The sequence below is a fragment of the Ixodes scapularis genome, unplaced genomic scaffold (assembly GCF_016920785.2).
Source record: "Ixodes scapularis isolate PalLabHiFi unplaced genomic scaffold, ASM1692078v2 PGA_scaffold5__190_contigs__length_132052651, whole genome shotgun sequence".
Classification (NCBI taxonomy): Eukaryota; Metazoa; Arthropoda; class Arachnida; order Ixodida; family Ixodidae; genus Ixodes; species Ixodes scapularis.
In genome coordinates, this window is record NW_024609880.1 from 82,502,040 (window position 1) to 82,574,128 (window position 72,089).

At 43.5% G+C, this 72,089-nt stretch overlaps 1 protein-coding gene across 1 annotated transcript; it reads right to left on the bottom strand.

The window, feature by feature from the left end:
- Positions 1 to 20,893: 20,893 nt before the first annotated feature.
- Positions 20,894 to 36,330, bottom strand: LOC120849191. Its single transcript, XM_040221351.1, has 2 exons — positions 36,201 to 36,330; positions 20,894 to 21,732 (listed from the first exon to the last, which is right to left on the bottom strand). The coding sequence occupies exons 1-2, from the start codon at positions 36,328 to 36,330 to the stop codon at positions 20,894 to 20,896; spliced, it is 969 nt and encodes a 322-aa protein (XP_040077285.1).
- Between the last annotated feature and the right edge of the window lie 35,759 nt (positions 36,331 to 72,089).

Here is a 72,089-nt window from a genome sequence, read left to right on the forward strand (position 1 = left end):
CTAGAAATAAATTAAGTTGGTTCCACGGGAGACGATACTCGGAAATTTATTTATGGACTATATCAAACACATTTTTGTTGCCACCACTTGCATAATTTAGTACAGTTATGGAAAGAGCAACCCGTGTAAACGTTTATTCTAGGTACTTTGGGTCAAAAAATATTCATTAAATATGCCGAAAAAAATTGAAAAAGACGTACAAAGTCGCGGCGACCAGGGAACTAGCCAAGCGTGCGGCAGACGTAGATTATATTGCAAAAATGTACAAAATGTAATCTAGGATGATGTACAATATTACAAAAATGTAATCTTAGGCTATAGCGCGTAAAGTTATTTGGAGTATAGAAATAGAACCGAAACAAGCAAACTGGAACCTTCAAGACGACTGATTTTTTGTGTAGGCTTTAATTTTATATTTTACATCTTATAATCGGTTTATTTTGCCCAATATTTTAATTGTTTTATTTTTCGCTTTTAGCTTAAAGAGTAGAAATAATATGACTTGATGCCAGGTACTCGTCGTGTACAATAAATTTAAAAAAGTGTAAAGCTAAAAAAAGCGATTCTCAAAAGAAGAAAGTGTGCAAAAACATGTGAACAAAATTATTATAAAAATATCTCGTTTAGAAGCCATCAAAGTATACCAAACAGTATGATTTTATTTAATGCTTGCTTAGACTTACGGTAAACTTGGCTAATAAAAAAACAGTAGATCTAGAAATATGTGAAAAAGAATTATTTTTTTTCTTTTATCGTTGCGATACAAAAAAAAAAAACAGTTTGTAAAAGTTTTTATCATTTTCTGAAAAAGAACCACGTGGAAATAGGAAAGCCGGATAATATTTCGTTCCTTTCATTGCTTCGATGCCTTCTCTGGTCGGTTCTTTCTGCTGCATTTTGAAATAATGTGTGCTTCTACCTTTTTGTAGATCAAGAAACAACTCGGGTAGGAGTCGCTTTAGGAAAGCCGAACAACTTTTACGGAAGGTGCGATATAAATCCTCCGAGGGTGTCGGGCCGTTATTGGTTCTTAGTTGAGTTTGCTTGCAATAGACTTTTTATTTGTGCTTGAAGGGATGGGACGGGTGATGGGTTCTAGAAATAAACGTGTAGTTGCACGCTACAGCGAGTCAAGAAGACGAAGAACACCAGCTCGAGAAAAACACCATCACTTGCACGCGGGGGCTCGAGATGACAAGGTGAAGGGCCACGCAGTCCACGTTCCACGATCTTCAGATTTTGACTCTTTTGTAAATAATGTAAATATACGATTTGTTAGCAAATGAGAATATCTTTCTTGCTACAAACTGGTGACCCGGACTCGGAACAAGCCCTCCTACCCGACTAGTGGCTTCTATCAACCAGTGAGTTTGTCTTGGAACATCTGCGCTCATTTGGAACGATGAGCGTCACTCAAGCTTCCGCGTCGTCGGGCGACCTAACAACGCCTGCGATCGCTGCGGTCAACTTCAAGTTACCGGAATTCTGGGCTGCCGATTCGGAACTCTGGTTCCTCACGATTGAATCGACGTTCCGAAATAACAAGATAACATCGTCCTCTACGAAGTTCGACCACGTCATTTCCGCTCTGCCGCAGTCATCGGCACCAGTCGTTCGGGACATCCTTCGCGCTCCACCGGAAGACCAGCCCTATGAATACTTGGAGAGTGAACTCATCCGACGAAAAACAGGGTCGGAACACCGCAGGCTGCAGCAACTTCTGACGGCAGAAGAACTAGGTGACAGGAAGCCGACAGAGCTGCTACGACGCATGGAACAGCTTCTAGGAGATAAAGCACCGAACATGGAGACAACGATTCTCCGAAAACTTTTTCTCCAGAGGCTACCACAACCAGTCCGCATGATACTAAGCACATCGACCACCGACTCCACCGCCACGTTGGCTCGGATGGCAGACCAAATCATGGACGCGGGCTTTCCATCCATCTCCGCTGTGCAAACACATGACGCTACACTCCATGCCCCACGACCATCGCCGGTTGTGGAGGACAAGATTGCCCAGCTGCTGTTTTCCAACTCTCGGATGGAAACCAGGATGGACCAACTCACGCGAGAGCTCAAGGACCTCCAAATGCGTCACTCCCGATCCTCGAGCGCGAGACGACGAACCAACGAAGAACGCCGCCGAAGCAAGTCTCCTGCAAAACACCAGGTCTGCTGGTACCACTACCGTCACGAAAATGATGCCAAGAAGTGCCAGCCTCCGTGTACTTTCACGGGAAACGGCAAGGCCGCACACTAGAGGTGGATGGTGTAGCCGGCCTGGAGTCCAACCGTCTTTTCTACGTAACCGACCGAACCACCAAGGTCCGGTACCTAGTAGACACGGGAGCCGAGATTTGCGTCGTTCCAGCTACGCTGCAAGATCGACGGCATCGACAAGACACCCCGCCACCCCTATTGGAAAACCCCAATATAAACAGCGTATTATGGATATTGGTAAACAATATCTTTTTATTGTATTGCAATACAATATAGACAGTGTATTGGAAAACATTACATTTATTGTATTGTATTACAATAAGGATTTGTTATGGGATTCCAATATCCATAATACGCTGAAAATATTGGAATCCAATACCGTATAAACCCTTATTGGATCCCCATGTGTCGTATGGGGATCCAATAAGGGTTTATGATTCCAATATACTCAGCGTATTATGGATATTGGAATCCAATATATTATATCGGCTACCAATAAAACTATAAACGAGTTGGAATATCACGTTCAGCGCAACATTTCTCTGCAACGCAGTCTCTTCTTGTGTGTATTTCTGAGTGATAAATTAAAAAAATGTTGCTGTTGTGAAATTGTGAATAAAGAAGCAAAACACTGGACTTATCCATACCAAATATATTTAACATATTCCTGAACTGGAGGATCTGGCATTTACTGCAAAAGAAAGTTAATTGTTTAGGACCCTCATTCAAAAACTTGATGTTTGAAACCAGAATGTGAAATCCTCACCTTAATGAAAACAGCACCTGCTAGCTGTAGCCATATAGAAACTGCAAAATAAAAATTTGTGATTAGTTCACGACAAGTAGCAATCCTTCACCAAGCGGGTAGATTCAAAATTACGTCTGCGTTTGATTGTGGAAAAATAAGCTTCAATGCCACTGCCACAGGTCATTCTGAGCTCGGTCAATTAAATATACGTATCCGCTCGTCTCGCTTCACTATTCCTGCTTCGCACCTAACTAGAGTATCTGGAATGCTCACCTTTGAGGAAAAACGAACTGGTGCTTGCTTGCTTGTAGGCCATCGAAACTGGAAGAGAGATTTGCGGTTAGTTGCGTCCAAGTAGCAGTTACTTTGAGTAGCCACGTAAAGTACACCAAGTCTGAAAGATTCAAAATTACATGCGCGGGACATAGATATCCTCTTGCGACGTAACTGGGCACGTGTCAATGTCGCCCGCTTGTATTACAGAAAAATAAGCTTCAATGCAGGAGCTCCCAGTCGTTCTGAGCTCCGTCAATTAAAAATGCTGTACCGGTCGTATGGCTTCAGTATTCCTGCTTCGGGAATCTGGAATTCTCACCTTTGAAGAAAAGCAAACTGGGACCTGCTGGCTCTTAGGCTGTAGAAACTGCCAGAAAGATTTGCGATTAGCTGCGTCCAAGTATCAATTTCTTTGACCAGCCACCTACAGCACACTAAGCCGGATAAATTCAAAATTACATGTGCGTGACATAATATGCCTCTTGTGACGAAACTGGGCACACGTTTTGTCGCCTACAGCAACACTGAAGAGAGACAGACAAGCGGTACGGCACCTTTAATTGACGGAGCTCAGAACGAGTAGGGACGCTTTCACTGAAGCTTGTTTTGCTGCAATACACACGTGTATCGCAGCAAAACAAGCTTCAGTGAAAGCGTCCCCAGTCGTTCTGTCAATTAAATATGCCGTACCGCTTGTCTGGCTTCAGTATTGCTGCTTCAAAGCAATCTAGAAAATCTAGAATCCTCACCTTTGAACGAAAACGAACTCGCGCCGGCTGGCTTGTGGGCCATGGAAACTGCAAGAGAGGTTTGCGATTAGTTACGTCCAAGTAACAATTTTTTTGGGTAGCCACCTACAGCACACTCAAAATTACATGCACGGGACACAGATGCCTCATGCGACGGAACTCCCTTCGTCCTTGTTTTCTGTTAACTCTGCTCACCTTCACCACTCGCCTCCAATTTCTGCGCTACTTCTTTAATCTCGATTCCCTGGTTCCCAAAGGCCATGCCATGGCTTGCGCCAGTCATGGATCTGTCAGCTCTGCGACTGGCGCTATTGTGGCAAAGACGCCACAGCACCTGGCGCTTGATGGGCTCTTTCAATATTTTGAGCACGGCTCAAAACAGGTGGATGGGTGTCTGGTATGCCCTTTGCTTATTTGCGGATCGTTCCGAATCAGAGGGTAGGCGCTTCTGCGACCTGGGCGCATGCTCGGTATTTTACAATAGTTGAAACCAAACTCTGCAGGAATCTTGAAACATAACAAACATAATGTGCACGCCAAAAGGCATAGCAAATGAAACACCCACCATCTATCTATTTTCGTTTCTTGTCCGCAAGAAGCTGTCGTATATGTAGCCTCCCTTGCTTAAGCCGTTCCTCCCTAGTGTCCCGGTTGGGTCTCGTCCTGATGAATCGTCGGTGGAGACCTGAGGAGCGGTCAACATCAGATTAGACCTTTTTGAGACAGAACCATATACTTGTTGAGAGGAAGTACACCCAAACAAATCTCAGGCATGTCATTTATAGTGCGTTTTAAATTGAGACGCATGATGTAAAATGAGACGTCAATACTGACGCACCCCTTTTGCGAACCCAAAATTTTGAAGGCCTTGTCCCGCTCGCTAGGGGGACAAGGCACATGAATCCCGGCATGTGAATGAAATTTTTACCTTAACATCCCGACTCAATGCCCATCCCTGAATATTCGACCACCACACTTTTAGAAAAAAAAATATTTTTTTTAGAAAACAAGCGAGTCATCTACCACCTTTACAAACGCCTGAACCAAGCATACTCGTACCGTGGCTTGTTTGCTCAGTGCCGCCCCCGAGTTAATTCGGGCCGACAATGTTGTGTTTTTTTTTTTTCAAATGGAACCCACATTCTTAGTTTTGGTTTGTCTTGTAGAAGCAGGTGGATACTTTTATAAAGCTTCCTCCCTATGCGCTTCCGAGTCAACATTTTTGCAATGGCCAACCCCCGGGCTTTGATTTTGCGCTCCTTGATGAATGCTGAAACTCATATAGGTGGGCAATAGCTCGCCTTGAAAATACTTGCTTTTGGTGGCCGAGAACAAACTCGTGTTCCTGATTGGCAGCCACTTGCTGCCAAGAATTGCTGCACATATCCTAAAGATTAGTCTAACACAGATGCTTTGGCCGGACAGAGACACAAAAGCCTGAAACAAGGCCCTCGCCTTGAAAATACTTGCTTTTGGTGGCCGAGAACAAACTCGTGTTCCTGATTGGCACCCACTTGCTGCCAAGAATTGCTGCACATATCCTAAAGATTAGTCTAACACAGATGCTTTGGCCGGACAGAGACACAAAAGCCTGAAACAAGGCCACTATACAGACAGGTAGAGTGTCTGTGAGGAATGAAACAAACAACTCAGATAGGCATCAATCACTCACCTTGAAAACACTTGCCATGCGCGGCAAAAAACAAACTTCTGGCCTTGATTGGCTGGTTCTTGCCACCAAGACCTGCATGTATAAGAAAGAACCCGGTCTTAATTAAACTTGGGTGCTTTTGCAGAAGACAGACAACAAAATACTAGTGCAAGACCACTACACATAGGTTATGGCATTCAAGAGGAATGATATACAAAACTCATATAGGCGGGCAATAGCTCACCTTGAAAATACTTGCTCTCGGTGGCCGAGAACAAACTCATGTTCCTGATTGGAAGCCATTTGCTGCGAAGAATACCTGTAGATATCCTAAACAACCCAGTCTTAGTGTAACACAGATGCTTTGGCCGGACAGAATACAAAAGTCTGATACAAACCACAAAAAGCAGGAAATAGTGTCTGCGAGAGATGAAAAAAGACCCAAGTGGAGAGGCTCGTTCTGTTTCACGTTAGTCAAATAGTGTAGCTCATTTTGCTAAAACGATGCATATTTGCTAAAAAAAGTATCTATATTTTGCCCCATTTAGCAGAGTTTACTGCCAAGGGTACCTACACGCCAGAATAAGTCAGAATTAGTTTTTTTTTCTACTTTTGATGAGCGACAACAGAATCCTAAACAGGTGACGAAACAAAATATGAACCCAGCAAGACAGGCTAGTTTGCCTTGATGCAAGCACAGTGCCTCGGCCAACTAAATGAGGTTCTATTCTTTATCACTTGTCATATTTGGTGGGAATAGTAAAGTAAATGAAAATAAGGCAACCTCTCTTCTAGCCGACAGCTGCAAACAAAATTCATATACCTCGATGAACGACCTGGAAATAAAATTGGGTGGTGACCAAGTGGTTTAAGGTGTCAAATTTCAAACTTACAGAATGTAGTTTTGGTTTAAGTCCTCCTGGTGTATATTTTTATCCTTATAACTATATTTACATTGTTTTTTTTTTTGTATTTTTGAGGCACAAGTACTTAATTTATACGCTAATTCACCTTTAGAAGCGTTTTAATTACACTCCATGCCTTTCTAGTGCTCGTAATTGATTCTTGGTGAAAGCGGTCTTAAATTTTTCTTTTCTTGCTGTCGCTGCTGCTTACTTTCTCACCTTCAGAATGCTGACAACTCGACACAAAAGTAATGAAAAATGTGTTTAAAATGTCATGAAGATCAGCATTTCCAAGCTGTACCCCTGCTTCATGCCCCGACCATGCCACCATACCATAGCTGAGTGCAGTGACAAATGGTCCCAGGTTTGTCACCCGACCGTTTTTTGGGCTTACGGTGTGGCGCGACTCATGAAGCACCTATGCTTCGCGATGGAGCCAGTGAGCGAGGTGTGACACACTAGAGCCGTGCAAGCCACAGCTTTACAGCCTGCAGAGCGTGGGAAAATCCCTCTCCCTTTGCAGAGCTGGCATTAGCTCACCGAGAAGCTATTGCAAGCACTAGAAAGCCACAGAGTGTGAATAAAAGCGCTTCTGAAAATGAATTAGTGTGTAAATTATGCATCTATATGTTAAAACTTAAAAAAAGTATATATGTATATATATATATCTATTTAAATACTAAAAAAGGCAAAAAAGAAAAAAAAAATGTTTCCAGGTGGGCTTGCACCCAGAGCTCCACGGCCCTTGAATTCAGTTCCCTAAAGCCCGCTTCAGACAGAACAATTTCGCCCAGCAACTTCATGTCGCAACACCAGCAACACGGGCCGCCCGCGTTCACATGCAGCAACCAAATTGCTACGACTTGCCATCATCATCATGAAATTTTATTTTTCTTACAGTATTTAGACGCACAGTTATATCCTAAAAACATGTTTTTATATCTTTAAATTGCGCTGAGAATACTAACTCATCTTTTTGAAACAGTTTATTTTCAAAAATGATCCATTTCAAACCTGGACTAAGTCCTCAGTTCTCATCATCACAACCACAGGGGTGTCACATGAAAATATTGCATTCCTGATTGGCTGCTGCCGCTTCAAACATCTCCGAGTAGTCAAAGTTGCTCGTCCGCTTCGAGCCGGACCCAATCTCAGCAATTCGTGTCGATCTAGGGAAAACTAGGGAACAACCCGCCAGCAGCCCCAAAATTGCTGGAAAGGTTGCCCCGTCTGAAGCGATCCTATACTCTGTTTCATACATAGAGTGCAACGCAGTCAAAGCTAGCGCACCGGTTTGCATTGCTGACCGTGCCTACGTTCGCCCCATAAGATAGTGCGTCCCCTGCAAAAAAATTTTTAAAAGTCGGAAAATGTGCTTTCTCGGGGCTAGTAACTGATAGTGGCGTTATGATTTCAACGGAGCACAAATGTTTTTCAAGAAAAAGGAAAAGATAATGTAAACCACCTTAAATTGTTTTCGTGTTCATCCGTGTGGCAGCCGCTATGGGTTTTCGGGTTGTGTGGCACTGGCTGGTTTTGAGAAGATGGCGTCTTATGCAGCAAGCTCAAGTACCTCTCCTGCTCGGATGTTTTCGAAGATTCGTTGTACGAAAATCTTGAAAGAGTGCAAGCAGATGATCGCCAATGTGTACGGGAGTATAAGAACACATTCCCCGGAGAATTCGGTCGTGAAGTCCTGGAGACGGCCAGTAACGACACTGGAGTGTGCCCTGTACTGTCGCGAAGTGCAAGGCGCAGTGCCCATCTGGCAAGGTGGCGTCCCCGAAGCAAAGACCTCGCAACGTGAAAGTTTCGAGCACGGGGACCGTCAAGCATGACGAGTTCACACAGAACGCCATTCGCCTGAAGGTGCATCGGAAGTGCTCCGAGAGGGAGATTCCTACCCTTGACAGCTATTTCAAAATAAACTGTACAGGCCACAACTATTGTCGATTAACGTTTTATTATAAGTTTTGGGACAAGGCCGCTATCAGGGCGATTCCTCCTTCCACGCTGCACGGAAGAAAATATAACTCGGTGCTGGAGGCAAATAACACTTGCAAAGGGCAGACCAGATGGTAGAAATCTGGCCTCTCGGCGACTTATAAATAAAAATCAAGAAGGAGGAACTGAAATATGCACTTCGTCAATGCGCACAATCTTGCACGAAAAGTATGTCTAAAAAAGAAAAAAAGAAAAAAAAAACCAAAAAACTTTGCGCGTAAAATGGGTTCAAACCACGGCCACCGAGACGTCAATATCGCCAGAGCAGCGCCTTTTACCACTTGTCCACGAAACGCGCGGAGTAACTTTTTCTATTTTTTCATGCGCACCACTTTAGTACCTTTCACATCGTTGCACGCTAAGTATGAAACAGAGTGTAAGACACCCTATTGTCTGGTACAGAGACCATTTATGAACGCTTGGGTTTTTAAACGATGTACTACACATTTTACAAAAAGAAAAAAAAAACATTGGGTGTTTAAACGTTGTACTACCCCTTTTTCAATAGAAAAAAGCAACAATAAAAAAAAAAAACATTTCAGAAGAAAAAGTTAAGGAAACGGAATGTACCATTATGTTCAGTGAAGTTTGGTGACAAGACTCGGGACTCGAGCAGGAATGCAGTTATCCTTGGTGTGACCCCATGAGACTGTCTTGCTGCCTTTGCTGGGGTTTATCTAACTGAAGTACCTGTACGAAAAGTAGAACACATGTGCATAACACTAATTATTCACAAGAAAATTTGTCAATGTCCAAAATGACCCATGAAGAAAATTATGCGAGGAATTTTCAGGCTGCGTTGGCCGAGTCACCTCTCGTGGCCAATGTTTCATAGCAACTTTAATTGTAGTGAACAGTTATAGGGTATATTACGAACAAAGTGCAATTTGGTTTTGTAGGAAACTATAACACACAAAACGACACTTGAATACAGTATGTCGAGGTACCTCTAAACAAACTCCAGGGTTACATGGTGCCTCCTTCAGATACCTGATGTTGAACATGAAATATGTGCACCAAGGAGTGAGCAAACAGCGACTTCAGATTTGTCTCTAACACCAGCGACATGTCGACAAGGAGTGCAACGTGTAGAAGGTCGTCTAGAAGTGTGTCAAGATGAAAAAGCAAGATGTAACAATATCATAATAAGATCACACCAACGAGGCACCGTTGTGGTGAGACAATCTACGATGTAGAGACAGTAATCGGGAGTCAACCGACGTACGGCCGCGATTTACTTTGCAGCGACTGAAATAAAACATGGCAAAAAAAAAAAATTTAAATTAAAAAACGCGTTTTTTTTTTACCTTATTCTGAGCGCAGCCGGTAGCAGAGCAGTTGGGCGGCGTCACGGAAATCTGACAGACTCGCTAGCTTTTCTCAACTTCATACGGCGCCAGTCGGCACCACAGATGAATGGTCGGCACTCTTAGTCTACCAGGGAAGAAAAAAGTACGAGCTCAGAGCCCAGCGTCGATCGCGACTTTCGTAAAGAGAAGCTCTGGTAACACTTCGGCGACTCGCGAGCGTTAAACAACGCCTCTTCGAACGAGCCCACGAATCCAACACGTCGTACGGTTTGCGCCGGTAAGCACGCTGGGAGCCAGGGGGCTGGAGGTTGAATATCCGAAAGAGACGAGGCGCTAGTTTCTACGTCTATTTCGCACATCAGATAACAAGCCGAGTGATAGCTAGCCGAGTGTAAACACTGACTGAAGTTACATCAGAGTACACGCAGTCGAAATGACGTCTGCAACAGAGCACAGCCAGACGCTTTCAGCAGGGGACGCATGCGTTCAAATAAGCTGCGATTTCAAGACATCATGTATCCTTTCTGTCCTTCAGTGTTCACTTTGATCTGTGTATACCAAAGCACGCAATGCTGCAAGTAATAAAGTCGTCTATACGTACCTTTCGAAGCGATTGAAAGTGCGTTGGTTTCACTTGGATTCCACAAGCAAAGTGCGCGACGAACTTGACGAGCCGTTATCCGTCGGTCCCGCCATCGCCGCTGTCTCGCTGTCTCGCCGGGTTGGCGCGGTCGCGGTCGCTGCGCAATGGCGTAATCTCGGCGGCTTGGCTAGGCTTGGCTGGATCGGCGGATTCGGCCACTCGCGGCTCGCTCGGCTCGCCTCCCTTCGGAATTCGAACTGCCTCCGAAGCTCGAGCGCTCGAGCTTTCGCGCGCGCGGGTTGACGATGGAAACTTTTCTCATAAAACGAGTCTGTAACGTATCGTTTGATGGCGCAAATGCACGTATTTTTCCCGTCGTTTTTTACAGTGTGTGAATCTTGCGAAACAGGCGACGAAGAGTGGTGGGTGAAATGTGCTCGTGTGTGGTTGTGGATTTTGTGTACGACGTAGGATTACCCAGAAAGGTGGGTCAATATCGATAAATGTGCGGGTAAGAAGCACGTGACCTGTCAAGCCCATTAATCCTCATTATATTATCGTGCGAACTGACATTGACACGTATCGCGTTCGATTTGGGTTTCAACGTCGGTAACCTAACTTTTGTTGCATTAAAACTGCAATAAACATTTGTTTGAAAACGATCACTCCAATGAGCACGTCGTTATTGGGCTTTCTCATTGAAAGGTAGGTCGCGGGTGTCCCAGCTAGTTATTCTGAATGGTTTGGTGGTTGTCTAGCATTTCAAGCGCTCGAGGCTCTGTGTACTGTGTGCCGTACGTACACTTGCGCTTTCGATCAATGTGAATATGTTCGCAACGCGGAACGTTTGTGTTCTGTGTGTATCCACCTTCAATATCGTTCTCTCTCGTATTGCCGTATGGTAACTCCTGCTGTTCTGCGATATCATTCACGCGATGTCGTATATGTGGGCGTACCGATATCCACATGTTGCTTCACGGGCGATCAATACTATGTTACATATCCTCTTAGTCCGCGGTATATGCCGACGTAATTCATGTTGGTAACTTGGAATTCGTTCTGAGATTTATCCACGCGATATTGTATTCTCCTTTGGGCCCGTGATCGACGACCGATATTTATATATCGTGTGGCCGCACAGTATGTCCATGTCGGTCACCAATATGCACGCGGTGTCGTATTCTATTCCAATAACCGTAAGTTCTGTCGGGATATTGTGCTTCGATATCGTGTTGTATACCAATAACCGCAAGTTATATCGGGATATTGTGCTCCAATATTCTGTTGTATACCAATAACCACATACTATATCGGGATATTGTGCTCCGATATGAATTCCCATCGTGCGTATTGGGTTAATCGGATAACAATACGTTTTTATTGGTTTCCATCAACTTCATTGGAATACAATATTTCCAATAAGCCGAGTTCATATTGGCCTTTTTCAATAGGGACTACATGCAGTGAATGGTTCACCAATTAAGACGTACGGACAAAAGTCAATCACTCTCGACATCGGCCTCAGACGGACGTTTCGGTGCGTTTTCTTAATCACCGACGTTCTTAAACCCATCATAGGAGCCGACTTTCTCCGGCATTTTGCGCTCATGGTGGATGTAAAGCGAAGACTGCTTCACGACATTGAGACTCGCCTCACCGTGCAGGGAATATCTGCGAAGGGAGTCCAAGAGGCGCCCAGCCTCCCCTAAGTGGAACCCACCTCCCAATGGACGGATATCCTCGACGAATTCCCCGACGTGTTTCGTCCAACTTCAAGGGACATACCGGTGAAACACACCGTGACCCACCATATCGAGACGAAGGGACCTCCGGTGTTTACTCGACCTAGACGCCTAGCTCCAGATCGCCTGCGGATAGCGAAGCAAGAATTTGAGCACATGCTCGAGCTTGGCTACGTCCGGCTTTCTTCCAGCTCCTGGTCATCGGCCCTCCACACGGCCCCAAAGAAGAGCGGCGACTGGCGTCCATGCGGAGATTACAGAGCCCTCAACCAGAGCACGGTCCCCGATCGCTATCCAATTCCCCACATACAGGATTTCACCGGCGCCTTGCATGGAGCAACCATGTTCAGTAAGGTGGACCTCGTGAAAGCGTACCACCAAATTCATGTGGAACCAGCCGACGTTCCGAAGACCGCCATAATAACCCCATTCGGCATGTCCGAGTACTTGCGGATGCCGTTTGGTCTCCGTAATGCGGCCCAGACCTTCCAAAGGTTCATCGACCAAGTCCTACGCGGCCTGACCTTTACTTTCGCATACATGGACGACATCCTCATTTTCAGCGACAACCCGAAAGACCACGTAGACCACCTACGTCAGCTCTTCTCTCGCCTTGAAAACTATGGATTGATCGTCAACCTTGTAAAGTGCACATTCGGCGTCAAGGGCCTGGATTTCCTGGGCCATCGCGTCGACAGTCACGGTATACGGCCGCTGCCACAACGAGTAGAAGCCATCGGCGAGTTCCCCCAAACTCCTACAACAAAGAAACTCCGCGAGTTTCTCGGGCTCGTGAACTTCTACAGGCGCTTTGTTCCTCAGTGTGCTACGATCCTCCAGCCCCTGCGTGGCCTTTTGCAAGGAAAACCAAGCAAGAACGCCGTTCTGACTTAGACACCAACTGCTGACGCAGCGTTTTCCGCCATCAAGGAGGAACTTGCAAAAGCTACACTGCTGACCCATCCAAAAGCTGGAGCGCCAACATCAGTCATTGTAGACGCCTCTAACTCCGCCGTCGGAGCTGTCCTTTAGCAGAACATCAACGGAACATGGAAGCCATTGGCATTCTTCTCGAAGAAGCTGTCAACCACTGAGTGCCGCTACAGCACTTTTGGAAGGGAACTACTCGGAGTCTACCTTGCCATCAGACACTTCCGCTACTACCTCGAGGGACGATCATTTTTTGTGATGTCGGATCACAAGCCGCTGACGTATGCTTTAACATCTAGCAGTGAAACGCACACGCCAAGAGAGATACAGCAAATGGCTTACGTCATGGAGTTCACGACGGACATCCGCTTTGTACCAGGCAAAGACAACTCCGTGGCAGGCGCACTCTCTCGAATTGGTGTGAACACCTGCTCTACCGAACGGAACGCTGTCGACTACGAAGAACTAGCAGCAGCGCAGAGCACGGATACAACACTACCACATCTGAGGGAAACAACGTCGCTGAACCTACAAGACATAAAGATTTCGGAATGCAAAGCGACATTGGTCTGCGATGTGTCGACAGGACAACCAAGACCATATGTCCCCGAGAAGTTCCGGAAGCCTATTTCTGAAGCAATCCACTCACTTTCACACCCAGGAATTCGAGCCACACAATATCTCATAACTGCTCGATTCATCTAGTCTAAGATCAACGCCGACATCCGCAATTGGAGACGCACGTGCGTGCAATGCCAGCGCGCGAAAGTGGGTCGGCACACGACTACACCGCTCGGCAAGTTTTCACCTCCCGATGGTCGTTTCAGCAATATCCACCTCGACATAGTGGGACCACTCCCGCCAGCCGACGATTGCCGGTACATTTTGACCTGCATCGACCGCTTCACGAGGCGGCCTGAAGCAACACCGATCAAATCGATAGCAGCAGAAGCCGTAGCACGGGCCTTCGTCAGCATGTGGGTCAGCCGTTTTGGAACACCAACCACCATCACAACAGACCGAGGGAGACAATTCGAGTCTACACTGTTCCAGAACCTCTCGCGGATCCTAGGTACAAAGCATATTCACACTACATCCTATCACCCCATCTCCAACGGAATGGTGGAACGGTTTCACAGACAGCTAAAGGCCAGTTTGAAGATGAAAGGTACAGCCGCGCCTTGGACGGAAACTCTGCCACTCGTCATGCTTGGAATACGCACCTCCCTAAAAAGTGGCCTGGGATGCAGTACAGCGGAAATGGAGTACGGCACGCCTCTACGCATCCCTGGTGAGTTTCTAACACCTACCACCAACACCGAAACCACCATAGCAGAGGACTACGCAAGCCGTCTACGTTCCTCATTCGAGAAACTACGACCTATGCCCACACGACAGCGGAACTCTCGCAAGGTGTTCCTCAGCCCGGAACTGTCACGCTGCACCCACGTGTTCATACGCACAGACGCCGTGAAGCGACCGCTGCAGAACCCATATGAAGGACCATTTAAAGTTCTAAAACACGGCGACAAGTACTTCACCGTGCTCGTGAAAGGACGTGAAGATACCATTTCACTCGACAGGATAAAACCAGCTCATCTCGAGCAACCCCAAGCACACACAACTCCAACCCAAGTACGACGTGTACACTTCAAATGAGCACCTGATCGCTCGTCACCTCCATCTCCTCGCTAGGGGGGAGTACCTGTAGTGGCACGCTACAGCGAGTAAAGAAGACGAAGAACACCAGCTCGAGAAAAACACCATCACTTGCACGCGGGGGCTCGAGATGACAAGGTGAAGGGCTACGCAGTCCACGTTCCACAATCTTCAGATTTTGACTCTTTTGTAAATAATGTAAATATACGATTTGTTAGCAAATGAGAATATCTTTCTTGCTACAAACGCGATGAACTTTCGAGACTCCGGGTAAATTTCTATGTAAACCTGGTGTTGCTATAATGCACCCACCAAATATTAAGAAAAGAACAAGTTCGTATAGTGAAAAAAAAATAATTTGGAAATCTTTCTGGCTACCATTGGAACGTAAGTGAGGTATGCTAAAAATGCGAACAATTTACGTTTTCTTTGAAAGGTGTTTCATCAATAAAATAAAAAAAGAAACAATCATATTGCTACCATTTTTATTACTTTGCACAGTCCCTGGGGTGTCTTGACTTTCAGTGAGTAATTTCAAATCTCGTTGAACACAAGAACATGCAGAGTCACGAGCCACGTCGATGAGGTCTGTTATCATTCCGAACAGGGTGTGGGTTTCGGCAAAATAAATAAATATAGTTTGTCGTTTTTTTTTCCTTTTTTTAGTTTCGGTCTTTTAAAAACCGAAGACATCCAGTGCAATCATGAGTGCTAAAAGCCGCTTACACGCGTCCGAAAGCCGTGACTCTTGTAGATTTTTCATGCCATCTGATTATACTGTAAATCATGTATTACTTTGTACCGATAAAGACATACACATGCACACGCACGCGCTCGCACGCACGTACGCAAGCACTCACAGGCACACGCACTCACTCACGCGCGCACATAAACACACACGCAGGTATGACACACACACACAGACACACACACACTCACCAGGCACTAACACAGACGCGCACGCACACACAGAACTTCCGGGCCTTAAGCCTGGACAAAATATGTTCACGCGGCTTACATCTTCTCAAATCATAGTGTTCTTAGTCCCGCTCGTATGTGCTGAGACATGACTCTAACTTTATTGCTTCCACTGCTTACAACGTCTTTTGTTATCTCTTTATTTTTGCGAATACGAGGAGAGAGTTTTAGAAAATACCGGTTATCTGCGCTCTCTTCTTCCAACTGACAGTTTCGTTATGTGTTCCTCGTAACCCAAGAAACATCAAAACAACAAGTATAATCTAACGAAAATTCTAAAAGGGCAACACCATTCCATGTATTAATATTCATAAGCCCATACTTCTCCGTCCTTACTCCCTGCAACGTGGAGATTCTAGGCAGCCCGTTTCGGATGGTGGTTCATAACGACGACAGTCACTGTATTCCAGACCGGAAGCAATCTCCTGCTGGATCCGTAAAACCTTCCTTTTATAACCGTCAGCGTAACTGAGACTCGCGAAAAAAAGGTTCGGCTGTATTTTTGGATTTCCGCTTACGATTACGAGCCAGCGCCGGTAAAAATTTGAAATTTGTTTATATTTGTACATGGATAAGAAAGCATTTTAATTGAGATGGAGATTGGCGAGGTATGAGGCTCAGCGAATCTTATGGTTTAGTTTGTTTCGAAACAAAATATCGAGCATACTGCTTCTTCAATAGAAACTATTGTAGTCGTATTACCCTGGTTAGTTTCTTTTCTTTACACAACTCACAATTAAAAGAATTTTTAAAAATTATTAAAGCTCACAAACGTTCGCACTGTTGTTTTTTTACGATGTCCTACAAAGTGTAAGGCTAGTTTCGAGGTTTAAAAAGAAGTTATTTAGATCACAAAGAGTCTCATTGAACCTGCGCGTAATTATCTTAGTCGCTGTGTATGACAGTAGCTTCTATTGTAGGATACTAATTCGATTACTTATAGCTCTGTTAAAAAATACTATATGTCGTATTTAGTTTTTAACAGTATAAATATTTCGCTTTACTTCTTTTAATAAAAATATTTCTATAAAATTTAATAGGTATCTAACTTTTTTTTTAAATAAGTAGAATTTAGGTGACGTCAGACAGCCCACCGGGCTGTGTAACGTCGCCAACCCTCCGTACGTGCGTGGAAGTGTATAAGCGACCTTGTCCTTACCGAGAAATCACCCGCAGGTGCCGACTACGGGGTGGGGGGGGGGGGGGGGGGGGGCGGGGATGGAATGGAGGGCGGGGGGTTTGCGGGCCCGAGCCCCCTCCGCAATTTTTCCGGAGGGGCAGAGCACGCCCCCCTCCCCCCAGGGAAATTTTGGGCTTCCCCCCCCCCCCTCACGCAGACACACAATTCTTCTCCAGGAGCTTCTCGGAATAGCAAGTACAGGGTTACCGCCAGAAAAAGTTACAAGGTTTTATTCACCGCAAAAATGAACCATGAATCACCGAACGTTCATTCTCCGCTCAAATTTAGCGCTACAGATTCGAACCAGATGCCAAAGTTTCAACACCAGCCATTAGCTTATTTCTAAAGTTATAAAGATTTTCTCAAACTTTTATTGGGAAAATGGAGGGCGATGAACCTCTTAAAATACACGGAGCTCTATGGAGCCAATTACCGAAAACGGGCGAAAATGGGTCCAACTTTCCCATTTAAACTCTAAAAGAAATCACTTGTAACTTTTGGATAAGATGACGGTTAGTTGTGAAACTTTGGCATCTAGTTCGGTCCGCTAAGGCCACAATTGGGCGGAGAATGAACGTTCGGGGATGCACTTAATTTGTGCACCAAAAAAAGAAAAAAAAAAACCTTTCTTTTTTTTTTTAGGGGGGGGGGGGGGCACTTTCTACACCAGCCTCATGTGTGCGCCGTGGAGGGCGCATACACCTATCGGCAGGTGTCGTTCATGAGTAGGAGCAAACACTAACGAAAAAAAAAATGAACTAGAAACTTCACAAGCATCAATATACGACACATTTTGGGAAACTCAATTCCAGGGGAAAAAATAGTAGTAGCAAAAAAGCTTGCAGACGCCATTCAATACGTAGGAATAGACTCCCTTGGCCACGGCAATCGTTGTTGCACACTAGCCGCCCCCTCCCCCCCACACACACACAAAAGAAAATACGGTTTTAAATGTTAGTTATGTAACATTCATCAACGCCATTTCTTAGGCACAAAGCATGTGAGTGGATCCGAGTACTCTCCGACCGCTGACGCAGCAGTCTATTTATTTATTATTTATTTATTTATCAATACTGTAGGTCATTGAAGACCCATACAGAAGTGGACATTAGTACAAACAAGAAGCACTACAGCGGTATAAGACATTCGATAAAAAAAAGACACAAAAAGAAAAACGTATAGGCGGAATGTTATGCTAGAGCATAGAAGTGAGAGTCTCGGCAAAAGACTGCGCTGATGTACTATTTACGATTTCTTCTGGTAACTTATTCCAATCATCAATAACGCGGGGGAAAAAGTAATATTTAAACGTGTTGTTTTTGGCTGAATACGGCCTGATCGTCTTGTTATGGTTGGTTCGCTTTGAGTGCACAAAGGGGGCCTTAAGGTATTTTTCTTGTTCTATATTTATTTGTTGTTGGTACAGTGCGTACAAAAACTTTAGGCTAGCAATTTTTCTTCGATCTTTTAGGGTGTCCAACTTTGCGTTCGCAAGCATAGCGGTAACGCTAGCCCTCCATGAGTAATTAGAATAGATGAACCTTACTGCGATCCTTTGAACTTTTTCCAGCTTATTGTCAAGGTAATCCTGATACGGATTCCAGATAATACTGGCATATTCCAAAACTGGTCTGACCAGTGCCTTGTATGCTGACAGTTTAGTTGCAGACGTAGAGTTTTTTAATTTTCTTCTCAAGAAGCCCAACTTCTTAAATGCATTACTGCATACGTTTGTGACATGTGTCTCCCACTTAAGGTTACTGGATATTGTAACTCCCAGGTACTTTATTTCATTTACTTTATTAATAGTTTTATTATCTAACATATATGAGAAGTCTAACGGGTTTTTCTTGTTAGTGATAGTGATAACAGCAGTTTTGTCGTGATTGATTTTCATACCCCATCTCTTACACCAAAGGCTTATGTTTTGCAATGATTTGTTAAGAATTATCTGACTCTCAGGTCCAGCTATGGTTGTATATATGACGCAATCGTCGGCGAAGAGTCTCACTTTCACAGTTGGATCAACACAAGCCGGCAAATCATTTACATAAATCAAAAATAGCAATGGGCCAAGCACTGACCCCTGTGGCACTCCGGAAAACACATCCAGCATCCCAGAGGTACTAACGTTCAGTGTAACATACTGTTTGCGTTTGACAAGGTAACCATAAATCCAGGAAATCAAAGCATGACTAATTCCAACTGACTGCAACTTACTTATTAATTTCTGATGGGGCACACGGTCAAAGGCTTTTGATAGGTCTATAAAAATGGCATCAGTTTGTTGTCTATCGTTAATAGTAAGCGCAAAATCGTGGGTAACCTCTAGGAGTTGCGTTACCGTAGACAATCTTGCCCGGAACCCGTGTTGATGTGAATAAAGAACATTGTTTTCTTCTATGTGTTTAGTTATCGCCTTGCATATTATGTGTTCAATTAACTTGCATGTCGTACTTGTCAGTGAAATGGGTCTGTAGTTAGTGATTAAGTGTTTATTTCCTGTCTTGTGAATCGGGACAATCTTAGCACAACGCCAATCATCCGGTAGCCGTGAGGATCGCAGTGACTCAACAAAACTTAGACATAGATAATGCGAGAGCCACTCTGCATATCTTCTTAAAATTGTGCCAGAGATTCCATCAGGTCCAGCAGACTTTTTTACGTTTAGATTCAGTAGTAACGATAGGATTCCGGGCTGAGTAATCTCCAAGTTTGGCATTACAGGCACTTCAATATTTTCTGGTTCACATTAATCTTCGAGGGCGCTAGAAAATACAGACTGAAAAAAATAATTGAAGCCTGAAGATATGGTTTCTGGGTCAACTGTGATAGCACCATCAATTTCGAACTGTGAAACATGGCTTTCTCGTCTCGACAGATATCGCCAAAACTTTTGGGGGTCATGTATAAGAAAATTTGGTAGGGTAATATTGAAGTACCTTGCCCTAGCCGAGTTGATTTCTAATGTCAATTCTCGTGATAGTTCTTGTACCTCGAGCTTGTTTCTACGTCTCCGCTTCAGACGGCGTTTCATGTGTATAATATTTCGCGTTATCCACGGGTTCATGCGGTTTATCGTTTTCTTTCTGTTAGGAACGAAGTTCGTTTCACAGTATGTTATTATATCTTTAAACTTGCACCACATTTCATCAACGTCGCACATATGGCTGAATTGGTCGAATTGGGTTTCTAGATAATCAAGGATACATACATCATTGGCCATCGCATAATTTTTTACCGTAACAGTAAAACGCTTATTTGGTTTAGTATTACACAATGGATAAGTACAGACTAGTAATTTGTGATCGGAAATTCCATCTTCGACCGTAACCTTGAACTCTTTTAGGCAATTGCTCACAAACAGCAGATCTAGAGTAGAACTCGCTGTTCCGGATATGCGGGTTGCTTCCAGCACCAATTGGTCTAGACAGAAGCTGAGTGCGCTTTGCAATAGCTGTTCCGAGCTTTCTTCATCTATCTTATCATTTGTTAACGTGGTCCAGTTGATGCCGGGTAAGTTAAAATCACCTGTCAATATCAGTTTAGTTCTATCGTTAACTTCTGCACAAAGGTACTCATGTAAATCAATTAAGTACTGAAGAGGAGCCTTAGGCTGTCTATAAATTCCGCCAACCAAAATGCTCGTTCCAAACATATTTACTTTGCACCAGATGCTCTCGTGATTTGGTATTCCATCAAGTTGTACAAAGGATATTCCATTTTTTATTACCATTGCCACACCCCCGCCCCTTGCCTCTCGATCTTGACGAATTAATAGGTATCCCGGTGGGACTATTTCTGAATCATGAACCCCTAGATGGAGCCATGTCTCCGTTAGTACTACGATGTGGGGATTATACGTGAGTAAACACTCTTTCAGTCTATCAACCTTGTTCACGATGCTTCGCGCGTTGAGCGACACCAGACACAATCGTTTTTCTTTCGATAGTGGTCAATCTTGCTCTTGCGGAAACGGTCTGTAGGGGGTGTAATCTTGCTTCAGGCCACATTTCACGCGTTCACATTTCACAGGGTCCCAACTGTACAAGTCATTGTTAATCTTCAATTTATCAAAAATAAGCGTAACCTTATCTCCATTCTCTTTATTAACAGCAGCGCTTTGCCAAAGGTTGTTGCGAATCGCGCGCACATTATGTGAATACTCTTCGGAAATTGATATTACCGAACCTTTCAATTTGAAGCAGTTTCTCAGAACTCGCATTTTCTCGTTAAAGTCGTTGACGCGTAATATCACTGGTCTAGGGCGATTGCCAATCTTTCTACCGATCCTATGAATGCGTTCGATAGTTTTTACCTCCACCTGTAGTTTAGCACTAAAGATACCTTCCGTTACTGTTTGCTGCAATTCCCTCGGGTCTTCTTTCTCATCCTCATGCAAACCATATATTACGATGTTGTTTCTACGGCTAGCATTCTCCAAGTAATCTATTTTCCCATCGAGCTTAACGACGTGGCTTAGCAGATTACGTATCCGAGTTTCCTTCTCGTCAATTCTTTCTTTGTTCTTGTTTAAACTTTCAAAGTTAGTCTCGATAAGGGAAAGCCGTGTTTGGACTGCTCCTAGAGAGTTCTCGAGTAGCACTTGTTTAGACTGAATATTGTTAAGAGTGACGCTCATTGTTTGTTGGTTGTCAAGAATTTGTCTCAACATTTCTTCAGTCGGACCTGGGTTTAACTCCACATCCCCACTAAGTTGTAGAAGCAACAAAAGCACACCCCAGCACTCAGAGCATGTAACAATCAAGGACCGTGGGCTCGGCAGCACATCGTCTTCAATACGAGCTGAGCCGAGCTCATGCTGAGCACTGACACACTCCAAGTGTCCAATGCTTGCTCACAGCTCAGCAACGACTGGCGGACAGACGATGGTTCAAGCTTTTGAAAAGACTGTATTCAAAAAGAACGCAGAAGCAAGACGAAGGGACTGAGGAAAATACATAAGTGGTCCGCTGACTCGCTGCGATAGCAGCAAAATGCCTTTATCGACGAAAGCGGGGGCAAAGGTGCTTTGGGGCATGCACCCGGCGGCTCGTAAGAAAAAAAAAAAAAGCCGAATGTGAAAGACAGAAGATCACTCACAAGTTGTTGGCGATGTGTTGTTCTACGGCGGCAACAGCGGCAAAATACGAAGACGCCACCAGACGCAATCGATAAGGCGAAAAAGCTTCTGCGATCGACGACCGCGGACTCAGAGCTGCCGGGCCGGGATAATTACCGAGCGCCAGCCTGGCTCCACGGTAGTTCTCTACTGGAGTGTTGTCTCAACTATACGAGGTGGTTATGAGAGGGGCAAAATGGGGGACGTCTTTTCTTTTCGTTTTTTGTTAGGGGATAGCCAAACCGACATCAAACGAGCCGTGTTCTGTTTGTTTTTGCTTTGTTTAAGCCATTCTTCTTTATGTTTTTTTCTTTCTTTATTTCTTCAATACTCTCAATGTCTTCGTCCCCTTCAACTTCGACATTCGAGACACGATGAAGTAAGGTGGTACCTCGCACGACGCGTGTTAATACTGTTCTAGAAATATCGCCAAAGTAACTACGCTTATTTGCTACCTTAGTACTAGGACGAAGCGATGTGCATTGAATAATGTTTACGATCAAAACCGATAAGTTTACAGAAATAAATTTTCGTATATTTATTCGGCTGTTGTGTATCTAAAGATGGGGTTGCCAGGCTGACCCTGCCTAAGAGCCGCAAACAAAACTACTAAACCTCCAAGAGCCGTTTAGAAGAGGAAAGGCAGAAAGCGGGTGGGCGGGGGGGAGGGGGCAAACCTTTGTCCAGAGCAAGAAATGTAATTTGAGCTACTTTAGATCTATCATAGTCAAACGCAGTTTATCTGCACGTAAGGTAGCAGTAGCACAAGACTACCGAACCGCAACGTGTCTTTCAAATTAAACCCCGTTCCATTCGTCTTCTTGGGAAAGTGCTCGTGTGACCGGGAGGAAGGCGGGGGGGGGGGGGGGGGAGCGGGAGGGGGGAGGTTTATTACGAAGTCGCGAGCCGCACTTCAACACGCAAAGAGCAGCAGCTTGGCCACCCCTGATCTAGAGCTTGACTTCTCATTATCATGTTGCACTTGAAAATTATTTATCTTGAATAATTATTTGCTAGAGTAAGATACAACCCAAGAAAGACAGTGCGAGGGGGAAAAGGGCGCGCACGAGAGAAGCCATTATGGAAAAAAGGTCGTCCCTCTCCACTTGATCTTTTTATTTCCCGCCATTTCTTTCTCAGACTGTCCTTCTTAGGTTGCATCTGACTATAGATGAAATTGCAATTGCAGCTTAGTAATGCGCCTTTCGCGAAGGAGGGGGAGAGGTACTAAATTTCGTCGAACCCCAGCCCCCCCAAAACCCCCCCCAGCTTCCTTCCCCCCCTTTCGCTCTTCGGAAAATTGAAAGCTTTTCACCTATTTACTCGCCCATGAAGATGAGGTCCAACTGGTTACAAAACGTCGGGGTCATGTTTATATTAACATATGGAAAGAATTCGTTTTCATTTTTTATATCACTTCCTAAGCTGGCAGAAAGCTGCTGAACCTGTATCTTCAAGTCAATGAACACGATAATTGTTGTGGTATTATTCTGTGCTACCCACACAGGATGGCCTAATGCTTTGGGATGATCCCACACAGTTTGCGCTAGGAATGTGCACGGTATAAGCAGTCACATAATGTTTCAGGTAAAATTTAAAAAAACAAGCCACGCTTATTTAATGCAATAAAGTTTTTACTGAAACAATACAATATCTGCCTTCACAACAACCTTATAAGGGCTACATTGTCAAAGTCCGCATTTTGTCATCCTTGCTTGACCTCATTAGATCGCGAATAAGATCCAGACATTCATTTTTATTATATAATTTTAAAGTTATTATACAATCCTTTGCTAGCAGCCTTCTTTTTTTTAATAAGACACGATCAGTTCCCATCATATTTCTTGAATGAGGAACATAAATCCTGCATACTCGTGAAAACGTTTGCAGTGGGCTTTCTTCTAAACTCGTCAGCAACTTGTTCAAACCGAAGCGTTGATGAGGTTGAAATAAAAATACCGTACACAGTCACGACAGCAGGTTCCCATTTTTGATGACCATGGTAGGCGCGTTTTTATTCAATACAGATAATTCCTACATCAGGTGCACCACACAGAGAACCTCCTTTCCTCACAACTTTTGGCTTCGAGAACGCGAAGAATGCACGGGTGCGTCGCTGACGCTGATTTATGAGGCTTCCGACGTGGTGAGCGCTGACACTTTCTGAGATATCTCGCATTAGGTTATGTCTAAGTTAGCGTTCGGCAAAAAATTATTAAATTAAGTAATTGCTGCTGGGAAGAGCTTTTTATATTTTTAAAACAGGAAAGCTGCAAGGCTTGCTGCATAGTGGAAGCCTGTATGTTTGTTTCTATAATGAATATCGTACAGTAATTTTTTATACCATGCATTTTTTTTTCAACCCTTTTACTCACTGGGCGGAAGCTGCGATCCTGGATTCGTAGTTTTCAGAAACACGTGTCTGTGTAAAAGAATCCAGAAATGCAAGACTTCGCGCTTCTGCTCTCACGCGCATTATTTTTCTTCTTCCACCACGCTCAGCAGTAAAGCAGTTCACTCATGGCGATCGTAAGCCATTTTGCACACTTTCTTACTGAAAATATTTATTACTATAAGGATGCGTTAAACAAAGTGTTAATGCAGCCCATATATAAAACAATAACTTCATGGCTCTATAGCAATATAACAGTCTTCTAGTATAATTCGCGCTCGGCAAGCGATGTAAATAAGTAAAATGCAATTGGTAATTTTTTTTAAAATAATAAAAGTAAATAAACATTTCCCCAAAACCGTACGATAAGCACAAGAGCTTTTAACCCAGTTCCAGAACAACACTTTAGTTTCCCAAGCGCAATTTCTCGCTTCAAAGTTTCCACGTTAATTCAATGTATTTTTTTATTTTTTTTTAAACTTTCGATTGACTCAAATGAGAGTCTTAGAGCGTCCGGGATCCGTGGAGTGACAGCCCGAATTCCTTAAGTATAGGACGTGCGCAAATAAACCAAACGTCGGTTTCGCGAAGTATTAATTAATGGCGCGAGCATTCAGGCAGCCTGATTGCCCTTGGCCAAGATGCAAGAAAGATGGTCCGCAGTCCATCGGTTCTCTTCGCATCAATTACCCCTTTTTCTTCTTTTTTTTTTTTTTGCTTCTTAAGGGTTCTACGATGCGAAAATCCTCATTTGAAAGCTTTGAGTTGTAAAATACGCGTCAGAAATGTCTACAAAATATTGGGCAGTATGCTATTTTCCTAAGAAGCATAAAAACACCATTTAAAAAAAAAATTAAACAAAATCGTCTTCATTGTCTTTTTAAGCAAAGACCTTTATTATAATGAAAGGATTTCTAATAAGCGGCAGCTCACAAAAACGCGGCTTTTTCACTAAATCGGCATGTGGCACTGGGAAATTAAAAAAAAAAAGGTGGAGACACCGATCGTTAAGGGGTGCGGTAGAATGTTGTAGCTTTACAGCCACCTGCTATCCGCCCCAAAACGTGCCATTCACGCCAGAAACACCCACAATTTTTAGCACATATTTGCGAGATCGAATACAGATAAGTATTATGTTTTCCCAATGGGATTAACAATTCAAATCGTTTACCCCTCCCCCCCTCCAGTATTTCAGACTGTTATACACTTTTGCGGTGTATTTCAATGACATAAATACAAATTCGGTCATTGTACTTGTGTATTTGCGATAATTTATTGATTTATTTAACCTTAATTTAACCTTAATTTATTATCTGCTGACGTCTAACCACTGGTTAGCTAATTGCAATAAAGAAATAAAAAAAAACACTGGTTAGCTCAGTTTGTAGAGCGCTCCACCTTTAATGGAGAGGTCCCGGGTTCGATACCCTGGCCAGGCGGATTTTTTCGGTCGCTCACCAGTCAAATAGCTGTGTTTGGAGATTAATGTTTTTCCTTTGTCCCTCTTGTTCCCCTTCTCCAGGGATTATTTTCGTCATTCTTGTCCAGCTCGCTTGCACCTTTGCATTTAATTGCATTATAATTATTTTATGTACCATTTAAGTACGTGACTTATCTACATTATCTTGCTGTGTGTGTGTGTGTGTGTGCGCGTGTGTTTGCGCCTTGTACATAGGATGCCAAATGGATTTCTATAGACGATTGTTTATGTGGTTTCCTTATCTTTTCAGTATTTATATGCAAATGTATACAAAGTGTGCTTCTTCTTTACTTCTGTTGATACCATTTACTTATGCATTGCGCTGTTTTTAAACCTCTTCACGTGCAGCTCCCGCTTTGACCCCTCCGGGGGTCTGCAGTATTGGTAATTAAAAAAAAAAATCGCGGTGTTTAAGAGCCCGGCTTGTCTTATTATATATCGCTATATGTTTTAAAGTGTAAGCTGTGCAGAAAACAAAGGGTGTTGTATTTCAAGTTTCTTCAGAAATAAAATTTGAACTTGCATATCGTTGTTTCGAGCGATGGCACAGAAGAAATAAAAATCTAGGAGATTGGATAATTATGACCTACTGCTCTTATTGTGTGATACCATACTTTAGCATAGCATTTTATCTGTAGATGTGGCGCATTGTGAAGATTAGGGAGCAATCACTCCAATAGCAAGTAAGAGCGTGTTATTTAGTTGGTTTTACCTCTTCTTATTTGCACTAATATCGTAATGTCTTAGAAGCTAAGAAAGCCGGTTACACATTCAATTATTTTCCCTAGTGCTCACCAATAGCTCACAGGCCTTTTTGGTGAGGTTCGGACAACAATATACACGATTCCAAAGATAGGCATGATAACATTTATACATTTATACTAAATTCGTACTGACACTTCAGTTCACATACATGCCTAAATTGCGTTTTTTTTAAACCACTAATCTGTGGAAACAATATCAAAATGTGTAAACTCAGTGCTTAAAACATGGCGCATTCAAGAAATTGGTGAAACGTTATGTTGAATATCTGGATAAACAGCGTTGACGAATGGGCCAATTGGTAGTTCGTTTTGACTGGTAACAGACAGCGCAGGCACACGGTCAGCGCCATGTTTGTCTTCCGTCTTCTACTCTGTCCGTGTCCCTGCGCTATTAGTTACCCGTCATCTGGATAAAAAAACTGGCGCTTCTAGAGTTTGAAGTAACAGGAATGTGGAAGTTTAAAGAAGCAAGGAGACTGGGGATATCTATTGAATCAAGAATAAACCTGCGCAAACAATTTAAAATCTCAAACAAACCTTCTCTAAAAAAAAAAAAAACTGCGTCATTTTGTTTTTTAAAATAAAGTTATTTTTATAATAGCAATTTTAACCAAAATATGCTTCGTAGGTTAGTGGTACAAATCGTTTTTGTATGCGTTCAATATTTAAACTCGTTGAAATAGAGAAAGAGTTCCATGCCACAAATGCAAATTCAAGTTCGGAGCGCACACCAGTAGATTATAGTCGTAAAAAAAGACAATGCTGACTGCTAAGCGATCTAGTTAAGCGTGAGATCATTTCAAGTTTGCGTAGTTGACTGAATAAAACTAAAGTCCGTATTAAAACAAAAGAATGGGTAATCATCCACAGGAACCCCTAAATACCGTGCTAATGTGGTCCAAATTATAGTGTCATATTCTAAAGTACATGCAAACCTACGTTTGAAAGGCGAACAGTTTATATTACATGGAGTACTCAAGAGTGCTTCTTCTTAAAGTCTTGGCATGACTCCTGAATTTCCGTGGCACTAGAATCCGTAACTTCAAAAAAAAAAAAAAAAAAAACGCTTGCATGATTTTTTTTTTTTTTGCGAACTTTATTTTAATCTGCATATTAGAGCACACCCACTCATTCGCCAGTGATCAGTTACCGGTAGCGCGGCTGTCGATTTCTGGTTTACAAAGAAGAAACATACAGATGTTGCGCGATGTTGCGCGATGTGGCTGTTAGCAAACTATAAATAACAGCCAAGAAATAAATTGCTTTATCTGCTTTTTTCTATCTATCAGTCTTTCCCTAAAGCTGATGAATCGCCTGCGATACAAAGCGAAGAATCAGTAAAAAGTTTATTGGATGAAACCCTTTTGCTCATCAGAATGCAGAAGTCAATGTCACAATATTGCGTTATAAGATTATCAAAGAACCATAATTCTGGTTAAAAAGTAAAAAGTCAAACCGACAAAGCATTTTTTTTTGTTAGAGGAAGGCGCATTTCAGCAAGATGCATTTTGCAACAAATTTAAAACGTCGATACCCCATGCGAAGACCCTAGCGACGTAAAACAAAAACGACATACTATTTTTCGCGAGCATACTGCTGAATATTCATTCATACGTGGCCCCTTAAACAACTTAGGGGTCGATACCATGATCGATATAGCTGAAGCTGGTGCATTATAGTGGCTACGCAGCACCCCTACATCATCTGCATCATCACGATCAGTCGCGGAGCGGTCTGTCGTTCCCCTGCAAATTTTTCTGAAGTACTACGATGTTTTTTTTTGTTGTTTTTTTGCACCGGTCTCTCCACGCCTTTTCGGTATTAAAAAATTAACAAAAAAGGGACAAAAGATTCAGTGGCTTTATGACATGAGTTTGTTTTGTATAAAATTGATTATGGGGCTAATGATTGATTAACGTCCACTGAATGCAAAAACGACGGTGTTTTTATTCGGTTCGCGTTCCTCTTGTATCTAACGAAGCGTATTTAGAATTATCTGTGCTCGGCGTGCTATCATATAGAGTGGTTGCTCCTATAATAAAAAGTATGTTTATTTTAATGACGTTTTGGGACTCGCAGTCACCATGATAACTTGCATATGCTTCAGTGGGCATACGTTTATGTGAGCTCTCATTTTATATTTTAAGCAGACAATCCATTAAAATGCACACACAAAGGTATGGCAAGAGTGGCCTTTTGATATTTTATTTCTTTTATTATTATTTCGAGGTGAAACCTAATATTAACGGCCTCCGTTCTAGAATAATATTACAAAATAAAACAGCATTGTTATTCTCCGAGATACGCTAGGGTCTGGGGCCGACGTAGGCAATTTCGCTCCTCATAGAAGTGGAAAACCTATCTTTAATAATTTATGACTAATGCATGAAAACCTCGATACATTATTAATAAGGTATAAATTGCGGCTAACAATGCTTGAATGGAAAAATTCATAGTGACCTGAATAAAATCAATCTTCGTTGATTATCCAGTCTAAATATAGGTCCCTTCAATTAACATCTAACAATTTTTACTAATGCATAATTTACAAACGCATATTATATGTTTTCCGAAATTTTCTGTCGTATCAAAAATACACCACGAGTTTTCTGCAAGTCATTCCTTCAGGAGTGAATGACTCTAACAGACCTCATCGGTTATGTAAGTAGAAAATTTTCATTAGTTGTAAATTATACATCATCTCAAAATCAACACGAAAAATGGAAATTAAAATAATACAATTTTATATCTCGGATGAAAAAAAAACGATCAATGTGCACTAAGTACAAATTGAAGACACTGATGTACTTGTAACAAAGCAATCATGTTTTGTGTAAGTGTTTCATTGCAGATTCGATCTTTAACTGAGAACGTGCGGTGGCGGTCATTCCAGTCGCTGCTCCCGACTCATCTTGGCTAGTTCAAAATTGGCCTTTGTCTTCCTCGTGTCCTCCCCTCCGGTACCTTCTTTCACTTCATCCCTTCGTCTGTTGTTGCCGGCATAAGGGCAGCTGAAGCCGAGAGAAAAGCAACCACCGTTGGGGCCATCGGCCCTACCGGGCTGTTCGCTTGATTGTTAGTAGTACCTCCCTCTCTCGTCCCGAAATGTTTTTTATCCACCAGCTTAGCAGGGAGCTTATCTCAAAAGAATGTGAACAAAAACACCCTGTCGCGCTAGCGTCTTCTCCAGGGACTACTGCAATTTGTGGGGTGCGTGGATGCAGAAAAAAAGCCTAGAGAGCCGATGTTCTCAACAATTTTTTTCTCTTCCCAGGGCGACGTCTGGCTGGAGGCTGTAGATACATGCGTTTCTTGGATGTGGGAGGGAATTGGTTGGACTAGGTAGCATGTGACTCGGGGAATCGGACCCGAAAAGGAGCCTAGATGATCCTTTTTTCCGTTTCTTTCCGGGGGTCGTAATTAGTCTTTCGAATGATTAATCTCAGCCCTGAAGCGATCTATAAATGAGGAGCGGAGTGATGGAAAGAAAAGTGTAAGCGAGAAAGGAGGGGAAGAGAAAGAGAGGAAGTGTCGAAGGTGCCGCGAAGGTACAGAAGTACGGTTATAAAGCTAGTCTTTTAATAATCACAATATTTTGAACTCGCTATATCTGACAGTATGCTAACCTTTGCATGTTGTACTGAAGACTTCCATTATACTGAAGCTAATTTTGATTTCTCCTTGAATAGTGAAACCTGCCACGGTCGAAGAGAGTTTACCTAGTTGGCCGCCTGCCAACCACCTTCGCTGCGAGCTCCGTCAAACCGGCAATGCAAATGTGACACAAAAAAAAAAGAAGAAAAAAAGGGAGAGGTAGGAGAGGAGTCCGAGAAGGCTTTGAGATAATTCGCGATCTGCGGAAGATTCCAAATAACACCACAAGAGAAAGATGTAGTGACACTTGTCATGGTGTTCCGTGACTGGAAGGCCGAGACTGGGGTTAGAGTCCGCGGCAAGATCAGAAAACGTAATTCTGAGTATGACGGTTTGAACCCTAGATCGAAATACACCTGCAACTTTTAGTAGTTCAAATTTTGTTTAGAGAAGCAGTACGCTTTGCGTCTTGTGCCGAACTTCGGGTGTGCCACGGTGATTATTCAGGTTGTGCCACTGATAGACACTTTGTTTCGGAAGAATAGAAAATCTCAGTTATCTCAAGTTAACCTTCGCCACAGATTGGTTTGGTAACTTTTGCGAAGAAATCTGATTTTCAATACCGTTTTGAATAATAGGACAAAAATCTTAAATATATATTTGTTGTTTTATCTTCGGTAGCACAAGAATAGAGGAATTGCTTTACAGAAAATCTAACTAGTGGTATCAAATTGCAACTTGGGTGATTGTTATCAAAAACCTTATTGTGTCGAATTTTATAAGCTATCTTACGGAATGTACATGTTTCTTGGTTTAAAACAAATTATCGAATTTTTCTTTAAAAAGCTTTGTATCAAACTCCTCTTTTTTATATTCACTAGCAGTTACTAGTAATCTTTTTTTTTTTTTAAATATCCTTTTAAGCACTTTACCGTTATCATCCAGCGAGCTATATTCTTGCGATTGTATTTCAACATATATTTTAATCTGCATTCGAAGTTAATTTCTGTTGTGTATCGCGATATCTCTTGGTAGCCGTATTTCAGTGGTGTTATAGCTATTTCCGCCATGTATCCCGGTACTCGCATTTCAGAATAATTTTTGGGGTATTTGATCCAACCCTGAGCGACAGGATTCCGTCGACTTCACGAAGAGCCAATGTATTGTGCTGATCAAGTTCGAATCCTGGTGAAAGCAATGTTTTCCTAAAGGAATAACGCAATAACTTAATAATAACACCTTGAAACACAGTAAAGTATCAATAATAACCTGACACATATCAACGTCGAGAAGGTCGAAAACGTGAGCTTAAATATGTCTATTTTGACCTGTCTGATCTTTGTCTTGGTGTGCCGCTAAATTTTCATTATATTTGACGTGATACAAGCTGACATACCTTATGGAAGCGTCATGGCAGACCAAACAATGGGTGCGTTAAGTAGAGGCTGTGTGTCTTGACTCGAGTCACTCTTTTCACTAAACGAGTAACTCGCACTTTTGGTGCTCGTGACTCGAGTGCTATTCCCGAGCTCCGTCCTCGAACTCTGCGCTCGTGGAGTCAAACCGACCTACATCCGGATGGAGAACGCAGCTCCACCGAGAGCAGACGCCGATCGCGCCCGGCTCGCACTTGTTTGGGTAGCAATTTCACTACTGTTGGTTTGTTCCGATTAAGTCTTTGATAAATCAAAGGATTTCACAATGATTCCACGATCGCAGAAACAACACAATGTGATTCATATCATCGTGCGGCCTTGTGAAAAACGGAAATTCGTTAGTAGTTTTCTTTGATGCGTTAAATAAATTGCATTCTTCCTTTCTTCCTGCCGTTCTCTCTTCGTTGGAAATGCTAGGCGTAAGCGCGGTGATCTTTATTTCGTAAAAGCTGCTGCTCAATTCCTCTTGCTAGTTTCCATCAGATGTGTGTACGATGCCTAGCGTTTATGGCAAACACTATCTGGAGAATGGTGAAGTGGTTCTTGTTTGCACAAGACCGTATATTGCGACCGGTTTTTCTTGATACGACCGTTTCTCAAGATGATTACATTAGCCGGTTAGCTAAAGAAAGCAGCGCAGCTTCTGCATTTCAAAACGGTGCGCTCATAGACACAAAACTTCCAAGATTCGAGTTTATGCTTCCTTCAAAATAACGGCTAAAAAAATGCTCACTCCAATATTTTTATCGCTATTAGACACTATCAATTGAATTCCGGAAAAAAACAACAACCGGAATTTCACCTGAATGCGCGAACCCGCATCGGACATGTTATTAAAGACGTTTATAGGAGACTTCGACGAAATGATTCGATTTGGAGTCCTAAAGTCTCAACTTAATGTACCCAGCGTCTTCAGATATAAACACGTCTCAAAACGTATGTTAACTTGGCGGAAAAAAAACGTTGTGTTTATAGTGCCTCGTTTAGTACGGAGTAGAATAGGGACGCATCTCCATACTTCTAGAAGATTCGCATTTACTCTTACCCCTAATATTCGACGCTCAAATTTAAAAGACGCCGATTGTAAAAGACAAGGAGGCCAAAATGACCTTGCCGAAGTCAGCCTCGCTCAAGCTGCATCTGTTGCTTCCTGCCGTTCTCTCTTCGTTGGAGGTGCTAAGCGGAATCGCGTAGCACCGAATGTTTGAGATACCGAGAGAAAGAGATAAGAAGGCCAGTGTGGCCTGCCCTGTTAGATACTCTAACTCTAACCAACTGTCCCGACGACGACGTTCGGCTCTGCTTTGTTGACTCTCATTCTCTCTTGTATCTGGCAGAAGTTTGATGCTCGAAAGTTTGGCTTAGAATGTTCTAACGTCAAGCTAGGGCGAGACTGACTCGGAAAGGCCATATCGGCCTCCTTATCTGTTCAGCTCGGTATCTAGAACATTCAACCGTCAAACGGTTAGTATAAGTGTAAGCGCGAATTTTCTAGAACTATGGAGTAGAGTTCCTGTTCGGCCATGAACTCGGCAGTATTTCCACAGGAGAAAATTCTCACAAACGACAAATTTTCGTTTAACAGCTACACAAAAAGAGGTTTCGTCGAGACACTCAATTTAGCGTACATTAAGGGTCACAATATTTGGAATCACATTATATGCGGTGTTTTCAAGAAAAAAGAAACACAGGTGTTTTATTCAGCACGTTTGAATATCAAAGTATTCCATATTCCGAAATGTTTCTATTTTTAAAACCTGGATTTCTGAATTTTAGTATACCATATAGAAGGCCCTCAAGTGTCTTTAAAAAATCCAGATACTCAATAAATGCAACGTCTCAAGGGACACGTTATTAGAGCAGCATACCCCAGCAACCGTTGAGAGGAACACCCTCAACAGAATTCGCAAATTTTGGTCGGTGAAGCAGCAGCTTTCCACTTTGCACCATGGCGCATCTAGCGTTCCTAAACAATGTTGATCTTTTACTGGCCATATTTGTGCATCATTTCTGCCTACCAATAAACCAAGAAAGTACTGATTTATTTTCCAACAATAGGTACCTCAATAGATTTGTTTGTAAACCTGCATTGTCTTTTATGCATTTTGGCAAGATATCTTTTAATTACAACCAAACAAAAAAGCTGAATCTGTGATACATATCCAGGAACACGTCGTCAGTTTTCTGCACTCAAGAGAATCGGTTTTCAATCTGTGAGCCTAGTAAATTTTAATACATCTTACGAATAGTTCAGAAGCTCATTTATCTCGAAACTTGTTAGGAGCGTCAAGAGTTTCAATATGTGGTGACCATTAAACAGAAATAATACGTTTTTTGCAAAATATGACAAGTGTTTTCATAAATATTTTTATGGTAAGATTATCACAATAATTGTTGTCGTTTATTTTTTAAACTTTAACAAACATATTTTTACACTTCATGAATAATACATTCAAGGCTGCTAGCATCGCTCATGAACAGTCATAACCAAAGATGGCAAAATTACTTTCGAAGAGTAATTAAATTACATTACTAGTTACTTTTTCAAAAACTGCAAAAATGTAATTAAAATACATTACAAATTACCGCAACATAAAGGTAATGAATTACATTACAATTAATTTTCAAAAGTTTTGAAATTACTTTCACTTTAGTTTTTATACCTTGAGGCAGTATATCAAGACAGTGTTTACAAAACAAGCCCTCGTTTGCCCCCAGAGCGCGTGTGCAGGAACCAGATCCGGGAGAAGCGAAGCGCTGCGCATGCGCAGTGCCGACAGCAGCGCCACCGCAGTGATATCTCGTCAAAGAGCTAAGTTGGTTTATATCTACCAAAGCTCAGATATTCCTGTTTACACCGCAACAACCTTATGTGCCTCAAAGTGAACCGTACTGAACAGTGGTTTTGCTGGCGCACACGACGTAAGTGTTAAACATGGTGAATAGCTTATTTAGATGTAACTCAGAAAGACAGTCGATTTACCGGTTTCGCTGTTCATTCAATGGAGAAGGTTCTTACTAAACGGGTGATATGTTTTCGTCTTCCTGGTTTAAAATTTGTAGTCCGTGTCAGTTTGTTAAGTCGGGCAATGGCAGCTCGTTCTTACAAGGAGTCGTCACGTAAACCGTTTCCCTCCCGCCTCGGACGCAGTCTAATTCTGCTTTCCCGAGAGCACCATACTCGGTGGAGTGATAACCTTCATTAAACATGCAGTGGAGATTTTGAGAGCCCGCGCACAGCTTTATTCAGAGCTAAAATGGGAGAGGGAACGCGTACCTGTACCCTCCATTGCATTGCCAAGAAAATGTGTTGCCGAGTTTAGTTGACCTATTCTTGGTCATAACTTTCAAAGAGCATTTTTCCGCAACACCCGAAGAGTCCAAGTTTTTCCGCATTGTCACACAAAGCGCCCGGATAATTGCTAAGCAGAAGAGTTGCCAGTTGGGGATTGGCGCGAGCTCCCTAAATTGCGTACTTTGCCAACATACAAGGGGCGATATGCTTGTAGGCTTAGTTCCGAATAAACTTCCCAAGGGAAGGCAGCGATGCATACTGCGAGCGGCTCCTGCTTTGCTCGAGGGCGCAAGAAACGTTCTGGGGCTTTGACAGGGCATTTGAAATTAACTATTTATTCCGGTCGTTTGTTGTCCGCAATGGTCGAAACTTACGGTTTGACCTTGCTTGGCGAAAGTACAAGGCTGGGGATCTATTTGTTCTGACCTCACAGGTTTTAAATTATGTTTAACTCACTGGTGATATGCACGTCGCCTTGCAGCCTATGAGCCGTTCATCCCTAAGCTGACGAACTGCCAGCTTAGAGATTAACGGTGGAAGCTACGTGTTTGTTGGAGCAGTCACACGTCTATCGTTCGCCGCGTAACCACGGTCTGGTTCATACCGATGCGCAGACAAAGGGACGGGACACGTGATTAAAACAAGGAGTTTGATTGGTTCCGGTTAGACTGCAGCTCCCACAGCACTGTCAGCTTAGGGATGAACCAAGTATAGTAGCGTCGTGATTACGCGACCCCGTGAATCCGTCGTGCCTCGAGTTCGTAGGCCGTTGCCTTCCAGCGATGTCAAAACGCAAGCTTTTCTCCTTCGCCTTTCCAGCCCTCCTTTGTGCGCCTATCCAGCTCTTCGCACAAGGCTTCTCGCTCATGTGGACGTCGTTTATTTCCTCTGATTCCCTTTCACAACATTTCACCGTGCAAAATAATTTTTCTCTTCTTAGAGCTTGCAAACATATTTTCTAATTTAGGACAAAAGTAAATTCAAAAGTGATGAGTATTTTTTCTCGAAATTACCGCCTGAAAGTAATTGATTACATTACTAAATTATTAGCCTCGAGAATTCGTAATTCTTTACCTCACTGATTGCTCCAAAAAGTAATTTAATTACTGTAATTTCATTACAGTAATGTCGTTACTGCAATATCTGGTCATAACATTAATTAGAGGCAACTGCTCTAACCTGTCTCTTTCTTTTTTTCCTCATTTAGCGTGTTGAGCATCCGGCACAGCAGGATAAGAGACTGCTGCAAATTTCTCTGCTGGACGAAGAGCACACACGTATGCGTACTCGAGAGATGTGAAGACACCATCCCCGCTCGCTCTCCTTGCGACGGTAGAACGTTCGTTCTATTCGATTGAAAGCAACTCTCATTCACCTTTCACCATTACTGCTGCGAAAGCTTACCATCCTCTTTCAGCAAGAAGCGCTGTTCCTTCAACTGATATGTCTGTCGCTGACAGTTCCTTTACTCGCTTCTACACCTTGCCGCCTCCAGGCATTCTTTTCGTCAGGGTATTGCCTGGCAGAATTTGTCGCTATGAAGTCTGGTGAATATGCGATGTGCCCCACGGGAGAACTATGAATTTTTTTTTTTTCAAGGGCTGGGTCTCCGTTTCATTTTCGAGGAATGCGAGAAAGAATTCTTTCAATATTCGTAGTTGAAAGCAGCAGAAAAGCATTCAACCCAGTGCTTCAGACGGACTTATAGGCCAAGGAACCTTCACTCTTCAGATTGTAGAGTACCTGTTGTCTTTCAAGTATGACTGAAGAAAGGGTTTCAATTATGATTTGTTTTTAATTGGAATAGGCAAGAATAAAATGCGAAAGCGAAGTCTGTGAAAATATTTTATTTTTGTTCTTGTTGTTGTTGTCGTTGTTGTTGCGTTGTTGTTGCTTGTGTTTGTTTGTCGTTGCAAATGAATAAGATGTGAAAATCCGATATGGGAGGAGAGAATAGCATCTTCGAAAACTTGCATTCATAAAATAAAAGCATATATGGTTCATGCTGTGGAAGAACAAATTCCGCTAACGACTAGGCATAGGCACCTGGTTTACGCCTAGAGATCTTCGATGGCAATTTCAGGACTGAAGCGAAAAAATCTTGTTGGGATAGCGCAAATCGATGTCTAAAGCCTACGTAAGTTAATTCTAATAATTTAACAGGTAGCTTATATCAAGACTTTTGTAATGCTGGTTTAAACAGTATTAAGCCCCGTCCGGACAACAGCCTTCTTTAGAAAGAACGATGGATTTAATGTGAATTCACTTCACGCAAGGTGCTTAATAACTTGCTTGAAATATTAATCAGATTGAGGTTACTTCGTCTAAATTCGTGATAGCTTTCTATGGTCTTATTTTTATATTGCCATATTTTCCTTACATTTAATATCGTCAAAACAGTGCAATTACGAGTATAGTTCATAAAATATAGGGCTATAGGAGGTTATTGCCTGACAACGCTGCTATCAAGTTTTCCTGTCGCATTTTACTTCACAAGAAGGACTTTATTGATAAAAGGTAAATCACAGTGTTAGCAGCGAAAAAAAAAAGAATATCACTCAAATTTGAGCTACCGTACAAGCCCACGTCCCTGTATTCGGGGAATGTTCAAAAGGTTTCTCTAAAAATGCCCAGTGATTTCCACACGATGAAAGTCCTCACCAACATGTAGCAGCTTTCCCAAGCCACCACTGCCGGATTTTTTTTATTTCATGTTAACTATGGATCAATGTTGGATCTTCTACTACTACCACAAGGTGAAAAAAAAAGAAGCTAACAGTGAAGGAGCTCAGATTCGACATCGACAAATGTGTTACATATGAAGCAGTAAACCTCCCGACTAGGTTACAGGAGCTCATTATCCGTCGCGGAAGCTGACCAAGGGTGTGCATTTGTCCCGCCAGATCGCACCAATGACGCATGCGGCTTCTTTAGCAAATAAAATTCTTCCTCTGCCCCTGTATTTGCCAACCCCGGCACCAGGGGACCTCTACCCCCTTCCTCTCAACAACCGCCACTGCATGAAGAGCGTTTCCATGGGAATTACAAGGCGATTGTAGGTTTGGAACATATCCTCAGATTCAAAATTAGGACTTCTTACGCCACTGTATGCGCCAGCTCATAAAGCGGCGGAAGATTTTGCCCCCATGCTTGAGGAATGTGTGAAAATGAACCAACCTAACGATCGACAATTTTTATGGCACGTTTCTTTCGTCGTGGTGATTGCACACTTTTCAAGCCCCCTTCTTACTGAAGTAGATGTTCGGATGCGCGACTGCATAATCGGTTTTTGTACGTCCGTTTAGTTTCAACGCTATGACCCGCCACCTGTTCATAAGTTGGCAGGCTGAATATCCTGGTTACTTCGATTCGCTTGAGGCTGTACTTCCAAGTAAACTTTAAATTCTCTAGCGACCAAAAAAAATGCAGTTTCTAGAAATAAATAAATTAAGAAGTTGCCCTGCGCCTGTCATATATATATATATAGAGAGAGAGAGATATTTATATGTTTGTTTTTGCAAGCCTGATATTTATGGTATTCAGTTATAGACGATGATTACGAGGTCTACGCAATTATGTTTAGCACATCGTTAATTTTATTTTTGATCCACTATTTTAATTACTTTATTAGGCAGGAGTACAAATTCGAAATTTAATTCTTGACTAGATTTTGCAATACCGGAAACTAAAGATGCAGTCGCAAAAAAAAAAATAAGCACATCAAAAACCTAGGAATCAATGAATTTCTGAAAAACACAGTACACTTTGGTTTAAGCGAAATGATTGTATATAAATAAACAAAGCGACACATAAATGGAATATGACGAAAGAAAAAGCTATTTTAACAACAACAAAACAGATGGGTCTTGGAACGCGTGTATAATTAAGAGCAGCTCCGCCATCATTAATTATATTGCCGCGCCCAGGGCTGAGAAAGCAACGCTCGGTCACGGACCTCTAGAAAGTTCTCGTTTATTCATGTACCGCACGTAACTTCTATCATTTATTCCTGCTTTTGTTTTCTAGAAAGTGCGTGTTCATTCTCGCCCGATCACGCGACGCTCGAGCCGCTTTCGCCGAATCTTCGAGATAGCGACGCACTCTAGATAAGAGGTTGCCCGCGACCTTGTCAAGTCAGTCTCGCCCTAGCGCTCGATTCTGCTGACACGCCGACTTCGACGCCCGCGACGCTCTGCTTTTTTCTGTTTCCTTCTTTATTTTTGGCACAAGTTCGCCACATTAAACGTTTATTTATTTCTCTTTATTTAATGTTTATTGGTCACGACTCACCACCCGTGACATTCTGGTGGAGGTGCGGGGTACCGCATGTTCGTGCAGCGCAGCCCTCCGAGTTCCCGCAGTACAAGTCCGAATCCAAGCTCCCGAGGACCCAACGAAGACCAGATCGAGACTCGATCAAGTCGCCGCACCCAAGGGCTGAACCCGGAATACGGACTTCTACCACCCAGGACCAGGCAGCCGACGATGGCCAACCAGGCGCAGACCCCGGCCGCTTCTGCCGTCGTGTCCTGCCGGTCGCACCCAGGACTCCAACGCCGTTCCACGGAGACGTCCACGAGGACATTGAAGACTGGCTGCAACACTATGAACGTGTAGCCCGCCACAACGGATGGACGAATGAGCAATGCCTCCACAATCTCTACTTCGCACTCGAAGGGACAGCGAGGCATTGGTTTGAAAACCACGAAGCGTCCTTCACTACGTGGGAGTCCTGCGCCGCCGAGTTGAAGCGAACGTTCCTCAACCACCACCGTCGGCAGCGAGCAGAGGACCTTCTTCAAACCAGGGTGCAGGGCCCCAACGAAACCGTGACAAGCTTCGTAGAAGATGTCATGCGCCTATGCGCCCGAGCCGAACCGGAGGCAGCCGAAGAGAAGAAGCTTCGCGTCCTTATGCGTGGCGTGAAGGCTGAAATTTTTGGGGGCCTTGTCCGCCATCCCCCGACAACCGTCGACGGTTTTGTGGCGGAAGCCACTAACATCGAGCGAGCGCTGTCGGCCCGAGCAAGCCATTATCATCGACTCGCCGGCGTGCCTGCTCCTCGAACCGCCGCATCTTGCCGACCAGACCTGAACGCCACCGGTGTCGACGGCCTTCGGGAAATCGTCCGCGACATCGTCCGGGAGGAGCTCCGGAAGCTGCTGCCTGCTGCCAACCAGCCGGCTGAGCTGTCGATCGCCGAAGTGGTGCGCGAAGAAGTTCAGCGGGCAATTCAACCGGAGGCTCCTGCCTGCGTAGCACCACCCGAAGAGCCCGCCCTGACCTACGCCGCAGTGGCCCGACGGCCACCGCCTCCTCCTCCAGCCTATGTTGCGCCGCTCCGACGTCGTTCTCCTGCGCCGCAGCACGACCACCGCCGCGACGACCAGGTGCAGTACGCCGCCCAAGAGCCCCGCGCACCTCGGAAAACCGACGTGTGGCGAACGCCCGACCGACGCCCTCTGTGTTTCCACTGCGGAGAAGCAAACCACACCTACCGCCAATGCCCATACCGACGACTCGGGCTGCGGGGGTTCCACCCGAACGACCCACGCCCCCGTAATGACGAACGCCCTACGGAGATCGACGAGTACCTGCGACGACCTCAGTCGCCCGAGCCTGCGTCCCGCCGAGAGTTCCGGTCGCCTTCGCCCCGACGTCCAGCTTTGCCCATGCACCGACCCCGACGTGAAAGCCTGTCGCCCCTCGTTCCTCGCCGGGGAAACTAGGCGCGGCAACCCCTGGAGGTGGAGTTGCCGAAGACGACCGACGTAAAGAGCCTCCAAGAACGACGGAGCGCTCCCACTCTCGCGACGCTACGCATCACAACGACGCTCCTGCTTCGGTGTCCAACAACCTAAACGTTGTTATCGACGGCCTCGACTCATCGGCACTCGTGGACACAGGAGCAGACTACTCAGTCTTGAGTGGGAGGCTCTCTCGCCGCCTTCGAAAAGTCATGACGCCGTGGGATGGACCACAAATAAGAACCGCCGGAGGACACCTGATTACACCAGTCGGGAGATGCACCGCTCGCGTCGAGATTCACGGCAAAACATGCCCTGTGAAGTTCGTCGTTCTGCAAGACTGTTCGAGGGACGTCATTCTCGGAATGGACTTCCTGTGTGAATACGGCGCCATCATCGACCTTGCGGAGAACAAGCTGACGCTTCGGAAGCCTGTCCCATCGGTGAAAAATACCAAACCGACGTTAGCTGCCGTGCGAGTCCTCGCCAGCCACGTAAACCTGCCGCCGCTGTCGAGTGTCTTTGTGCCCGTTGGGACCGAAGGAGCCACCTGCGGTGTAGCACTGCTGGAAGGAAGCGTCCAACTTCTCCTCGGACGAGGGAATGGCATTGCAAGAGGCGTAACAGAGCTCCAGGACGGGCGCACCGTAGCCCTTGTCACCAACTTCCGGCAAGAGTCGCAGCACCTTACAAAGGGTACAGCTGTGGGCTACGTCGAGGAAATTGAAGACTCAGCCGCGATCGCCGTGATCTCAGAAGACGCCTCTCCGACGCAGAACAAGACAATCACGTCCTCAGAGCTCGACATCGACCCATCCCTCCCAGCCCCACAACGACGACAACTTCGTGACCTTCTCGCCGAGTTCAGTGAGTGCTTCTCCGCGTCGTCGAAAGTGCGCCAAACGACGGTTGCGAAACATCGGATAATTACTGATGACGACGCACTCTCTGTGCATCGGCCGCCGTACAGGGTCTCCGTGAAAGAAAGGGAAGCCATCCAGCGGCAGGTACAAGAAATGCTTGACGACGACATTGTCCAGCCCTCAAGCAGTCCGTGGGCTTCACCGGTAGTCCTGGTGAAAAAGAAAGACGGGACTCTTCGGTTCTGCGTAGACTATCGCCGACTGAACGCCGTAACAAAAAAGGACGTCTACCCGCTGCCACGCATCGACGACACCCTGGACCGGCTACGCCACGCCCGATACTTTTCGTCGATGGACTTGAAGAGCGGGTACTGGCAGATTGAGGTCGACGAACGAGATCGTGAGAAGACGGCCTTCGTCACGCCGGACGGACTGTATGAGTTTAAAGTAATGCCGTTCGGGCTGTGCACAGCGCCGGCAACCTTCCAGCGCGTTTAGGACACCGTCCTTGCCGGCTTGAAATGGCAAAGCTGTCTCGTCTACCTCGACGATGTTGTGGTCTTCGCAAGCGAATTCGACGAGCACCTGAGACGACTGCGAGCCGTGCTACAGGCCTTCAAAGCTGCTGGGTTGACCCTCAAGCCTTCCAAGTGTCGGTTCGCCTATGCTGAGCTGAAATTCTTGGGCCACGTCGTGAGTGCTCAGGGTGTAAGCCCTGATCCCGCCAAGACGTCCGCTGTCGCCGAGTTCCCGAAGCCATTAGACAAGAAGACCGTTCGAAGATTCCTTGGGCTGTGCGCCTATTACAGACGTTTCGTTCGTGACTTTGCGCAAATTTCTGCACCGCTGACGCATCTGACGAAAGACGACGTGCAGTTCCAGTGGGGAGAGGAGCAAGAGCAAGCGTTCGACGAACTCAAGCGAAGGCTCCAGTCGCCCCCTATCCTCGGACATTTTGACCAGTCGGCGGAGACTGAAATCCACACGGACGCCAGCAATACCGGTCTCGGTGCGGTACTCGTTCAGCGACAAGAAGGGGCAGAAAGAGTAATCGCTTACGCAAGCCGGGCGCTGTCTAAGGCAGAACAAAATTATTCAACGACCGACAAAGAATGTCTTGCTGTCGTCTGGGCGATAACCAAGTTCCGCCCGTACTTGTACGGGATCCCGTTTCGCGTGGTCACAGACCACCACGCCCTCTGCTGGCTCGCAAACCTCAAGGATCCGTCCGGACGCCTCGCCCGCTGGAGCCTTCGACTGCAGGAATTCGACGTAACCATTGTGCATAAGTGTGGCCGCAAGCATAATGACGCTGACTGTTTGTCTAGGGCTCCAGTCGAACCTCCAATCTCCGGCGCGGACGACGATGACGACGCCCGTTTTCTGGGCGCAGTTAATGCTACCGACATGAGGGCACTGCAACGCGACGACGCGGAATTTAGCTCCGTAATCGACAGCCTCGAAGGTCGAGGAGGCTCTGTCCCACGGGTCTTTTCTCGGGACCTACCGAGCTTTGTCCTGCGGCGAGGCGTGCTCTTCAGAAAGAATTTCGGAACCAGCGAAACCCCCTGGCTACTGGTTGTCCCCGCCAGCCTCCGAGAAGAAATTTTTCAAGCGTGCCACGACGACCCAACGGCCGGACATCTCGGCTACAGCAGGACCCTGGCCCGGATTCATGAGAAGTACTACTGGCCAAAGCTTCCGAAGACCGTCCATCTCTACACACGATCGTGCCATGAGTGCCAGCGACGCAAGAAACCACCGTCAAAGCCAGCAGGTCTCCTTCAGCCGATTATTCCGCCAACCAAGCCCTTCCAGCAAATTGGAATGGATTTGCTGGGTCCTTTTCCACCGTCGACGATGGGGAACCGCTGGATAATCGTCGCCACCGATTATCTTACTCGTTACGCCGAGACGAAAGCCCTTCCTTCGGGGACTGCTGTCGAAGTCGCCAAGTTCTTCATCAAGTCCATCGTCCTCCGTCATGGCGCCCCCGAAGTACTGATCACAGACCGAGGGTCATCGTTTATGGCACAGTTGACCCAAGAGATCCTGCGTCTAAGCCACACCGAACACCGTCGAACAACGGCATACCATCCGCAGACCAATGGGTTGACGGAGCGGCTCAACAAAACAATCGCCGACATGGTCTCTATGTACGTCGACGTGGAGCACAAGACCTGGGACGAAGTGCTGCCCTACGTCACGTTCGCCTACAACACAGCAGTGCAAGAGACCAAAGGAGTGACGCCCTTCCAGCTGGTGTATGGCCGGGCGGTGACGACTATGCTGGACTCTATGTTGCCGCACGAGTCAGTCGACGACGGGAGCGATGACGCCCAGGTGGTTGCTCAACGGGCAGAAGAGGTCCGCCAGCTAGCCAGACTACGAATTCAAGACCCGCAACATGTCGACGCTCGCCGGTATAATCTTCGTCGCCGCGACGTCCACTTCCAGCCCGGAGACAGAGTTTGGGTGTGGACGCCGATTCGTCGTCGCGGTCTCAGCGAAAAACTTCTGAAGCGCTACTTTGGGCCCTACAAGATCATCCGACGCCTCGGCGATCTGAACTACGAAGTTCTACCCGACGGAACGCGCCCATCTGCAAGACGTCAGCCGCGACCCGAGGTGGTGCATGTCGTCCGGCTGAAGCCGTATTACGAACGATAGGACTCTCCACTCTCGTCGACCAGTGAACTGTGGACTGTGAACTCCGGCTAGCAATTCTGCTGTCCTTTTGTTTTTTTTTTGTTTTCCGTTTTTGTGCTGCATCGGGACGATGCACTTTTAAAGGGGGGGATAATGCCGCGCCCAGGGCTGAGAAAGCAACGCTCGGTCACGGACCTCTAGAAAGTTCTCGTTTATTCATGTACCGCAGGTAACTTCTATCATTTATTCCTGCTTTTGTTTTCTAGAAAGTGCGTGTTCATTCTCGCCCGATCACGCGACGCTCGAGCCGCTTTCGCCGAATCTTCGAGATAGCGACGCACTCTAGAAAAGAGGCCGCCCGCGACCTTGTCAAGTCAGTCTCGCCCTAGCGCTCGATTCTGCTGACACGCCGACTTCGACGCCCGCGACGCTCTGCTTTCTTCTGTTTCCTTCTTTATTTTTGGCACAAGTTCGCCACATTAAACATTTATTTATTTCTCTTTATTTCTTGTTTATTGGTCACGACTCACCACCCGTGACAATATCAACCTTAGGATGGGACTAATGAAATTACAGAGCGTCGTATTCATGCTTGAATTCACCGAAGTAAATGCAGGCGTCTAAAGCCACGTCTTCTCCTCCCGCCTCTCTTTTTCTGTCTTTTCATACTCCCCACCATCGTCCTCCGAAAAGAAACAAAGTTGCGACTGAGCGTTACTGTAGCGTATTTACTATTTTGCTTCCTGAAAATAACCTTGCAGAACAATAATAACGGGTTAGTAAGTGAGCATTTTCAACTTGGTTTCACACAAGTCAGTGCCATATTTTGGAAGTCCAAATATTTTCAAAGAGTTTCTAGTGCAAACGCCAAAACTAATACGCTCGCTCTGAGGTTTCGAGCACCACGGTGGGGAACTTAATAATATTGAGCTCGGAGCGCCCGATAACTCTGAACATTCTTCCATGACTGATTCTGCTTCCCTCTGGTACTCTAGCTGTATTATCCCGAAGTATAATGCAACTAATGATATTCATTTGGAATTATGAATCTAGGGAAGTTACACACAAAACGGCTGATTGGAAACAGGAGTATTTTTTTTATTACGGTTTTGCATCAAGATTACAATGGTCTGGTATTGCTTTCAAAAATATGAAATATTTGTGCGTTTTCATGAGAGTGAAGCTGTAATATTTGTTTTGCAATTTGTTATAAAAAAGTTATTCAATATTACTGCGGTGAAATCTCGTCAACCAATGTTTCCGCAATTCACACAGTTTTTAATATAAACTTCTATGAAATTGTCTCCAGTCATTAACTTACCAGGCAGCCGTGTGCATTTAAACGTACAATTCACATCACGATGAGTATACAAACATTTCAGTGTATTTCTTCAAATCTATTTCCAATCTTCGTTTTTTTTTGTTTCTTTATTGTTCGTGATGCTCTATAAATTTGACGTATTACTTCACAATTAGTAAAGTATTTCCACAAATTTTCTAGACACACTCTCTCTGAGGACTTAACGTCTCCCTAAAAATGAAACGAAAACTAAAGAAAGAAGCATCAACGTACACTTCACGATTGGCCTCTGTGTACAAAATGCGAGCGTGATAATTTTTTTTTATGATAATTTTTTTTACGATGGTACAGAGCGAAGTAAATTAACAAAATAATTTTCGCGTCGAATCAATCATTATGATTCTCGTAGTAGTTCAAACTCAAAGAAAAAGACAGATTATCCCACAAACCTGCACAAAATATGCTTGACAAAAGTAACCACCGCGTAAAAAAAACTAATTTGCACACGACCATTTTTTTTCTACTTTAGCTCAAACGGCTAAAAGAAAATACAACAATATTACGAAAAGAACCGACAAAAAGAGACAACCCAATCAAAAACCTTTCTGTTATTAGGGCTTCTCGTCACATAAGAACTGCAAAACCAGAAAGACTGAACCTGTATTTTCTTCCGAGCCTAACAAATCACAATTCCACGTTTAACGAGCCCTCATTACACTCTTGAAATATGTAGTCGAGTATCGCCTGAAGCGATCTCATTCTTCTAGTTTACTATCGCAAACTCTTGCCATCTCTTCACTCGTTTCATAATCGCCATTTTGAAGGATTTCATTTTACGCGACGGTCTGTCTTTGTTTTCTCTTGGCAAGTTGAATATAACGAATCATTGGTAAGGCTTTCAAAGTATCCCTTTCCGCTCTCCGCGTTAGGTTTTCCAGTTTTCGTTCTGTGTACTGTTTTCGACTCTCGGGATGTTTATCAGCAAAACTTGCATCTATTAAGTTTGAGGGTGAGCTCCTTCTCACCTAGCGACACGGTGCTTAAGCTGGCGTTTTCCCTTTCTTGTCCGCTGGACCTTATCTTATGTGTGTATACGAGGCCATGCCCCTAAGTACGACTGATGTGTAAGAGTGATAGTAGGTCTAGGGGGAGTTTTACTTAACATTAACTAAAAGTACTAGCCAAAGTTTTGTCTTGCTTCTCCTTGCCCTGTTCGCGCCTTTTTTTATTTCTTGAAATGCATCATTTACAATACAAACAAGTTATATGATTTTTTCCAATAAGCACATGAGAACGAATAAGATAATATCGGACATCATATAGGCCTCATCGATTATATATGAATTTTTATATGTTTACTAGGCCAATCATTTATGAATAATTTCTATTCCAAAGGGAACAAGTCTTGCTGTGTACTTTGGTAGATTTCACAACTTCGCCAGGGGGGCGAGATTCTTACAAAACTTCGGCTCCAAACTGAAACTTTCCTGGAAGTTTCTAATCTAGTTCTTCCTTCCAATTCTGCTAACTTCGCATTTTTTATACTCCAGACCTAGAGCACTGTTAGCTCAGTAAATTGCGGATGGCTAATTAATGCATTCAAGCCTTGCTCGACTTAGTTTGGGCGTTCTTCGCCCTGCAGTCTAGCTCTCATTCCCTCTACTCCACAAAACAAAAGTATCTCGAGAGACACTTGTGTTGAGAACCTAATTTGATTTCTGGATGCCTCGGTGACTCCTCTGTCTTCGTTTCCATCTAGGAGGAGAGGATGCAGTAATAGCGGAAGAAAGCTTCGCCGTAATACTGGAAGTCTTCACTATACGCAAATTTCGGCCAGTACATTTTCACTCCAACGTGGTTCGGTGCCCTCCTTATATGTTCCGTGTTTTGGTGTTGCAATTACTTTCCCCTGGGAATCAAGAACACTAGAAAAGCATCCACCCCTCCTCCACGTTAGATGTCCACGCATTTACCAAGAGCGGTCGCCTTTTTGCGATGTTTCTATACGCCTTTGTTATCCCCGGGAAAAGGCTGTCTTGTTAGACGGTGAATGTATCACCGGCAGCTCTGGTAATTCAATTACAACAAGCGCGATGCCGGCCTGGTAGTTCGTATGCAGAGGAGTGTCAGAACTGACAAGCCGTAGCGGCCGTGTATGGTGAGCCGAACAGGAGTGCCTGATGTGCGTCTTCAAAATAGAATGGCACCTCCACGACCCCCGTGTGCGCGCCGCGAGGGACGTAAGCGGTGAGACGCGAGTGCAGAGTGGATGAATGGACGTCACGGTAGCACTCTTCCCGCTTTGTATCGATTTAGACCCTTGTTCAGTGATTATATTTTTCGTCGTGAAGCGCCTACTAAGAATTTTACAATCCAAATTTCACGTAACAGCTAGGCCACTTTGATAACTAGATTGTATCTCCAAAAATAATAAAAAAAACTGAATTGAAACATTTTAGATAATTTGCTAATTATCAACTGATCAATATTTTATTAATGGACCCCAACTTAGCCACACACAAAACAAAAGCACAATGCAAGTTTTTTGTTTTTTTTTGTTTTTTTTACTTTTAGACCCATTAGTTTTGCATTTTGTATTTCGGGAGGCAGCTCGCTTATGGCAAACTCTTAGAAATAAATTGACGGCCGAGCGATCCGTACACAACGGGCGAAGTAGATACTTCATAAATTTTGTGCATTCTTATTTGTTGTTGTTGTTTGTTTACTAGTTTTATTATTTCTGCTTCTAGGGTGGTTCTAAACTTAAAAAAAAATATATATTTGATGCCGTAGATAAAACTTCTACCTCAAGCGGTGGTGATCTTTTCGATTACTAATGCAATTCGACATATACATAAAACCATAAACAGATAGGCTTTAAATTACGTTTAGTGTTGTATTAATGCTCTCAAAATCATGCTAAAACGTAGGCTTCACGCTATTCTGTGGTGAATCATATTTCACCACATAACGGGCACAAATCTGTTGTGCAGAACCGTAAATGAGCAGTAGATTCCAGAGGTTTGGTACCTAGCTCAATCAGCGCACCGCGTCTCGTTATATAAAAATTTAAAAGTCACCAGAGCTTCTGGGTGTAAACCATCCGGCATAATTTTTGTTCGCTGACCGTATTCCGCCATACCCTCTCTAAAAAAGCAACCCCCTCAGAGAAAACTAGGGCTTATCTAGTATTTACTAAGTTCACTGCTCTTATATGTGTCATAACTATCAAACATTTTAATCACGACGAACAAAAAAATCAGGGTAACGGGGAACACGATTTTTGGTGTACGTCTCGGTCAAAGCACAAGAGGTAATTAAAAGTGACATTGCATGGCGAACCGGGTCATCCACCGTCATAACTAACCTAAAATTTATTCCAATCTTTAATTAAACATTTGAATAAACTAAGAAAAGTGAAAATCATCGGTCAGAAGGTGCAATTATGATATTTACGAGGACGCACGATTCTTTTTGTAAAAATTTTTTTTCTTGGAAATTAGGGCCTCAAAAAATTGCAGATCCAAATGCCCTCCATTTATGTTGCTACGTGAAGCGTTCTTGGTTTAGCCCTAGTAAACTCCCGGCATTACTCCTCGAGCTGCGCCTCCGCATGTCTCCATACCTCTCCACCCTATACACTTTTACCTTCGGGTTGGCCTGTTTTCATAGACTATGAGGAATGAGGGGGCTGGGGCTAGTCACGTGTAAATTTTGCGCAAAATCTTGCGGGTAGACTAAATTTATATAAGAATTGTTCAGTGGGGCTAGTGGGTTCATGACTGGATAGCTGCGCCGAAGGACACGCACAACGTGAAGAAGGTGACGACAAGTCGGGGCGAACTCGCAACTGATAAAGTACCTTCACACTTCTTTTACAAATAACGACAACCAGTACAAATGACAATGCACAATCCGCTGGAACAAAATGGCAGCATTGAGTTCAACCCTCTGCAGTGCGCCGCCATTTGCTTCCTTAAACCTGCACCGTCACGCAGTCGGCGCTTCAAAAAATTTCGCTACTTGTAGGAAGCTTACATCTGGAGGCTTTAGCAACTGAAAGCTTATTAGAAAACAGTGACTTCTATACCTTAATAAAACAATGTCATTTCCAGCAACCCCACTATTTCTCTAAAAATCACACTTTCTTTATCTAACAATACCGCATACGGCTCAGTGATAAACTTATCGGCGCCCCTTGTTTGAACGGGAAACGCTTCGCGAATTTCCCTAGTGGTTTTTTCGCTGTACCGTCCCAGGATGGTTGTGTTCGACAACAACGAGATGCACAGGCATCGATTGAAATGCACTGCCAGCTGCCCAGGCGCCGTCGGGGCATTCGGCAGTGCACTGCGATCGATGTCGGCAAACCCCCTTATTGTCGAACAACCATTCTGGGATGGCGCAGCGAAAAAACAGCTACTGAAATTCACGAAGCGTTTGTCATCAAAACAATGGGCGCCGATAAGTGTGTCAGTGAGCCGTCTGTGGCCCTCTTAGAAAGGCAGATGTTATTTTTAGAGGGATAGTGGGGCGGCTGGAAATGGCTTGATTCTAGTAAGGTATTCAATTCAGTGTATTTTCTAATAATATTTCAGTCCCGAGTGCGACCCGTTTTGTCGTCACTTTTTTCACTTTGTCCCTGTCCTTCGACCCTCCTACCAGTGCATTTGTGTTAATGTCACGTGTCGTCAGTTTTTCCGCTGAATTTAGCCGGGAAACTGATATTGTGCAGAAGTCACGCGAGACAAAGTCTTGTGACATCATATTTTCAGCTAAATTTAGCGGCGAAACTGAGTTCTCGACGTCACGTGACATAACTCATAAATTTTTCCGCTAATCCTAGCGGGGAAGCTGAAGTCATGTGACGTCACAGGCCACGGATTCACAAAATGCAGCTTCGCGAAATCCGGAGAAACTAGCGAGAGAACATTTCACGCTAAAAGCGCGAAAAAGCCAGGGTAGAGCCAAACTTGACCTGCTTTGGCCAGTCTCGGTACCTTGACCATAATTTGCCACACAAGGAACGATGTTAGGCTTCACTCCTGGTAGCTTAATGGCTGTCATCTGAAATCATTGCGCCTAAATCGACAAACAAGTGCCTGAGTTAGGCTTTACTTATCATGTTGCAACTCCGCGCCCTAAATGCCATGCAAGTGACAGATTTAGGCTCGACCGCTGGTTCTTTGGTTTATAGATTGCATCATTGGCTCGAGTTTGGCAATGTGGAAATTATGGGGTGAGCGAAAAAAACAAAAACAACAACATTGAAATTTTAAAGCACTCTGGCACTGACTAACGCCTTGGAGCAAAACCGTATTAGGCCCGAGTCAGGCCTTTAGAATTGCCAAGCTTGGGCCCAATTAAGTGTTTCTCTTGGCTCCTACCTTGGGTAGTAAAGCCAACAATGTAATTGCTCTCCGTGTTTTCTTTTTTTAAGTTCTTCCTTTAGATCAGTTTCCGTGACCTATAAGTACAATGAAAGCGGAAGTCACAAAAAAACTAATTATTTTTTACTTGAACAGCAAAAATTGAAGTTTCCTAATTGCATAAATTATTTAGTTAGCGCGCGGTAACTGGAAAATACAAAACAACTTATTCCGTCTCGATGTTTTGCATAATGTTTAAAGTCTGCGGCCCATATTGAGCCATCGCGCCAACAACGTACCTGTTGTCAAGCGAAAGTCTTAAATTTATGGAATTGATGTTCGGAGAAGAAAGGAACGATAATGTTTCAAAGCTATATTTGATCTTCAGTGTATTCATTTGAACCCTGGCAGAACAAGTTTAAATACTCTCTGTCGAGGATCTTTCTCGTTTCAGAAATCGACCGTCAATAGGCCAGGCAAGGATTCACATACATTTAATTAGTCTTGCTCGAACTGCCCTAACCTTTCTACTTCGTATTTATCACTCGCTTCGTCTTTTTCCTTGATTCGCTACACTCTCATCAACAAATAGAACAAATGAATTCTTTCCGAGGCGTATTTCCGCAGTTAAGGTACATACGTAAGGAAACACAAATGCTTTCAAGCAAGACCCTAGTATAAAACGTGCTGAAAGAAATAAAAAAAAAAAAAAAAAAATACCGCGACTTATATGCCGCAAAATATGGTAGTTGAAGTCTCCAAGGAGCAAACCCGGGTAATGCATAATTAAACCTTGGGTGAAAATGTAAAATTACAAGAACGAAATATGAGGCTCCTAGACGCGGGTGAAGCAGGATGGCTTGTTGAATAAAAGAGAAGCTTTATGGCCAGAGTTAATGATAACACCATCAGACTGGTTCGGTCAATAGGGAGCAGTCAATTAAGCTGTTCTCATTTGGTGAATATTAATATTCAGCTCTATAATTTCGGCATTGTGGACTTAAAGTGATCTCTCGCTGCATACTAAACTTTTGGTTTAGAGGGTACCGGAGCTCACAGACTGTGATAAGCCAGCCCGGTAAGGGGTCTTGGCCTTTCTCATTTAAATTGTTTTATTCTTAACCTAAATTAGGTCATTATTCTTATAGCAATATGATTTGCAGTTTTTGTGCAGTTTTTGTAATAAAGTCGGCGGTTTTGCTTACGGCAATTATAGTTTAGTTAAAACGTTACAATATGCCATATAAAGAGATCATACCGGTAGTGGGAGAGTGATGTACCAGTAAGGAGGAAAGTGCTGCAAAATCGCTAATTTAAGTAAGATGAATAACTCCAATTTACTCGTGGATAATTTATAAACTTCCACCGTAGTGGTTTGAGACCCAAATAAAAATTCAAAACAAAGCAACTACGAAAAATTAATAAAAATTTAAAATCAACCTACTTCCAAGAGGTGCGTTCTTATATGAGATATTTAAGGTAAAATAAAGAGAGTGAAATAGGAAACACTAAACTAAAAAATGCAAGGGCCTAGGTAGAAAAACTATGTTACAACAAATAAAATTTTACCGAACAAGATAAAGCAAGGCTTATTTTGATTATATTCACGTGCGTCTATATCGTGCTTCTATACTGGACGAGGTGCCAAAACAAAAACACAATTGAAAATTGTTCCTTCAATTAAACGACTCTCACAACGTATAATTTAGCGTTAAAGTATTGCTTTTAGAATGTAAACTTTTAATATCATACGTCTGCACTCCACTGCCTAAATATACTGTTTCGGGTGTTCAGTGTCTAAAAGATAAATTCTGAAACATGCCTCAATCTCGGGCCGTCACGTCGAAATGCAAAAATTGCTGCAAAATCTAAATTTGTCTTGACACACATGTATTTCGTTCGATTTTCTGGGCTCGTTCATTTTATAACTTGTATCCTATCCAAGCAATTAAAAATATATTTCTTATATAAGTATATACGTGCTAAACAGCTATTTCAGCGAATCCTGCAACAAAATGTGTGTATTCCAAGTTGCTAAACGGAGGTTCCTTACTTTATAATGGGTTTTTTATAAGGGAAATACTTTCTCACTTTAACCCCTGTCATGTGCTTTTAAGATCCATGGCATCTAAAGCGTAAAACATGCTGGCAATGTTTCTAGAAATGTGTGTGCCAAACATACTAATTTGCTCTAGACTTAGTTTAGAATAGCGTATCCCGAAGATTCCTAAATAATGGCCTCAGGCTTCAATAATAGTTATGTTAAAATATTTTTCATTCTTAAGCATTTGAGTTGTCTGCTTTTTGTTTCTGTTGCAAATATGTTTCGCTCTTATGGAGTTTGCCCCATACTTTACGAAATACGAAAAGACTGCCTTAAGCTGAATAAACAACAACTTAGTGCATAGAGACTCTTGTTTTCTTGGAAAAAAGGAGGTTTTAAAGAACATAAAACGTGCTACGTTATAATAAAAATGCATACGCAATATATAAGGGGAGCTTTTTTTATGTTGGTAGCAGACTTGTACCGTACGCATTTACAAGTAATCAAATTACTTGTAATCGATTACTTTTTGGAGTAATTATGTAATCAGTTGATTACTTTTACTAGGCAGAAATCACAAGAGTAATCTGATTACTTTTTGAAGTAATAAAATTATTTGTAACCTTTACAATTTGTCCCCGGGACCCCCCCCCCCCCCCCCCCCCCCCGGTCACAAGACTTTTTTTTACAAAACGACAAAATTAAAATTTTTTTTTTTTCGTACGGAAAAAAAGAAAAATTTCTGCGGAGCTGTAGGAAATGAGGTCAATCTATTTCTATGTACAGTTTCTGTGAAATGACCGTTTTTGCTTTGTGTGTGTTTTTTTGGCGAGCTGAGACTGGGGAGTAGAAAGCCCTAGGGAAGCCACAGTGCGTGACAAAGGCCATTCAGGGCGAAGTTTGAGGGAGTAGAATGTAGCTTTGTGAGTCCTTCGTTGAAACTAGTGCCCTCACGCACACACACACAGAAATAAAAAGAAAAATTAAAAAAAACCTGCTTAGGGTACCTACTCGCAGCCCATAGGAGAACCAGAACCGAAGAATGCCTAAAGCGGATGCGAAATATGACAAAGGCAGTTGAAATGTTTTCCCATTTCCCCTACGTGGTATTTGTGACAAGCGATGTTTCGAGTTGAGAAGTGGTCGGGGCGATCTCTTCCGCTAATGGATACCGCACATGATCCGTTTCAATTCCTGGATCTGCTGCTCTTTTGTATAACATGCGAGCTCATCCACATGTGAATAATAAATTGAGCGACGCAAACTTTGAGCGGCAACCTTGCTGAAGCTTAACAAGATGTAGAACCCCCTCCGCCCCCCCCCCCCCCCACACACACACACACTGGCGAACGCCAAGATCATTAAACGTCTTCAAACGAATTCTATGCTTCTGTCCGCATTGTGAAGGTGCAACGACCACGAAGAGGGAGCCAGTTTTTCTTCTTCAATACTTGTGCAGATGGGAAAAATAGGTTGGAAGTAGTTCGTTGTTATGAGCGCTAAAGATGTGTCTTCACACAATAAAGTAATCGAAAAAGTAACGATTACCTCTTTAAGTAATCTCCAATTACTTTTGCCATCGAGTAATCAAGTAATCTAATCGAATACTTTTTAGCCAAGAGTAATAGTAATTGTAATCGATTACTTTTTTTAGTAACGTGTAGAAGACTGGTTGGTAGAGTATTTTACTCTCAAAATTTTCATAGCCAACTTCTCTGTAGCTTGTACGTTTGGGGTCTAAGCGCGTTCACTTCTAAGAGGAAATTAAATACATGTATTTAATAATACCAAAAATAAATTAACGAATAATGTAGTACAATCGTTCGTAAAAAGATATTTCGACGTTACTAAGAAAATACGCGATACATGAACTCAATTTATTTTTTCGCCCCTCTGCAGATATTTTTATTTCTAACTGGGCGTAGAAGCATTTCTGAGCACTCTTGATAATTTGTGTGTAATTTACATGCGATATGCCTCAGTCGTGGTCATCTTAGGCGTCTAAGATGTTTTTCATTCTGTGTTTCAAGGCTCAAGTGCAATTTTTTTTTCGTAATTTACGTGATAAGCCTCTTTATTTGATTAGTCGATTAAGGATAAGAATGCGGGATAGGATTATTCAGGAAAAAAAGGCAAATTTCAGGCCGCTGGACTTCTTAAATACGCATGTATGAGCGACCCAGAAGTAGATCCCGAAAGGTTTCAAAATGTAGACGTGACACATGGACACAAGTCATTTTTTTTTACTTTTATATGAGCATGCATGCATTTTTTTTTCCTACTATTGCACAAAATTTTTTTTGAAGTAACACGCAGGATAACCGTTTAACTTTGCATAATCTTTGCACTCTGAGGGTCCTAACTTGGCTCTAACACGGTTGTTCTCCGAATCGGTACTTAGTGCCAGAGCACTTTTATTGGGCGTCTCCATAAATTTTCTTTGACTAGCCACATAACTGCCGAAGTGCCAGGATTGAGCCAAAGATGGCATGAGTGAATCTAACAGTCAGCAGAAAAGCCTTAATTTGGCATTTTTTTGAAACGTCAGTCCCAAAGTTAAAAGATAAAAACCGAAGAGCCGACATCACACATTTTGCGATGTTCGCTCAAATGGGGTGCGCTTTCGTGTCGCGCGCTCAACTGGTTGTGCGCTCTCGTGTCGCGCGCTCAACTTGCTTATAGCAGAGCATCAAAAGGATGTCCTGCATTGCGAGTATGATGCACCACATATTCTATGAGGCTCTTGAATAAAAGTTAACAATTACGATAAAAAAGCTGTGAAACATAAATGTGTCGGGAGTCAGTCAGACACATCACGAGCACGCTGCGTGCTCATCGTCGAACTCTGCACAAGAAATCTGGACGATCGGGCGATCTACGGGCATTTTTCCACTTGGGCAACTTCAGCGCCACAAAAAAAAAAAAGTAGCTATGCATCAAAATGACTTGCTACCCACCTAATTCTCGGGAAAGTCTGAAACACCCGTCCCAGCAAAACTATCCTTGGCATGCAATCCCAAGCGCCAAAGCAGTTCTTGTTCAACGTTTTTTTTTTTCCTTATGTCATGGGCCTGCACTCTTTATGTGCAGAGAATTGGTATAAATATGGCGTTGCATGCGCATCTCTAGAAGTGCAGTCACGTAGCAAATCGTATACTGCTTAGTGGCCTATACAAAACATAGCCTTTCCTTCGCTGTCAGGCAGAAAGAGGTGTACCATCCATGGTTGCGAAAGCTGAGACGCCAATAAACAAAGAATCAACAGTCCCGAGACCCACTCCTCTTGGTCTGTTCGGCATAAGGTGTCAGTTTCACACATGCTACACATCCTTCCTTTCTTAAATGAGCTCAGTAGTGAGGTAGAGACCGCGTCCCTGCTGGCTGTTAATCCCGATTTTCTTTTACCACCAGCCAGGAAGGGGTATGGAAAACAGGAGAGAGTCGCATCTTTGCCTGAGACCGTCATCCATTGGTGTTCACGTGATCATGGTCAGTGGGGTCCAGTCTACCATTTATTCACACTGGAATAGTGAATAATGGTGGTCATATGGTCACGTGACCATTACCAGTTGTCCCCGAGCACGCACAGCATGCGTTTTAGTGACGTCAGCACACTCTGTGCATTCCCGGTCTTTGTCAGCATATTTAAGCTGTCCTAAACTTTTGCTTCTGTGCAAACACCACCATGCTGAATCTCAAAAAGCGTCTGTAAGCCATTGTTTTTTTATATTTTTATTCTTGGTAGATAATATTATGAGTTCTGAGAAGAGGGAATTGCATGATGGTTCCTTTTTGTGTTTTCGGTCTTGTTACAGCACATATCATGTCCTCTCTGACAGTTTTTTGCACCCATGCACGTACTGAAAGACTCTCTCACAAAACTATATTGTCAGTTGCAATTTATGCAACTCTAGTACCCTTCGTACACGGGCAGCTTCAACCTCATTTAAGCCAACCGCAGTCACGCTTAACCGCAGTTATCCGTAGTTACACAGTAAACCAAGCTACAGTTAGCCCGATAATCATGGCTAAAGCAGACCTAGGATGGCGGGCTCGCTTCGGGCTTGCTAACCGCGTTCAATATGGCGCCGTCCACCACTTCGCCCCGTCCGCAAGTTGCGGCAACGTACTCACTGTTTTACACTGCTGGGGGAGTCGTGTAGAAACAATCATAGTAGCAAATAATCTTGGAGGAGCCATACCTAAGGGTCGACGCTGCCATTATAGCAACCGCAGCACGTCTGGGAACAAGGAGAATTCTATTTTTATTTTTTTGTTATTGTTTTATTTTTGGGAGCTAGTGCTGCAGATGGCAGTGAGGCTTCTACGTAGATATTTATTTCAAATCAGTTGAAAGCGGTTGAAGACGCCTATGAACAATGCAATATGGCTTGATAATTAACCTGCTTCAGTATTCATAGTGATTACCTAACCCACACTTGGTTTTGTTTTCGTGTCAACTTGGAGCTAGGGAGCCATATAATAGCATCTCCGTTCAGTATAGAGGCCACGAACCATGGTTAGCTTAACTGAGGTTAAGGCTGCCTCGGGAACATGGATATAACTTGTTTATATTGGCGTAATGGAATCTAAATTGATGTATTTATTACTTTTCAGGATGTTCGATTCTGGTCACAAAACTTCAAACAATGCATAATGCACAGTGTCTGGAGAAAGGCCAGCAGTTTGTGATATTTTGGATCAGAAAAAAGTTGGCAGCACCGGAATTTTTTGTTGTTTTTTACGGTAAGTCATTGCTTGACTTCTAGTACAGCGGTTCCCAAATGGAGGTCTGCATACCCCCTAATTGTTAGTTAAGCTAAGCAATGAAACTTTTTGCTCTTATTATAGACACAACAAATGTCACATTTTGTGCGATGTTTCCTAATACCACTATTATAAAGCAAGTCTATTTCATTAATAGAATTGGACGGTTGGTTCGGAGAGAGGTCTACTTTTCGTACCACTGGTTTCTGAAGTTAGGGATCTATCTATGATCCTGAGAAAAAATAAAAAATTGTACTCCATCTAGTTGACTGCGAGGACGCGCTTCCCTTTGGCATCAGCTTCTCCGCGAACACCAGGGCAATGCGGAAAAGCTGTGCGCCGCAGCACTGGTGCAAAACAGTAAGCTTGACATGACTGTCTCATTGCAAGCACCACAGATTGGAGAGACATGTGGTTGGTTCTGGAAGTTCAGAGGCTGATGTGACCAGCACGATCGATAAATTAATTTTATCTAGGATCAGCGAGCGCTCTGTGAGATTCATTTTTCTCACTTAAAGGCTGGGCCTGCCTACATTGAAACATCTGCCTCATTTGTGCTCAGTTATTTTAATTAGGGGCCTACTCATATATTTTGTGTTCGAGCAAATATGGTAGGGTTATTCTTTCATTTACCATTGCAGTATCCCTACTCTTTTCAATCTTGTCTTGGAGAGGTCCCCGTCACTTTTACCAGAGCAGAAGAGTAGCCCCCAGCCATGAGTGTTTTAGAACCACTCTTCTAATAGATTCATCATGTTTGTGGGAGTATGGATGTGCCTGATGCATGGGCTTCGTGCTTTGTATGTGTGGGAATCTTAGTTTGTATGCATATGAATCATAGATGTGCAGTGGGCCTCCGACTCTATGTGTGCTTTTTTTTTGCGTGCTTGTTGTGGATTAGTGTAGGGGCCAGAAGACCAGTCAAGCTGCGCGCTGCAGCTTTCTTCCTTGGGGTTCCATCATAATCAATAAAATAGTTATTAGTATTATTATTATTGTTATACTTCAATTTACACCTATTTCTCCTCTCTTTTTCTTGGCTAGCTGGGCGTGATGGACGAAATCCAGCACAGAACATGAGAGCAGTGGCAAAACGGCATAGGGTATCCATTTTGACTGGAGCCTTTGAGGACCCCAAATAAAGCACTCCATGGTGGCTAAGAGTTTTTTATTTTCATACCACTTCTTCGGATGCAATAATGCCTTCTGTGAGTAACACAAAATAAAACACTCAGAAACATTTTTTTAAATAATGATGTTCTTGTTTCTTTACAAAAGGCATATTTTATTCACCTCCTTACAGATGGTTCTGTGTATACACGTTTGAAAGTATGGTTCCTGGGCGCCGCCATCCTGCCTGCTGGGGTGCACATTGGACGCACCATACTTTGATTACAATGCCTTGCTAAGGCGTCGTAAACTATGGTGCACCCCAGAGCACACCCCAGCTTAAGGCTCCTGTATGCTGAGAGGTAGCGCAAATCATTGTCTGAAATGGGAGAGAGAAATTTCTCCTCGCCGATGCCCTTTCCCTTTCAAAGTTCTCTTTCCCGTCACTTCAATTGGATCTGACGCGACACGTGACCGTTGTCTTCCCATGATCCCGCGCGATTCGGTCGTCTGCTCGAAACCAACGCCATCACTGGGCGAGCCGTAGCGATGGCTCCGTTGTTTGCGGCCCGGCCGTAGATTTTTTTATATTTTACCACAACCTCGGCGGCAACGCGATGCCATCATGCTGCGCTGTAGAATGCACAAACAGCATTGCGAAAGGAAAGAAGCTTTTTTGCCGTCCCGTCGGGAAAGGAAAATCTTTAACGGCGAAGACAGTGGCTCCACCGGACCGGTCGGAAAAGTTTCGAGTGCCTCCGAGGAAGACTTTGAGAGGTAAATCATTGTCCAACTCTGAATTATATTACCTGTCTCTTTCGGTCTCTCCGATGAAGATCGACTAATCAGAGCTTGAGACGAGATAAACACGGAACAAAATTACCGGCATGAAGAACTTTAGTACGTCTTTTTTCCGCGTATTTGATAATGAAAGCTGACTCGCTCGCTTGCACTGAGTCGGCCGAATTAAGAACAATTCATGAGAGCCTGAAGTGCCATTAAAATTAAGAGGGTTGTAGTGTTACCGTGTGCCTGTTGCGTCAGTGAAAGGAGAGTCACCAACGATCGAGCACCTCGCGATTTTGTTTGTGCAACATGTTTCCGCGATCGGTGCTTCACAAATGGCAACTAAAAATATGCGATGCTTCATTTGTTTTTCAAGATCACTTTACGAGCGATCAGTTTGTGCCAGTGATCTTGGCAAAGACTGGCCTCAAAAAACTCAAGCCATATGCAGATTCTTCCATTTTTTCACACCGACCTCTTCCGAATGTGCAATATTTTCCCTTGTAGCAATAAATATTTTCTTGTCTTCATCTTTGTATGTGATTTGTTTTTTGTGATTAATAATACATCAGTTACTGACAATACAAACATTTTTCTTGTATTTAGGAGGCTTTGCTGAAGGATCTCTCGGTCCTCGTTTTGTAACTAGCGCAGTAAGGTACGCCCGCGGGTGTGCGGCAAAGTTTATACGCTTTGAAAGTGAACTCAAGGGTGTACCTTGCGTGTGCGAGCCTCAGAACACTAAGATATGTGATAAATGAGAAACGTGCTGGCAAGGCAACCGCGAGCATGCGCTATTTTCTATTTTAACGTAGGGGATACAAGTGAGTGTATTTTATGTGTAGTTATATGGCTGAGGCGCGTATATAGGCAGACGTCGCATATTCCTCCGTGTGCATGTTCACAGTTGCAGGTAGTATTCGAAGCTTATAAAATGGGTGTGAAGTAAATGAAGCTGCTGGATTGACAAAACGATCGGTGGTGCTAGACATTACCGAAAAGTCCTGTTTTACACGCGTAGTGGTGTCATTTATTTGCCTAACTCGAGCGATGCCGATTCTCCAAGTGCACTTCGTTCAAGATACTAAAACGTTTAGTAGAGCGTACGCTAAGGACTGCGAGCCTTGCGGGCGAGTGCCCAATAGACCAATCTCACCAGCTAGTTTGAGTACGCCACCGCTGGTGACATGCATCGTGCGAGCTGCAGTCTTTTTGCACGCGTGACAATCCTGCTGGAGGTCTGCGCGAGCAGAGCACGAGGCGGCATGAGCTATCTCGCGAACTTGCGTCTGCCTCCTACTAGAGCCACTATATGAGTTGCGCTTAGAGTATCGGCACTCCGTTCCCCGACATTGTTGTGGGCGCCGCCATATTGGGGCTTGTGCAGAGCAGACGCAACTGCAGATCGTCATGATTCAAAAGTGCGACTTCCTCAGCATTTGATTCGGTGTTAGGAAGCTCATGTAATATTTATTTTCTCTGTCGCGGTCTGTTTAAACATTTGTGGAGGACGGAAAAGCGTTTCCTGTGATTTCAGATAAAGCTTCAGATAACTGGCAACCATGATTCTAAGCCACAATATGGCCAAGTGTCGTTACTCTGAAGCGTAGCTGATTTAGTGGCACTACCTCCTACGAACTACAGTTATGGCGGCGTCACGCATGCGTGTAACGCTTGGTGAGATCGGTCTATTCACGCTCAAAGCGACGGCAGGAGCTCCTTCGAGCAACGCAGCCTTTGCCCTCGAAACTCTATTTACACGCAGGGAGAGGTGCATTCTATCGTGTGCCTGCTCTCGGCTTTTGCTGCTAGAAACGGGTAAACGAAATATATTTTTACAGTGCATGCCGATGTTCTAAAATACTCGACTACAATTTTTTTTAATCGTTTGCGTTTAGCGGGATTGCAGAAATTCTTCCTCTTCACGCCCGAGCGATTCCAACTCTGCTCGCGCTATTATATTTGCCGACAGAGACATCTTCCCGTGCTTTCTAACTCAAATAAAGGTGCACAAACGCGAAATTTTTCATTTTTAAAGAAAACACTGTCTTCATATCTGAAAAAAAAAATCTCTAGTCCACCGTATGCAATAACATGTTCGGCCGGGCACCCGGTTGTGCCGGCACACAGGCGCGCGCAGTCGCGCCCCTGGTGGGCCCCGCTCAGACATGGCGGCGGGGGGCGTGGCGCGGACAGAGGGCGAGGAGGGTTGCCCTCGATGGAAAGGAGGAAAACGAGGGGAGAGGAGGAAATGCGCTATCTTTCTGTATACAGGGGCCTTACCCCAGCTAGCAAATTGGAGGCACCCAGGGGCCATGCTTGCAACTTATTAAGGAACACTTTCCGTTACACCTTTACGGAAGATCTAAATTCTCCAATTAAGGAGCACATTCAGTTCTAACCTTTACGAAAAATTCCGTAAAGGCTAGAACGTAAAGGTGTCCGTATTTTAGCGGACCCCTCACTAAATTGGGTTACGGATGAATTCACCCCACTAAATTAGATTACAGATAAATTATTTGGCAGCACTTTTCGCCAGAGAATTTCTTCGTAAAAGAGAGCTGATTTTTTTTACAGTGCGGTATACGTAAGAACTATTGTGACTGTCGTTTTTTTGTTGATGGACATTTGCTCATTTGCATTCGGTCATTGAATTTAGAAGCCACTGGGCTAGATTGTTCTTCTATTGTTGCTGTATTAGTCACAAAGTCATATGTGCACGCGCTTTTCATGAAACGTGGACGGTAATCTCTTTAAATGCCCTCCATCATATTGCATTTATCGCTGTCAGTCTCGCTGTAATACACTACATTTTTTTCCAGTGTTGCACTGTTGACGCGTTATTAATACATTCTGCATGTGTATTCTTATTTTTGTAATGTATGAATAACATACATCACTCCTCGTCTTCAGAGTTGATGGTTGCTTGACCTGTCATAGTTACAAAAATAAATACTTCTGTGTGTCAATCCCTGGTGTTGCCCCATGTCGTCCCTTCAAGAGAGCAGAAATGTGAAAATATCCTTTTCGGCGTGCGGTCAGTCTGAATTATATTAGCGCTGGATGACTTTTCTTCTGAAGTACAATTAAGGTATAGTTATGAAATAATTCTATTTTAAACAAAAACCATGCTAGTTACAATAACACTGACTGGTTAAACTAGAGGGCGCATGCTACCGCCCATACAAAAATACCGCCAGGATTCGTCTTGAGTCCATTCATTCATCTGGCCAGTGGTTACTGCGTGTATCCATCCATTTAACACTCAACTAGGGACTATACTGGCCGCTGGGTGCGCTCGCTGACACTGAATTGGGCCGCTGGGGCCTATGGAAGTGTCCGCTCTTTACGTAGTACTTTATTTCTCTATGGTCAGTCTAGCCTCAGCGCTCGGTGGACGCTGCTGTTTCGCCGACATCGATGTCTGCTACGCTAGCCTTCTTCTATTTTGTTTTGGACACAAGTTCGCCCCATTAAAAGTTTAGTTTCTCTAGTTATCATCCGCTTCAGCGTTTGTCACTCGTGACTATATCAGGTCGATGTATGTCGAAAAAAAAATCAAAACTTTTTGTTTATAATATTAGGCGTTAGAATATGTAGCGCACCCTCAATGAACGCTTTTTTTTTATTAAAGATAACCATCTGGGTGTGTTGTCTACGAACTGAACATGCCTCTGCCCATCATAACACAGTGGCATCGCGTCGTTATATCGATTTTTATTGCTTTTTTATGGCCCTACTAGCAAGGCTTTGAAAATAGTCGAGACAAAAAGGCTGACTACGCGCAAGGGTAGTCACGCTGACAATGTTGGTTGCGGGGGTCGGTGCCCTTGGAAAATGGCAACAACGGGAAGCAAGGCCATCGGATAAGCATAAAGGATAAAGTCTATAAACAGAAGAAAACAATTTAGAACGCATGTAAAGAGATATGTATGCACGGAGAGTGTCTACGCATGGAAAGTGTGTACGCATGCGCAGAGGACTATATATATGCGCTTGGATGTTCAAAGAAAACTACGTTTTTAGCTCCAGGGTGTACTAACCTAGAAAGACTGGAATTGTAAGGGAATTTCAGAGCATTTGGAAAAGCCAGAAAATTTTCGGTGAAATCTTCACACAATTTATTTATTACTTATTAATTGGTCAAGTCAGAAAAAAATGGTCGATGTGGATAGCGTAGTAATATGCAACGAGGCGGGAGAGAGTGGCCCAGGGTGGCATGAATCTTTTTTTTTATGCTGAGTAACAGTTTTCGAAAGCATGGCTATGGGCTGGATAAGCTACAACCCGTCTCGCTGGATTACACGAAAACAGGCCGAACAATGGATGCAACCTCATCAATTTTGTTTATGGTAAGGAAATTCATTTGAAACATTCTGGAAAAACATGGGAAAGTAAGAAAATTCAAGGAAGACATTTTGTAGAGGCCCTGAGCTCGGAAACCACATATCATTCATGACTCTAGCTATTTATTTTTACATCATCTTCTATTTTCTCGCGTTATTCCCTGTATTAAAAAAGATAAATAAACTCATCATGCACCAGGCTCCCCTTCTGTTTCAGCGGATATTTTATTTCGTTCAGCTCCGTAGAAATATTTTATTAATGCAAAAAGGGACAGGCTTAAATAATATTGGTGAAAGTGCAGAAGGTCTTTCTGCATATTTTTCGTACGAGCTCCAAGCAAAAAGCACGCGATGGCATGCTAGACCGTGCACAAAACAATCATAAAAAGGTCAAAGCAGCTTTGAGAATATAAATTGATTTACGGGGTACCTCCTATGTTTAACGTTACAATGATTATATGTTTTTTTTTTTCTGCCATTATATTTGTTAATTTTTAGTTGCTTTTTTCTTGATTCTGGGTTTCTTTCAGACACAATTGCACGCGTGTTGAGGTTTTTAATCAAAGATGACGCGGTCAGCATTTTTTTTTATTGAATAAGAAAGGCGGATATGCCTTGATCGATGCCTTGCCAGAAAGGCGGACTCGTGAAGTATGAATAGCATTATTTAATATATCGACACACCTTTTACTGCCGGCTCTGTTGCCTTCTTGATCCTTGCACCAAAAGATAAAACTGTGTTCGGTCAAAAGAGCGGGTGATTGAATATCGGAGGCGTTATTCGGTCTACAGACGGTGTTTAAAATTAAACAATAAAAATATTTCTTTTTGCCGTCGAAGTACTTATAATTTTAGACGTACGAATTCTTACCAATCAATTACACCAACTATTTGCCTTCAAACGCTTACAAAATCACGTGGCGGGTGACAAGGAAAAAGCATTGCCAGCTACTTTTATCTTTAAAGTCTAATATTAAATTAAAGGTAACATTTCTTATTTAAATATGTTTAGGGGACATTTAAAAGTTGTTTCGGAGATGGAAGAACGTATGATTTAATAATTTATCCGCTAAACTTACTCGAAAAAGTAACGCCACGTGACCTGACGACAAGTGATGTCACGTGGCACCTTGACGTCAGGATGTGTACACTAGTGACAACGTTACTAGATTAGCTCATTTGTGAAACTCCCGCTCACTCACTTCAGTCCTGCTACTGCAGAGCCGTTTATCGAGAGAGTTTGGCCATACATTGGTTTGAATAGGCGAGCGTCTCGGGGCCAACCACAGGCCGCGAAACAGCCCCTAGCGGTGGTCGTGAGCTCTAAATTTGTGACACGACTTATTCAAGCCGTTTTAGCGTCGCTAGAGTTAAAAGGTGTGACTCTCAGTGACTGAAAACTTTGTGCGTGCGAGGTGTTTGTCACGCCAATATTCAAGTGTAGAATAAACGAACGTGCGCTCCAAACCAGGGCCAACTCGCTAGAAACAGCGTCTCAGCTGAGACGGGGAAAGAAAGCACCGCCAAAGCCAGCGCACGAGCCGAGCGGGACTCCGCGTCACCAGACGCTCGCGCGCCCCACCCTTTGCACTGTTTTCTTTCCGCCAGTCACAGGACGCTGTTCTAACAAGCCAATATCAGCAGTGCAGAGAAAGGTATGGGCTCAAGCGCGTGGCTTTGGAAAGTGGCTCCTATGCACGAGTTCTCGTACAAACAAAAGCGTTTTGCTGAGCTAGGTTCACGCGCCTGTACTTTTGTCTTCACTGCCGACATTTGTGAGATGGAGCAGAGAGGCCGAGATCGAACGCCTCTATTTCACGCTTTGAATGTCGTTTGCAATATTGTGACGTCGCGGTCTCCTGATTGGTCGACGCTGTGTCACAAATTTAGTTTACGCTCTAAGCGCGGGGGGAATATTCGGCGCTGGCGGCGGCCTTTGCTCCGCCTATTGGCCAAACTCTCCCAATACACGGCTCTGTGCTACTGTCGTTGGAAGCGCCATCTAGATTTTCGTTCATGAACTGTTCGTCTCTTAGAGTACGCCGGGACGAACATGCATGTTGGCATAATGCCCGTTGTCATCGAGTCCGACTGGAGTAGGTATTTATCTAATATTACTCGAGTCAACGAATGTTACTAAACAAAACTTTAAATTTAGGATGCTTAAAAAAAAGAATAAGTTCGGCAACCACTCTGATTTCGCCATCGCCCAGTTTAAATTGATCTTTGATCTTCGTTTCTCTGGATATTCAGGTAAAAAGCATGCTTGCGATGAAGTTAATTTAAACAGACGCCACATTGTGTGAGAAGTACCACATACAAAGTAGTTAGTTTTGATGAACTGAAACGAGCGAAAGAAAAAAAAAATAAATCACGCTAATATGATTGCGAGCGTTAAACTATATCGCGACGGTTTAGCCAGCCTTATTTTTATCTCGTCCATTCATGAAAAAAGCCATATATATCAAAGCTGAAATTTAGCCACGTGCCTAAAAACAGCTAACGCGGGGGTAATCATCATCATCATCATTCATTATGCATTCATCTTTTCTTGAGAGTTGAGAGGTATTAAAACAAAAAATTTAATACTTAAAAATAAAAGGTTGGGGCTCCAACTTACGCTGTTAACGTGGTTGATCAGCGAAGTTGTGGTATCACTTGCAACGATTGCTTACTGCACTATACGAAATGCCACCAACTGTCGCAGTACGCCGCCGCTGGTCGTGTTGCCGTTTCTTTTCCCTTTGTCGCTCCTATATTCACGCTGCTCCTCGGGAGTCCTAACTATGCGTGGCCTATTCATCGCGGTGCTGCAGCAACAATTAAATCAGTTTCTATACACCGTTTCATCTTACATTTAAGCGCAGCGGATGTTACGAGCCATCGGAGCCAATCGGAGGCCGTGTAGAGAGGGTGCACAGCGACGCGCGGAAAGCGTATCACGAGCCACGTCCACAGTACGGGATGGGCTAAGATAGCTTGTAGCCTCCGCTGCGTCCGGACGTAAGGTGGAACGGGGTATAGGCGGGTTCTTCTTTAATATATGAAAGGCTAGTGACGTCACTCCCCACGTTCGAAGCTGCCGTCGCCGCTGCAGTTAGTGACGTCTACCCCTTTCGAAGCAGCTGCAAACCTAATCTTTACCAAAACGCGTGGAAGGGTGTTCCTATTGTTCACACGCGCCTTATCATACATCATGTGGATTTTATGCTTGTTTTGTTGATGCTTGTTTTGTGGTTTTCTTTATTGAAACGGATACTGAGCTGTATGCCGTATGCTTGATTTCAAAGGAGATATGCTGTTTTGCCTTCAATTGTTCACCGGGAGTTTTTTTGCTTACGACGCCAACGACACGAAAATGCCTTTGCTGGTAGAGGTATACGGCTTCGCTGTAAAATCAATCGTTCACTGTCATCCTAGCTAGAATAGAACACCTCCCAGATAAGAAATTCTTGGTGGGCAGTTTTCTGCGTCACTAAAAAAGGCTCGCGTAGTGCGCAATTTAGACGCCAATACTGCGTGATGCGTTTGGCTGGAAGCACTTCTTCAAGCACAGAAAGAACCTAAGTTCCCGCCGAACGCTCACGCAGCGCTCGTCGTCCATCTCTGCTCCGCGAGAGTCCTCTTTATTTGCGCAGAAAATTCCACCACTACGCCTCTGTAATCGTGGGGGTGTGGTCGAAACTCGAGACAGGTACGCTTTAAGTTTGACGTTCGGCGAGCAAGGCGACGAAATTGCCGAACGCCGCGATTGGCCTGCGGCGTTGTGCTGCGATTGGCCATCCGTTTTTTTTATGCGTGAATCGTTCAGCCGGTAACGGCAAACTCACAAAGACGAACAACGCCGTGAGGAAGCATTCTTTGGCGTTGATTCATTGGCTCCATTCAGGGATGGGCATAATACATGCAAATATGTATTGAAATACAAATGCAAAATACTTCGTCAAAAATGGTTTTAATTACAAATCTAATTACATTTCTAAAAAGCATTTAAGTACAAGATACAAATACAACCAAATGTATTTGGTCCCCTCCAAATACTTTTCCAAATACATTCCTCAAAATTTGCGTGACTTCAGGGCACCTGCAACGGGTTTTTTGCATCACACATTCGGGAGTTAGTGCGCGAGGCTCTAGTAACGTAATAGAAATTTAATCACAAAAATGTAATCAGCTTGGATGTAATAGGTGAAAAAAGTACAGATCTTCAAGCTGCTTTTTTGTCGATTACATTTTGGTATAGACCAACAAAGAACCGAGACGACTAAGACGCGCAGCACTAGCTAGAGAATTTTTTTATTGCTGCAACTCGCACCAGTTACGAAAATCTGGACGACTCGCGCATTTAGAATGTTTCAGGCAAAGATATGGAGGGAAATTAGGTTGGAAAGCACCACAAGTTGTCACAGGCATTTCTTTAGCCAGTCTGCCTGTGAAAGTCGATTTCGTCACCATTCCTGCCCTGGACTAGCACCGTAATCACAAAATCACTAAACGCTTGTGCTTGATTGAGAGACACTGCATTCGGTGCAGAACGTAGTTTTCTACCTTCTCTGGACAGTGCCTTTGAAACAAAGCCGGAGGAGAAAAAGAAAAAAAGCCACATGGCCGAATAAAGGACGGAGACTACATCTTACAATTACATGCATAAAAACAAGATGTATTTTCGCCCACAAAAATGTATTTAATTACAATTGTATTTGAAATACCCATGTTTTAGTATTTAAATACATGTCAAATACATTGCCCAATTTGTAATTAAATACAAATGCAAAATACACAAAGTATTTGAAATACATATTTCAAATACTTGTATTTGAAATACTGCCCATCCCTGGCTCCATTGTATCGTCGATTTGGCTGCGGTTGGACTTAATGTAAAACGTAGTGTAAAAATTAGATGGTTAGACTAGCTTGGTATGAGGGAAAACGAGTAACATAGACACGAGTAATAGGGTAAAGACAACAAGTGGTTTGGAAGAGGAAGGCGGAAAGGACGACAGAATAGGACGCCACAAGATATTGGCCACAATTCAATGTCCCATGTTGCTCTGATGCTTGCGGATGTTCAGGTTTTCGTTTTGTTTTTCATTGTTATATTTAGAAATAAAATTTGGGAAATTTTGCGTATACAATTTAAGGCTGCGCTGAGTTTCTGTTGATTGTTGTTCCGTAAGTCAGTACCTAATTTCTTGAGCTTCGGTATATTAACCATTTGCAGGGTCAATTTACTTCTCACGTCTTACCCTATTTTATTCCGAATTAAATATCTGAACATTAGTTTGGCGCGGAGAATCGACAGAGACTGGCCGTGTTTGAAACTCAGTGAGATACGCAACCACAGTTGGTGATGTTTTTCTAACGACGAGAAATGAATAATCATAGGGACGTTCTTGGCTTTGCGGTCAGTTTTCGATTGTTCATGTCGGGTGACGCTGCGACCGCAGCGGATTGCAAGTTTTAGATGGTGTAATCGGTACCGATTATGCCTTGTCATTATGAACCTGTTAGAGATAATAGCAGTGAACAACCATCCACAGAGCTCGCTCAAAGCCCCGGTATGGGCGGGAAATGTCATCAACTGCGTTCGCTTCATTGAATGGTGTCAGTTGACGGACGCCTCCATTAATCGCGGCATCTCGAAAGTCAACGCGATTTCCAAAGAACGAGTTTCCGGTATTCTGGGGAAAGCTTAGAGGGACAGAGATGGGGTGCTTACTAATTGAGGGTTTGCGCGACGCGGAAGCACACGCTGAAAGGACCAGAGCGATGGCTTGGACTCTCTCAGTCGCATTAAGTACGGACGTGCAAAACGTTTTCTTTTTTTAAGCGATCACAGATGAACTCTTTTTTTCTAGCCCTGTTTGAGGATCTCTTAATTAAAGGAGTATCTTTAACATTTACTAAGCGCCATATTTATATGTGGGGAGCATTGGCTTCTGCAAGCTCTTCTCGTCAACCTAGAACGTAATATCTTCACTTTTGTTTAGGTTTAAGAAACAAAATATAGAATCGGATGCAACCTTTCGAGACTCCCTAAAAACAAGGCTGTACACAGGATCAATATGCTTCATTTGTTTCCAACTTGCGGTTAATAAAAACGAACGCTGAGACCGCTCGCACAGACAGCTCCACGCTTAAAGTTATCGCTCTTTCCGAGAGATGGCGCAAACTGACGGTCACTACAGAAAAAATCGCGGGAAACGGAAGCATGGGAGCGACGCCTGGCTCCTAGAGCGATGTATTTTTTCCTTCAATTTATACTTTTGTTTTGACGTCTTCACTGGTGTAATTCAGGATTGAATGTGTCCTCAAGAACATTGTTTAACAAAATTCAATTTTACAATTTGATTTTCTTATTTCCTTCATAACTAATGCAGAAAAAAGTGGTTTCATATCAGTCTTTGAAGGACGTTTCCTTGAATAATTGTTTTCAAATTTTGAATTGCAAGTTTTTAGCTTTTTAAGACGTTTTCATTGCTTTAATGGAAGCTATTTAGTCAAGTATTCAGAAGTCAAAAGATTAAAAAAAAAACAAATGAGGCCGTTAATTATTTTTAAATAGACCTAAAAATATTACCACACCAACGCCAATAGAAGCACATTGGTTTTAAATCTTTAATACTCTTTTAGACAAATCTAATCTTTTTATTATAGTCGTTCGTTTTCCATTTTATAGTCGTCGTATCTCAATTTCATTCGAACGCTTGATTTATCTGCCCTTTCAAGCTTGAGATAATCGTAAATGTCGTTTAGACGGGTGATATACTTCTTGATATTTTTGAAGTTGGAAACTCAAAGGTAAGTAAAGAGATTGTTAAACGAAAATTTCGTTTACGTACACTAGGGTGACCGAGTATACAACATGCTACGTGACATGGTGCATCATATCAGCAACCTGTGATTAAAAACAAAAAATACCGCTTGCTCAAGTAAGGTGCCGCATGAGTGCGATATTACGAGGTCTATGTTGAACAGCACCCTTTAAATAGAAGTCAGTGTTTTTTTTGTTTTTTTTTGCGAATGTTGCGAAGCCTGTCTTTCAGATTTTTTTCGAGGGCACAACATTTCGCGACTGGGATGGGCATGCAAAAACGTTACCATGCTGTGGAATGTTCGCCGGATGATGTATGACTATATTAGGTCGTACGTTTTGCAATAATTAAGCCACCCTTATTCTTTCCCTCATCGTTCAAGTGCTTATTTTGTTGTAATGAAACGCGATGTGAGTCTTCTGCCTAGCACAGCGCTGTCATGTAGCAATCATTTTGTAAATGTACAGCCTTCACAAACTTGATGTAGCTTCAGAATTCGATACCCCTTATAGACCTGATGCAATTATCGCACCTAAAACTACGACTGCTGAAAACGAATTTGCATGCTGTCCAAGTAACCTTAATTTGATGAAAATTTTAGACACCTTACCAATTACCAGCGTGAAGTCACATCACATTAAATTCCTAGTTGTTTTAAAATACAACTATATCCACCCTGGCCAGGTGTTGAATAATATATTTCGAATGTAAATAAAACAAATTTTAGATAACCTCAAAATTTATTGACTTAAATTTACTCGTGGTACAAAATATGAGTTACAAACAAACCATTCCTTTTCGAATTCTTCCCAAAAAGGGCATTGCCTGATCCCGTGCATAAACCTGCCGCCAACCATCTGGTTGTTGCCCGAATTACGTTTCCTGCGTCATAAGTGGCACATCATCATCATCATCATCATTTATTATTCCTGGAAGGCCCCGGGGGCATTACACAAGGGAGTGTACACTTAAAAAACAAACAAGTAACAAAACAATCTACGAAAACACGCTGTAATCTAGTTATGGGTTAGAAAAAATAAGCTAATGGCTGCATAAAATTTCTTAGTATCAGATAAGGTAACAATTACATCAGGCAGTGAGTTCCAGTCGTCAATGGCGAATGGTAAAGTAGACATTTGGTGAGTGACAGTTGACGATGAAATCGGACGGAGTTTACAAGAATCGTCGAGACGAGGGAAAATGCGGTAAGGAGGTGATAACAAACTTTGTCTGAGATGACTGTTGTAATAAAAGATCCGCTGAAGAAGAGAA

Coding starts and splice junctions, on each gene's coding strand:
- LOC120849191 (XM_040221351.1), bottom strand. CDS start 36,330: ATGGTGTCTTCACATCTCTCGAGTACGCATACGTGTGTGCTCTTCGTC. Junction 21,733..36,200: donor GGAAAAAAAGAAAGAGACAG/GTTAGAGCAGTT, acceptor CTCGTATTGAAG/ACGATGTGCTGCCGAGCCCA.